Genomic DNA, 71,636 nt, shown 5'->3' with positions numbered 1-71,636 from the left:
CAGGCTGATATTGAGTGGAATGAAATTTGATATCCTTTTCAATTTCTTCTCTATGCACGTACGTACGATGGAATTGCAATCACAAATAGTGTTTTTTTTTTTTTTTGGATCAGACGAAACGAGGATAATTTATTGAATAAAAAATAAATATAGAGAGGGAGAACTATAACATCAACATAAACGGAAATTAGGAAGACCCATTCGGTCCCGATTACAAAAACTATGAATGATAGACAGAGCCAAATTCCACCAAACTAAACCTGAGAAGTTCCAAAATTTGCTACTGGTTCTGCGGCTTGATTCCCTTCACGAAATATATAAGTAGAACAAAATTACATTTGAGAAATACAATGCAAACAATTACCCCATTCCACATGAAGTTGTCAAGGTACAAGATGAGAAGATTGAAGAAAATTGAGAACAAGTGTAGAGTCCATTTCCAACCATACGAATTTCCAATCTCATACCCATGCTAATTTTTTATTGCTTTAATAAGTGCCATGACCTCCGCTGCAACAGAACTAGGCATATCCAAATTGGAGCAAAAAGCACCCAAAACAACAGCTAGCTTTATAGTCCCGAAACAAGCCACCATAACCTGCTTTCCCCAAGTCACTTTAATTTTCATGCTCCATCTATATTTATCTTGATCCAACCAATTAACGGAGGATGTCAATTAACTTCAATGATATGAGAAGTCTTCCGCTGCCTACAATGGGCACCAAACCTCTTCAAAATACATAGGTCATGAGTGATATTATTCATGTGACCAGTGGCAATGTGACTAGAAGAACATATATCTAAAATCAGCCTACATGCTTTCCCCACGTCAATATTTTCACTGTCAAACTTGACCTTGTTCCTTGACTACCATATAAACCATACCATAGAGTGTAAGTGAAGCATGCAAGCCACAATTCTTTCAATTGTGGACTACGACCAGCAACTAATCCAATTTGCATGATATTCAATAATGAACCATGCATCCCCGGATTCAAATTTTTGCAACATAAATTGCCAAATAGCACTTGCAAATGAGTGTTAGCAGTAGAAATTAGTTTAGCTAATTAGTTTACTTTGTTAATTAGCTCAAGGGTTTTTTACTTCAATAGTGTCTAAACTCTTCGAGGACATTTAAAATGATACCTGAACTTTCAAAGTTATCAATATGATACTTGGACTCATTTTTTCGTATCAACATCGTACCTGCGGTCGATTTCCGACACGGAACCGTTAACTATGACCACATGCCCAGCACGTGAGGTACTTAATGAGGGCAAAAATGACATTTTCACAAGCCTTCATCTATGAACAGGATCAAAGTCCATTCCCTTAAAATAAAAAAGTAAAATTAAAAACTTGATTTGTACAATTATGAGTTAATAGAATCAATGTTCATACAATTACCAATTCATTCCTGAGAAAAAAGTTCAAAGAATCAAAAGTTCATACAATTACCAATTCATTCCTGTAGCAATTCATCCCCAAATTCAGAGTTGTTCGTACTCGGAGAAGTACTCTTTAAGATCCAAACTTGTTTGTATTTGCAGAAGTTAATTCTTCAATTGTACTAAATCGAACAGAGAAAAGTTGAGTCTAAACCGAACGAACAAATATTGAGATCAAACCTGAAAATTGATTCGAGAGAATTCAGGGAGCGCAAAAGAGAACAAAGATCGAGATCTGAGACTTGGAATTTACCTGAGATTTCAGACAGAGGGATCAGAGAGAGAGAGAATATGGCCGGCGGCAATCCAGACCTTCTTGTGCAGCTTGCCGGAGATATGACGGAGGCGGGCCACGACGTCGTGGCACTCAGCTTCCTCACCGCAACTAACATCACAGCATAAGTTCATAAATTTCAAAAATAGTCCGTGTCTTTGTAATTGAATCAAAATCTGCAAAAGTGAAGGAGACTGAGAGTCTCTCTCTTTCTCTCTCTCAATAGCGGCGAAAAGGCGAAGGATGGTGATGATGGGAGAAAACCCAAAACTGATTTTTCCGCGACTGCGTGTCTATGTGTGTGTGTATAACTATATCTATCTGTATATGATTTATCGAACAATAGGGCAATGATCATTTCACTGATTCCATCTTCTAATCAATTTGTCCAAAAAAGAACCGGCCTTTGGTTATTTGCGGCTGTAATATCAGTACTTACTGGGAGCATCGCGAGGTACTCCGGCAAGGCAATCGGTGGCAGTCGGGGTGGGTGAGGAACAATCTGAGGGTTTTACAGTGGTAGAGGTGGATGACGGGGCTGGCGGATGGGCTGCGCGTGGGGCTTCAGGTGACGATGGGGCATTGAGTGGCGAGGAGCTTGAATTTTTGCAAGGTAGCCATATCGATCCAGCTGAGTTTGATGTGGTTGTAGTCAGGTAGTGCTTGGAAAGAGTTGGGTGGTTGAGAGAGAAGGTGAGATCTGATTTACGGCCATGGCTTCCAATTGGAGGGGACAAATCAGAGGGAAGAAGATGTCGAAAAAGAAAAACAAGAAAGAAAAAAAGAAAGAAAGAAAGCAAAAAAAACAAAAAAAAAACAATACTTTTGAGGGTAAATTAGTCTTTTAACCTCATTAAGTGCCTCACGTGCTGGGTACGTGGTCATAGTTAACGATTCCGTGACGAAAATCGATCGCAGGTACGACGTTGATACGAAAAAATGAGTCCAGGTATCACATTGATAACTTTGAAAGTTCAGGTATCATTTTAAAAGTCCTCGAAGAGTTCAGACACTGTTGAAGTAAAAAACCCTTAGCTCAATTATGTTGTTAGTTAATTAGCTAGCTGTTCGCCTTTTATTACAACGAGTTAGTTAGCCTGTGCACAGATGGTTGACACGTGGTGCTCATCTGTGCATTCATTTCTTGTATAAATAGGCTCAGCTCCTTCATTCGGTAACAACCAAGCATTAGTAATAGACTCAGATGTTTTTCCGGAAATTTCTTTCTTCTCTCTTAAGCAAATACTCAAAGACTTTCAATGAGCATTGAAAAAACAAATGCTCCAATGGCTCACTGTTAGTGCGACAAAGTACATAACTAGATGCAAGAGAAATCCCGCGCCTTTGCAAAAAATCATCAGAGAGTATGCGGCCCCGTAACACCTTTCAGGCCAACAAAGATATACGCGGAGGAATGTATTTAGACCAAATTAGCTTACCCCAATCCAATGAAGGAGCATGGGGGCGTAAAAATCTGAAAGCTTCCTTAGCAGTAAGAATTCCTGATGCAAAAGGAGACCATATTAACTTATTAGTTGCTTGAGCTTTAATAGCTATGGGTACCAAGGACCAAAATATCGAGTTTCGAGGAAATATCGATGGTCCCGGAAACGGAAATTTCGACGGAAGTATCAAGGATATATCGATTTCGGTAAATAATCAAGAAAAATGATGGAAATTTGAAGAAAAACATGGAAATTTTAAGTGAAACTTCTAAATATGTTTATTTTATCAATTATCTACTATATATGAAAGGAATATTGAACAAGCTTCATTTCATAGTGACTTGTAGTTATTAAAGGAGAATAGGTATATATAGAATCACTGACAAACAACAATTATTGAATTTGACTTAATACATACTAAATATTTTTTATTAATTATGAAAATAAATTATAAAAAGCAAATACTCAGTAACCTTGAGTAACTAATTTTTTATTTGAAAATAAAAAAATGATAGATACTTGATGTAAAGGAATGTGAGTGAGGAAGTAGATACTAGATATAGAAAGAATGACATGAATATGTTGAAAATTTTTATATCTATAGAGTTAGAATTTCAAAAGATAAGTTAAAAAATATTGGAGTGAAGTCAAGTAAATGTAAAACTTATAAATTATTAGTTGAATTGAAAAAAGAAAGGATAATTTATAAAATTTACATGTTCAGAATATGCACCATATATAATAAAAAGATATAACAATAACCACAAAAGCAGCACAGCAGAGGTGGTCTTGGTGCTCGCTTAATTTATAAGTGGTCCGAGGTTCAAAACCACTGTCTGTACAACTTTTGAGAATTTTCAGTTTGAGAGCAACTGAGGAAAATTTCAAAATATCGCGATATATATCCAATATCCAATATATCGCGAAATATCTCGATATTTCGAAGTTTTCGGACGAAATTAGTGTGGTATGCGGAGATAATTTCGGAGGAGCAAAAAAACGAAAATTTCAAAATATCGCGATATATTGGATTAATATCCAATATCCAATATATGGCGAAATATCTCGATATTTCGAAGTTTTCGGACAAAATTAGTGTGGTATGCGGAGATAATTTCGGAGGAGCAAAAAAACGATAATTTCGGCGATATTTCGCCGATTTTATTGATTTTTTAGTCCTTGATGGGTACCTTGTTCACAATCTCACACAATGCGGGAAAATGAAGATTGAGAAGAGGCGGAAGATCACAAGCACCATCTTTGACATAATCTGCAACCATCCCCTTCATATAATTAGTCGCACCATCCAGTGGCGGATCCAGGATGTAACTTTAGGGTGGGCTATTCTAAGACTTTCATATAATTTTTTTTTTTTTTGGGTCAATAGTGCTTCCTGGAATTTTAGAACGAAATTTTAATGAAATATTAATAGAAAATGTTGTAACTAAAGAAAAAAATAGGGGAAAGAGCAAATAAAAAACACAAGCAATAAATTTTTAAGAAATTCAAATGAAAAATGTTGTAACAAAAGAAAGAAAAAAAAGGACAAAAGAAGAAAATGGGGAAACAACAAAGAACACAAGCATGAATTGCCTTAAAGGAGATTCAAACCAATGTTGCCATGAAAATAAGACAACGTTTTGCCAATTGAACCAGACTTGGCTTTGAGAAAAGGTTAGAACATGTAGTATATAAAACACTGAAAGAATTTTGGGTTGGGCTATAGTGCAACTAGCCTCTCAAGTGGATACGCCACTGAATACCAATAAACAAGAAATGCATGCTAGCTAGGGCCTAATCATAGGGCTGTAAATAGGCTCGATACATCTCGTGTTCGACTCGTATTCTGCTCGATTTTAGCTCGTTCGGCTCGTATTTGTAAGATAAATGAGCCGAGCTTGAGCTCAATACTAAGCTCAACAAAAAAACGAGCCGAGTTTGAACAACGATATATTCGGCTCGTCTAGCTAGTGAGTAGCTCATTTTTCATGAGTAGCTCGAGCTTTAACAAGCTCGACTCATGAAAATTTATAGTATAAATAAAAATATAATTTTTCTAATCTCAAATTTTTAATTCTTTTAATTACCTTCCTTTCAATTGGAAGAGAATCTGAGAATTTAAGTAAAATATATTCCAATAAAGTCAAATTTGGATTATTATTTTAAATTTTCTTTCTTCCTTTTTTATTTTTTAAATTTAAAGTCAAATGAGCCAAGCCAAGCTTATTCAAGCTCAGGCTCGTCCAATAAATCAAGCCGAGCCGAGCCGAGCTTGGGCTTAAGAAAAATATTCAAGCCAAGTCGAGCTTGAGCATGGAAAAAAAAATTCAAACTTTAAGCAAATGAGCCGAACATGATCACCTTGGTATTCGCTCTGACTCAGCTCATTTACACCCCTACCTAATCAAGCCAAATGAGGAAAATTTTGCATTGAGGAGACGCAGAAGGAGCAATGAAAATTTTTGTGACAAGATCACTTTACTACATTAAAAAATTGCACTGCCATATTAGATATTATGAGAACCGGAAAGAGAAGCAAAAGATCGAATATGTGATTATCAAGAGGCCAAATGCTTTGAAGGTTAATTTCTCTTTTGTCCTTTTTTTAATATTGGGGGTGAGAGATTTGAATTTGGATCATATATCATTGCAAAATCGTCTTATTATGAATTATTACAAATTGACATGCTTTTACAGTGCAGGTACGGAGGTACCTCAAATAATAAATGTCATGATGTCTGATATATTTTTGAGTTGAGGTACATATTCTCGTAATGCAACATAACCAACCACATCATCTCAAAAAATTAAGAAAAATAAAACTATAATACTTGGTGCTGAAAAGGATGGAGATCTAGCTCCAAACTAAAGTGATAGGATAGAGCAATGGCAATGATGGGATTCGGGTTGTAGGTTGGCCGTTGGCCTCTGGTCTGTGACTAGAAATATCAATGGAGATGTTCGCTTAAAACTCCAGTCGGCGATGCATTTCTTAGGCTTTAGTCAGATCGGAAGTTTGTTCAAGTCAATGGTTCTGTCATGCCCTAGCTCAGATTAATCTTATAATCTCGAGTTAAGGTGTGAATCACATCTTAATTATAGAACTAAAATTTCTATAATCAAAATGTGACAAAAAAGCAAACCGTAAACTAACAACTAGATAACAAGATCTCAAATTTCCAACGGAAGCATATATTACAGAATCTCTATCATACATAGTACACTAGTACTCATTCTTTATTTCAAACAAACATAAAGAAAACACAAGCTTCACAACCCATTTAACATATATTATATACATATCGTACTTCTTGCTCTAGTATCTTGATTCAATACCTGCAAAATCTGTTAAGGGGTGAGCTCAACTAGCGGCTCAGTAGGGACATAAAACTTCCTCATGGATAATTGACCAAAGATAACATAATATGTATTTCAATTATAACATGCATATCAAAAAATGATGCAATCCAACTCCATTTTTATACTCGTTAATTCATATATCAGAATAAGCAAGTCAACACATCGCATACTGTGTACTTTACAGTTTTGTAACTGTGACTTGAATATCCTAACATATAAATTAAACCCCTGACTCAATCAAATCCCCCAAACCCTTTTGCTAGTCATCTTGTCTGAAACATTGATCTCCAAACCCAAATCACCCAAATATATCGACAATTATACCACAGATATTCTAAACCTAATTGTGCACATGGGCTCGCCTGAGCTTGATCCCTACAATGTTCAGACTCAAATAGACAAAAGATAATCCCCACAATCACCAAATAACCATAATTTTTCCCCAACTCCTTTACACTAGATAAATAACAACATCCATGTAAACATGCACTTACATCGATCAGTGTACATTTAGTACATGTAATTCAAATATCATCAAAGAAATTATTCAAACATAATATTAACAAGAATAACATATACACAAAGCACTTAAAATCAACATCCAATCATAAAAAGTTTCGCCGAGATCTCCCTACCTTATTTCCTACAATCGTGGACAATACAAAACAAAATAAGCCTCCTAGGTCATCAAAAATATTTTCACCAAATCTGACTTTTCTTTTCACCAATAGAAAGAGTTCGCTGAGACGAATCTGTAGGCGAAAACAGATCCTAAATCGGACTTACGGTTTAAAAGATATGACAAAAACAAGAGAGAAAATATAGAGAGAGAGAGAGAGACTCTCTCGGCAAATTGGGATTTTGCACTGGAGATGAGGGCTGGTCCCTATTTATTGGAAAAGAGAACCAATAGAAATGGGCCAAGTGTCTAACTCTTAATAAACCACCAAGAAGCTTGTGACACTTGTCAAGCTTCCATCACTTTTCTTCCTTCCACTTGACAAATGTCCAAATGACTCATGGGATTGCAACTGATACTAGAGCTGTCAATTTCGACACGACCCGATAATACGACTTGAAACTCACACGAAAAAAAGCGGGTTGAACCCGCACGATTAAAAAGCGGGTCGGCAACGGGTTAACCCGTCATAACCCATTTAATAAACGGGTTGCCCGCGGGTCAATCCAGCAACACGAAGTGAACCCGTATAACCCAATTATGCTATACTTCTTCTTGAAATTTTGGACGTTGGGAGTATTTGATCCTAAGATTGGACAATTTGAAATATTTTGCTTCATCATTATTGGATTTAATTATTTATGAATTATATATAATTATTTATATTCTTTGTCTTATGGAGTTTTTAGTGAATTTAATCAATTTATGCATTTTTTTAGTTAAATGGGTCGCAGTGTTAACTCTTAAATGGTCATTTTGTCCAACACGACACGACCTATTTTATTAAATGGGTTAAGCGGGTTGGAAATGGGTAATTCATTTAATAAATAGGGTGAATTTTGGTTTAAATTTTTGACACTATTAATAAATGGGTTGGGTTTGGATTTATCTCTTGTGACACGACATATACCTTGACCCGACACTAACCCAAACCGACATGACCCATTGACAGCCCTAATTGACACGTTTGGCTGCTACTCTTGGTCACTAAGTAAACCCCTTGAGCAATGAGAATAAGCCACGTCACCAAATAATTCACTTTCATCCAAACTTCAAAATTTCCTTAAAAATAACTCGGGAACCCGAAAAAATTCACCAAAAAATGCTGCGAACTCGTGGCGACGTCTACTTTCCAATTTCATGCTCAAAAACAAAATTCAAGCAACTTCAAAATTCAGGATCTCATAGGTTCGTATCCAGAGTCTTAATTTCTCAGAAAGTACTTGATTCCAAGTTGACAGGACCTACCCCGGATTTCACCTTGAAATCTGAAGTGGCCCTATGGGGCCCACCTTAGAGGAAATTTCACCAAAAATTTGGCGGAAATTCCTTTAAAATGGACTATCCAAAACCTGTAAAAACATTCTAATATTTCTCAATTGTTCAACTTCCACAAGTAATATAAATAAAACTAGTTTTGAAACTCAAATATCAGCTCATTTCGGTAATCAGAGCAATTCCAAATCAATTTCATTCTATTCAACAAAATATCAAAATCATCATCAATTCAATATACCCATTAACTCGAATACAACGTTAAAAGAGCATCTAACCTAAGCCCTTACCATTCTTCAATATCCATCATACTGAACCCAACGACATCATGTTCTCCAAGGCTTCCCAATGCCTAAATCCCCAACCTCTTATTCCCACCAGAGCCGCCACACATGCCTCACGCGCCGCCGCTGGCACGTGGACCGCTGCAGCTCCGCCACTCATGGCCATGGGGCTATTTGGAAAAGAAAAACAATACAATCAATGAGAAGAGGACATAAGACCTAAATTATGAGAGTTTCTATTGAGACGTCCTAATCTACTTATTAAACCTCCCTCATTTTTTAAGGGAGGTGCTATTTACACACCATTTTTCTCTATTCACACACCCTTTCTATTTTTGTATTACTTTAATTCAATTTTTTTTTAAAATTACCCTAACTACCCTCCCTTGTAATTTTTTTTTCTTCTATTTGACGAGTTAATCATGAATCAAATATCATTATACAATAAATCAATTTTTTTACCTATAAATTAAGGAAAAATAGTACCTTTTTTTAACTGGAATGACATGTATGATTAAACAAAGAATATGCTTCTCAGGTAATTACCTTCATCCAACTGAATCCAAATTGCAAAGTTTGTCGTCATACTTTGCTAAGCACCAAACTCAATGCTTGTTTGTTTATGATTCTTAATCCACGTGCATCATCCTCAAATAAAAAAATATATATATATAGAATTAGCATTTTATCCACTTCAGCCACAAACTTCCTCACTACAACCGATAATGTACACATAATTTGGAGATGCTCTACATAATATTGAATGCAATGAGTTGCAATCTTCGTGTGGAGACAATATTATGTTCTACTAGCATAATATAGTAGAACAAATCATGTCTATCATTATATGGTCATCATTATTAGGCTGTTATACAGTTCTGTAGTTGCTCAATGGATTCAAATAATTTCAGTTAGAATCTTATCAAGAATGATGGATTCAAAGGGGCTCGAATGATCACTGAACTCATATTTTTCTTCCATGTCTCCATTGCAAATCAGATGTAAAATTTTCTCCAAAGATGGGTCTAAAGTTTCTTGTTCTGCCATGATTGAACTTCAAAGCATCACATTGGAGATATAGAATGACTATGAAAGAAGTTTTTGATGGAAAAGAAAAGAGAGAATCGAAAAAAGTTTTGAAGTCCTCTATATCTGCAGGAAAATAAGGGTTTAGGATTTGAGGATGATTGACTTGCCAAATAGAGAAAAGAAAAAGGAAAAAGAAACATAATTATAAGGGAGGGTAGTTCGGGTAATTTATATAAATTTTTTTTTTGAATTAAAGTAATAAAAAAATAAAGGGGGTGTGTGAATAACACCACCCTTTTTTAATTATTAAATGACATATATCCTTACATAAAAAGACTGTTACAGACAACAAAATATTAAGAAAATATATATATTTTTGTTCTCTCTCGAAAGATTTATAATAATAGAAACACAACTAATTATATTACTTTTATTATTTATTTCCATTTTCAAATCTCATTTTCTTTGTCCATGAAAGCTTTCAAAGAAAAAAATATTCAAAAGAAAATGCATTCAAAATTACTTGGTGAATTATACAAGAACAAAACTATGATGCAATAGGGAAAAAAAATAATAAAGGGTTTTTTTATTAGTATAAAAAGATCATGAAACGAGTGATAGAGAGTCATCATGTAAACAAAACCAAATAAACCTATGAAAGTTTCTATTGAGACCTTCAAATCTGCTAACTTGACCTCACTCTATTATGAATTATTAAATGACATATATAACCTACTATAAAATAACTATTAGGGACAATAATTATACCAAAAAAATGGTTATATTTATTTTCTCTAGACTTTCCAATTCAATAATATTAGATTGCATTATTTATTATTTTCCCTATCTATTTTCATTTTCCAATTTCACTACATACTCATTAAAGCATTCATATATATATATATATATATATATATATATTTATTAAGAAATAAAACTATGATTACGATAAAAATGTATGATATGCATATTGAACGCATATTGGTCAAGGAGAACAAAATAAATTGTATTATGCCCTAAATCTAAATCTATCCAGTATATTTGTAAAAAGAAGAAGAAGAAAAAAAGAGCTAGCAAATATAAATAAATAAAAAATATTTAAATAATTAATCATGAGGTACAAAAAATAGAGAGACATTAAGAAAAAATTATTAATCTTTTTTTTTTTTTTTGCACAGCTAAAAAAGAAAAAGTAAATAAAAAAAATCACATAATAGTTCATGTTATTTTATTTTAATTAATTTTTAAAACTCAATACCTTGTGTTTGATTTTTTTTTATTGGATAAGAAAGTTTTTTATTATAAAGATCTTAGTTTGTTTGTAAATTAATTATATGAGTGAGGTTATTTGAGGAACTTTAGTGAGGTTAAATGAGTAAATTTAATATTTGAAAATTTGATAAGAGTTGTAAAAAGCATAGAGGTCAAGTGAGTAAATTTGGAGGTTCCAATAGAAAAACTCGTAAGCGGCATATAAGAAGCTAAATAAAAACAATAACAATAAAGAGTGTTGCTATTGGGACCTCCAAATCTGCTCACTTAACCTCACTCTATTATGAATTATTAAATGACATATATAACATACTATAAAATGACTATTAAGGACAATAATTATACCAAAATATTACATTGATTTTCTGTAGACTTTCCAATTCAATAATATTAGATTGCATTCTTTATTATTTTCCTTATCTATTTTCATTTTCCAATTTCACTACATACTCATTAAAGCATTCATATATATTTAATAAGAATTAAAACTATGATTATGTGACATAAAAATATATGATATACATATTGAACGCATATTTTTTTGAACAAACCCAAATAGGGCGACTATCATTCATCGAAAGCCAGAAATGATCATTACATATCCTCCCTCTACCATTAAGGGGTAGATAAAGAGTTTGTGATAGTACCACAGTGATACATAGATTAGGTCCAATCATTTGACGTTCCATGCCCGAAAGGAAGCCTATAGACTATTAACTACTACATAGTAAATAGGCCGAGTAAACAAGACTCGATGACACTCACTAAAAAAATTAGAAGCATAGCTCCCTAACAAAGTAGGGAATTATTTTAATCAAAATGACTAAATAAGAGGGCCAAAAACATAGGATGGGCCTAGGGCAGAAACATCCTAGCCCAGATAAAGAGCAACCTCAAGAGAAAGGGTCCAGCTCAAGGCCCAGCAGCAAAGGGATGACCCGAGTCCGCCACCATCCCCACCTCCAGCCGCCTACCACACCGTCCGACCTACAACCGCCGCGACCTCCCCAAGGAACCGGCTAGAAAACCATTCAGCTACGCCGCCATCACGATCCGAAACAGATTCACCATAGCCACGTTGCCCCAGCGATCATCCCAGACCATTAAAGCCCCGCCGCCACACCAATATGCCAAAAATCGCCATAGCCACGCCGCCACTGGTCCTGGAAATTCCCTGCCGAAGATGCCCACCGCCACAGGTCATGGACGCCCGTCGACCACCACCGTACCTGCAAAATCCGATTGACCCAGGCATCACCCAATCCGCACAACACCTTGAGCCACATCCCACTCATGAGACTACCAGCATAGCTTTCAAGTACCCATCCGGCGCCAGCCGCCCAATACCAGCGCGGCGAAACCAACACCGATCTCGAGCGCCACCGGACGAGAAGAAAATCTAAAAAACCTAGGGGCAGCGGCCGAGGTTTTTGGACAGAGTTGTAGTCTTTGTATATTGAACGCATATTGGTGAGGGAAAACAAAACAAATCATATTATGACCTAAATCTAAGTCTATCCATTATATTTGCAAAAAAATAAACTAAAAATGAGCTAGCAATTAAAAAAACTAAACAAATATTTAAATAATTAATCATGAGGTACATAAAATAAACATTAAGAAAAAATGATTAATCTTCATTTTTTTTACAAGGAAAGAAAAAAAGTTTTAAAAAAAACCACAAAATAGTTCATGTTATTTTCTTGTTGATTATAAATTAATTTTTAAAACTCAATACCTTGTGTTTAATTTTTTTTATTAAAAAAATATTTATGTTGTTTGATTAAGGAATGGATATGTAATTAAGATTTATAGTGTAATTAATCATTGAATTAACTAAGTTTTTTTTTTTTTTTAAGATAATAGTTTGTTTGCAAATTATATGAGTGAGGTTATTTGAGGAAATTCAGTGAGGTTTAGTGAGTAAATTTAGTATTTGAAAATTTGATAGGAGGTGTAAAAAGCATAGGAGGTCAAGTGAGTAAATTTGGAGGTTCAAATAGAAAAACTCAACAATAAAAGAAGCAAATTTAATTTTGTAGCATAAAACATGAAACATTAGGCTTCATATGGTAATATATATATATATATATATATATATTTTTTTTTTTTCAAATGAGGGCTTGGTGCGGCTACCTTCCAGCCTTGATTAATGAAACTGTCGAATACAAGGGGGGGGGGGGGGGGGACATTAAGCCTAAACCCCTGATTATAATAAGCATCTAGAGCACGTCCTGAAATAATATCAGAAAACTCTACAAAATACATGTATTCTAACAAGCACCAACTAGCAAAGAGTGCACTATTAGCTACTCTATTTGCTTTGACAAAGCAGTGACATAACGGAAAGATAACTCGATTACAGCGAAGCATAAATACCAAAATCACAGCTTTCCTACTATGTTGCCGTTGGAAAATAAATCCGACAACACTTAGTTTCATTCTGCCACTAGGAGGCTGCGACCATTTAACCAAGGATCGTCGCCTCACTAGGTCAGACAAGGCATTTAGCCCGACTAACCCTACAAGATTCATGTAGAGACTTATTACACGCCAATAGCGAGACATACCTAAACAACTAATTAAAATAAGTCTAAAAACATAAAAATAACCAACTAGCCCAGGCCGGGCCCAAACAGAGAGCCCAGGCCCAGACCTCGACCCAGGACAGAGGAAGAATACGGGCCGCCAGCCAAACCATGCCCAACCCCACTACGGCCACTGCTGCCAGACCCCTCACAACGCCGCCTCGCTGCAATTGCCGGACCACCATGAACCTACTGCCATCCCCGTCGCTCTATGGGTAAGCACTGTCCCAACCAAACAAAGCCCGTCCCAGATCGGATCTGTCCGATCGGTTCCACATTGCACCGCCACAAGCAAGCCGCCACAGCCAACCTCCGAGTTTGCAACACCAACCAGTCCGTCGAACCGACCATCGAGGAGCAAAGTATAGTACCTCGGAAATTCGTTATTATTTTTCAAGAATTTTCTGGAATTTAATTAGTGGTTATTGGACAATTTTGTGGCTCGTGGATGGAGCGGAAGTGTTTCGGGCGAATAATTATTCAGGAAGCGCCATTTTAGGGGGAGCGCAAGGGTTGACTTTTTATTCATTGGGATTCTCCGAAAACTTCCTTCACGAAAGTTGTAGAGCATGTCGATACGAGTTCGTGGACATGTGGAACGCGAAAATCAGAGTTCGTATGAGGAAGTTATGGCCATTGGAAGAAGTTTCCATTTTGGTATAAATAGAAGTTTCCCGAGTGGGAAATTTACTATTTTCATTTGGTTTCCATTTCCGGAAACTGATATCCTTTCTCTCTCTCTTCTCTCTCGGTTGCACCTTCAGAAACGAAAATATCCGACTGACCCGACCCGAAACCGGCCGATCCGACCCGGCTTTTCTTGCAACCTCTAGCCTTGAAACCTGCACAGACCGATTCATCTCCTCTGTCTGGTCGTCTCTGTGGCATCCTCTTGTGGCGATAGCCACCGTGTACGGTGCAGTTGGGTGTTTTCGGACCCGATCGGTTCTCCGATCTCCGACGTCAGCGAGGCTTCAAGTCTTCTTGGTTGAGCTTAGTGCAGCCTCCTTGATCGATCCATGGTGGTTGTTTGGATCGATTCACATGAAACTTGGTTCAACTCGGATTGAACAGTAATCCACGGCTTGTGAGGTAGTTTTCGATCCCTTATGCTTGTTTTCTGACTTCGAGCTAGTTATGAAAATCCACAAGCATGCTGAGATGAAACTTTTTGATATTGGGAGTTTTGTGAAATAATGAGTTTTTGGCCTGCGGCGGTGTGCCACCGCCTGTAGCGGTGTTCCGTCCATGTAGGGAACTATTTTTGGTAATATATATGTTCTATTTGTTGATACGAGCGTTTCGATATATAATATGCAAATTTTGGAGTTGGAATGGAATTGTTATGATTTTTACCGTTTCATATCAGTGAATTTATTCGATCCGTGAGGATCCGAGCATTCGATCGACTTGTGGTTTGGACATATCGATCGTGGAAGTATTCCGGAGATATTGGGTGGTCTCGGATGTGGTTTCGCCTTAATTGGCGTCACTTTGGGAATTTTGGTTCTATTTAGGGTTTCGAACGTTATTCTTTGTGATTCGTTAACTGAATCATAGCTGTAATTCCTCAGGTACGTGACGAGGTATTCTTTGGACAGCTAATTTGGGTGGTTTGGCTGCTTTGTTCTGTATTGAAGACGCAGCGGGAGTTTCAAGGTGAGTAAATCTGGCGATATATGTTATGAGCATAATTACCATATTGTCTTGGAGTTATTAGTTTAACCATGACTATAGTTGGTATTAATGGCATTCCTGAGTGGATGAATACGCATATATATATATATATATATATATATATATGTTTTGGTGCAATTGTTGTGATATGGGCAGCATAGGACGTACTGGGTTCAGTATCGTTGGAAATAGTGAAATTAAGTATTGAATCTTTGTGATGATTGCTATGTGAAGCTTGTGTAGGAATATTTGTGTAATGAATCGTTGCAATCAGTGTATTGAATCTTTGTGATGATTGCTATGTGAAGCTTGTATAGGAATATTTGTGTAATGAATCGTTGAAATCAATGTATTGAATCTTTGTGATGATTGCTATGTGAAGCTTGTGTAGGAATATTTGTGTAATGAATCGTTGAAATCTATGTGATGAATCTTTGTGATGAATACTATCTCTGTGATGACTGGCAGGATCTGTGTGATGACTCGCTGGATGATGACTATCTGGGTGATGACCGGTGAAATCTGTGTGATGATCAGCTGGACTATTGAAATCTGTGTGATGACCCTCAAAATCTGTGTGATGATCAGTAGGATGATGAATATCTGCGTGATAACCGGTGGAATCAGTGCGATGACTGCTCAGTAGCGGAGCTGAATTGTTATTAAGTTAACAATAATCGAGAAGACTGCTATGATAGTCAGGATTACCTGCGATGACTACTTTGACTTGAATTGCTTGACTTAGTGTGACCTCCTGAACTAAATTATATGCAGGGGTTACTATGAATTGTTTTGCTTGCTACTTGAATTGTGATTGCCTTGTTTCTTTCTTGATTTCATTGATTGATGGTTTGATTTATCTTAAAGGCCATAGTGGTGATGAATAGTACTCTGTGATGAGGATAGGAAGGTGATTCATTGCTTTTCACCTTTGATGTCATGTTGATGACAAAAGCTTCCAGTGGAGAGGGAATGAGTGTGATTCTGGATTTCGCCATAGGGCGTTAGGATGGCGTCAAACATTGCTTGAGGAAGTCTTGTTTGACTGAAATTTGTGTAATTGGATGCTAGGATTAAGGATCTGAGCATGAGGTTTTAGTCACCAATTGACTTATGTAAACACGATATGGAAGAATATGGAATAGATGGTTGTAGGTGTGAGATGTGTGCTTATCGTTGTTTAGGTTGTGGTGACTTAAGAAATGTGTTTTGCTTTGTGGTTTTGAGTTTACTTATACGAGCTTCATAAGCTTACCGGGTTTGTTGTGTGGCAACCTGGTGCACTATTCAATGGAATTGTGTAGGGGTTAATCCTGCAGGTCAGGGTAATCGTGGCTGAAGCTGAGGTGGCGTGCTAGCAGCATTACGGTAGGAAGCCCATTTTGTGACTTTACCGTTGTTATGACTTCCGCTTGTAGTAAGCTCTGAGGAGCATTTACTTATTATTTTGTTGTTGACAATTTAATTTGTAAGCTTATGTAATATATGACTCTGTGGAGTGGGTCAATATTGGCACAGTGGGTTCAAGGCATCAATATGTGGGTAGTTTAAAGGGAAAAAGTTTCCAGGTATTTGATATTGATGACTGAACGATCACGCATGTATAATTATGGGGTTATATATCGATTTTTATTTGTGTTAAAAATCAGGGGAGTGACACAAAGCCAGACCGGATAACCGCAGCAATCTCCCTCTCCTTCACCGCACCAACTGCCACCGCGATCTCCACGATCTAAACAGAACGTCGATCAAGGAGCCCGGCCTCACACAGACCCACAAGGAACCAACCAATGCCCGTCCGACGACGGCGAAATGGCTCACCGCCGGACAGGGACGCAACTCTCTACTACTGTCTCAAGCGCGTACTAGGCTCACCCCCGATATTTTTCTTAAATAATAAGCTTGCTTTTCAATTCTATATATTTTTATTTTTTTTTAAAGAGGTTTGGAACCCAGCCTAGCTGGGAGGCTCAATCTATTTTTTTATTTAGTTACCAAGTTATGACTTTTTTTTATCAAAACAAAAAAAGTTATGACTTTTTTTCATTAATTATTTAAGCTTTTCTTTTTTTAGTAAACAAACAATTATGGGAGCATTAAAACTTATCTTTAATACTCGGAACATTCCATTTATAACTAAGATTAAGTTAAGTATTTGAAAAAAGTTTAGATAGCAAATTTTACTTTTTAAAAAGAAAATAAGAGGTGTAAAAACCATGGGAGGTCAAATGAGCAAATATGGAGGTCCCAATAGAAAAACTCTTAGGCCTAAAAAGATTATACACCTCATGAGCTGAAAGCATACCCGATGAGGAAGGAAGTACTTGTAGAATTAAAAATCACAATTATTTATTCTTTTCTTTTTTGAGGATAAACTATAATTTCATTAATGTTATAATATTACAAAGGAACCCACCATGTCTATCTCAATAAAAGTGAATTTCCCACCCATAATATTGCACTTGCAAATAGCTAACGCCTAATGTACACATAAAATTAGAGAGCACAAAAAATTAGAGAGACTACAAAGCAACAAAAAATAACAATGGTTGCGACCTAGGGTTTGTCCATCAAGTTTCATCGAGCTTCTCCTACATTACTCTGTGTTTGATTCATCTTACTCTGTGTTTGATTCGGTTTGATTACAAAGATAAGTTTTCCATTTTCTGATACAGTCTACATGTGCTTGAAGATTGTTGAAAAATTTCAGAAATTGATTAGCTTCGAAGCTTAGATTTCATAAATATTGTGTTCGAGTATGGTTTGATGCAAGAATAGTTGTTGATTCTAGAAATTCTAAGAAGATTGTGATATTCTTGAGGTTTCAAAACCCTAATTCTTGAAGTTCTACCAATTTTGATTGATTGTTCTTGATCGGCGATTCACTTCAATGATCTGACGTGGTTTTGCTGTCAATTGACTCAACTTGATTGATTCTGACCCCAGAGTTCTCTGATTCCCTCGGTTTGCTTGAAGAATATCGAAGGCTTTGTTCGTTGCTATTGCATAAGGCTATTGGAATCTTATCTGGTATCCTGTACGACACGTCGTTCTATGTAGGACGTTTGCTTAGTACGATTTGGTGAATTTCAGTGAAGGAACGGTGCTTCCAACCTATATGGAGGGGTTCACCATCAGGATCTCCTATTGCTTCAGTAGTTGGTAACTCTAAATTTCGATTGAAGAAACATTGTAGAAAAGATACATAAGAAACATTATTGTTGATGAAGATCATTTGATACGAGTGATTTCTGCTTGTTCATAGTTTATTGACAAGGTTTTCAAGAATTTGAAGTAGATTTGTTTGAGAATTGTAAGCAGGGGATTTCCAAGTTTTGGCTACTGTGAGGATTTGAGTTTTTCTCAATAGCTGAAGATATGTGAATCTGTTAACTACATGCTTTCTACACTTGGTTTGGTTTTGGAATTTCTCTTAACTCAAAGGATGAGGAGATAGTAGATTTCCCCTTTTGATTTGATTCTGGAACTTTTCTTGACTCAAAGCAGGAGGCAATGCCTTTTTCATTTGGTCTGATTCTGAAACTTCTCTCGACTTGGGTAGTGTGAAGAAGTACCTGGTACAACTCTTTACCACTGTTCTTGTAATCATGAACACCAATCGGTTATTGGATAGTTATCGCCTTTCAAACTTTTGCAATCTCATTACCGTACAATTAGATAACACTAATTACGTTACTTGGAGATTTATGCTAGAGTCTATGTTGGTAGAGTGTGATCTTATGGGGTATATTGACGGATCTATTCCATGTCCTCCACAATACAAAATCACAAAAGATGGCAGTATTACCTCGGAGCTTACACAAGAGTATAAGGCTTGGAGGAAGAATGACTCTGCTTTAATGACTCTTCTAGCTGCTACTTTATCATCTTCAGCTCTTTCATTCATTGTTGGGAGTAGAACCTCAAAAGAAATTTGATTTGTGTAGTAATAACCAAAATCTTAAACGACAAGCCGAAGACCTCCTCTTTCATATGTCACTGCTGAAGGTCGAGTGATGCAGACATCACCACCAAGTAAGTGTAATAAGTAAAACAATATGGGCCTAGGAGTAAATCTAAGCCCAGTCACGTAGTCCTACCAAACTTTGGTAGATAAAGCCACCGAAAGTCACCCAAAAAAATAATAATAATAATAATAAAAACTCAAAACCAACCCTCACAGCCCTGCCACCATCATCCTAAAAAAAATAACAAATAATATGTTATTGACAAAAGATGACTTAAGGCCATCTCCAACCGAAAGGGCTAAAAATAGCCCTGGGGCTAAATTTTAGCTCTAAATTTTTTACTATTCATCTATGTGACATCAACCATCTCCAACCCGTTAAGGCTAAATTATAGCCCTAAAATATATTTTAAACATTTGAATGTGTTTTATATATATATATATATATATATATATATATATACAGATCCTATCCAAAGCGGAGCTCCGCTTGGAAAATTAACGTGTGAAGTTCGAGTTTTGGGTCACTTTTCGGTCGCATATCCACATCTCGACCGTTCAGTTTTTAGGTACTAGTGTATAGATCATCTCTGCAAATTTTCAGCCAAATTGATGATCGTTAAGGTATCTAACTCGCTTAAACCAATGGATGGACTGAATCTGTCAACCTGAACCGTACTAGCTTTAAGGAAGTTATCAATGCCTTAACGATCATCATTTTGGCTGAAAATTTGCAGAGATGACCTATACACTAGTACCTAAAAACTGAACGGTCGAGATGTGGATATGCGACCGAAAAGTGACCCAACACTTGAACTTCACACGTTAATTTCAAAGCGGAGCTCCGCTCTGGATAGGATCTGTATATATGTTCTTATTTTTTATCAGATTCTTACTTATAGTAATTGAAATCATTTTTATGATATAAAAATATTTTTCCGATTGTACTTTTCAATATTCATGTGTTGCTTCACAAGCAATGTTGTAGATTTCTTATATGATTTCATATATGTGGCATAGGTCATGAATAAAATAAATATTTGACACATGGTAGTAGAAGGATGATGTGAAAAATAAGGTTGAGGTGATATGTATTTATAGTGTAAATTTATAAAAATAAAATAAAATAAAAATGCAACGGCTACATGACGTCAGCAACTAGTTGTTGCACTAGTTGCTGACATCATGCATTGGTCATAGCTGCCCCAAACGTGGGCCACCCACTTTCTGATCCACTTTTTTCAAGGGCTAAAAGGCTATTGTTAGGGCTATTTAGATCATCTTCAACCGGTAGGGCTAAAAATAGCCCTAAATTCTATACTGTTTATCGATGTGACATCAACCATCTCCAACCCGTCAAGGCTAAATTATAGCCCTAAAATATATTTTAACATTTTGGATATGTTATATATATACTAGCCTTCCTCCACACATGCTCTGCATGTGCAAGTAAATTTTTTTTTTTTTCAGAAAATAAAAAAGAAAAGATAATGGAAGAAAACGGTTATTGCAGAGAGAAGTTAGTGGGAGAGAAAAGTGGGTTGTGAGATTTATTTTGTTTATTTTTATTAAAAAAAATATAATTTGTAATTGTCGTAATAGCCCTTGTGATTTAATTAATTCTCAAAGTATTTTAATCTCTTAAGGTCATTTCTGTCAAAATTTTTGATTTTGGCTAACAAAATCTCTTCTCTTAATAATAGTATAGATATATATATATATATGTTCTTATTTTTTATCAAATTTTTACTATAGTAATTGAAATCATTTTTATGATAAAAAATATTATTCCGGATGTTTTTTTTTTTAAGATAATCAAAAATATCTGTAGCTGATTTAGAATAGAGGAACTAGCCATTTTTGATAAAGGAAAAATAAATGAGAGCTTAAGAATAGGGAGAAAATGAAGGATTTATACCCCTTTGGGTTGCCTTTTGCCCCTCAAATTTGGCCCTTTAGCCCTCCCCCTCATGGGTTGGACACCATGTGTGTTATTTTTTGGCCCTTTAGCTCTCTCCCCCCATGGGTTGGAGAAGACCTAACAAATACATCTCTGGTCATTCACTAGTTCAAACCGCTACAACCACGCCACCAAAAGATCTAGATTGGAATCGATATAATGCCCAACATTGATCAAACGACTTGCAGCCACCGCTTCTGCCAGCAACAACGACAATCCACCCCCCACCCAAACAACCCACCATAGTTGCTTATTCTGGTTTGAACAAATGGACAGCAAGCTTTATTGGGGTCTGTGTTGAGTGTTGATTTTGAGTCAACTTGCACTTTGATCATTTCGTTTATTTATTGATTAAATATTATTACATGATTGGTCACATCCCTTAATATTAGGTCTAATTTTCTCTTTTCCGAGTCACACGATTGGCAACATCATTGGTGAACTAACACATGACGATCGTCGTCGATTACATGACTATTTTTAATGAAAAAATTTGACAAAATGATCCAAATATGAGTGACTAAAGTGATATTTTTACAACTAAGAGAGTTAAGTATTGAATATGTGAAAGCTAAGGTTTCATTAGAGATATTTTCTTAAGATAATAAGGATTCATTTCAGTTTACCCCCCTGAGGTTTGGGGGTGTCATCATGTCACCCCCTCTATTCTCAATTTTGAATTTTTACCCCCCAAACTTTCCAATCTCAATCAGGCGTGTCCAATTTCTACTATTCCGTCCAAATTGGACGTTAACTCTGACGATCGGACCAACTTTGAGGGCTAAAATGGTCATTTCAAGACAAAAAAAACTATAAAAAATCCTTTTTTTTTTCCTGTTTCTTCTTTTTTATTTTTTATTTATTTATTATTTATTTTGTCTTCAACCTATACACTACAAGTTATACTAGGTTTATAAAAACAAAAAGATACTCTAGGTGGTTGAAAGTCGCTCGCTGGTCTATGATATTTGTGACATATCCCCAATAAAGTTAAGAAATATCTGTAAAAAAACGATTTTACACTTTATCTGTAAATATCTGTAAAAAAATGATTTTACACAAATATTTCTTCACTTTATTAGGGATATATCCTAAAATTCTTCATTTTTTACAGATATTTCTTCACTCTATTGTGGATATATCCTAAAATTATTCACTTTATCGGAGATATATCACAAATATCGTAGACCATCGAGCGGCTTTCAATCACCTAGAGTATCTTTTTATTTTTATAAACATATTATAACTTGTGGTGTATAGGTTGAAGACAAAAAAAAAACAAAAAAATAGATTTTTTTTTTTTATAGTTTTTTTGTCTTGAAATTAGGGGTGTGCAAAACACGGTACAAACCGGCCAAACCGGTCGAAACCGACCGGTAAATATGGTTTGGTTAAGGTTTTTTAGTATTAAAATATGAAAACTGGTTCAATACCGAACCAAACCGTTTATGAATTGGCTTGGTTTGGTTTTTCTTTTACTTAAACCACGAAATCCGAACCGACCAGTATGTATTAAATATAATAGGAAAAAAAATTAAATTTACATACATAATATATATATATATATATATTTGTGGGTAGTCTTTTATAAGTAAGTTCTAAATCTCCAATTATAATTTGATTCTCAAAATGATATATTACCATATTGAATCCTAGATCCAAAGGCCTAAAACCCAAATAAGTGAATCATTTTGAAACACTATTTTGGATTTTTTTTTTTTTGAAAAGAAACACTATTTTAGATTTTGTTTTTTGAATATTAGTTTTGGATTTTGATTATTAAATTTTTATTATTGAGATTGAGTTTTAGTATTTTACTATGAATTTTTCGTAAACAAAACGTTAATGCTATATAGGTTAAAACCGCTTTACCGACCGAACCAAACCATCTTTAAATGGATTGGATTGGATTGGATTAAGCTTATTTTTTTCGATGGTCAGTTGTCTAAAATGTCTAAACCACTTACTTTGGCATAGAGATGGTTTGAAGTAAAAACCGATCCAATCCAATCCGCGTGCAGCCCTACTTGAAATGACCATTTTTAGCTCTCAAAGTTAATCGTCAGAATTAACGTCCAATTTAGATGGAATAGTAGAAATTGGACACAACTAATTGAAATTGAAAAGTTTGGAGGTAAAAATTCAAAATTGAGAATAGAGGGGGTGACATAATAACACCCCAAAACCTCAGAGGGGTAAATTGAAATTAATGCAGATAATAATGTTCTTAACATTTTCTTCTTCACCAAAGATAGATATTCCATTAAACACTATGCACATATTAAACGGGAATGCAATATGGTTTGACTCTCCTCCATAGATTTCTTTTCCATAACATGGTTGCTTTAATTAGTTACCAAAACTAAGGGAGCGGCTGGAATACGCCCTACGTAGGGTGCGCCCTCGTGGGCCCAGCAGTCGTGGTTCAATCATGTCCACACATTTTGAAGTCAAAGGTTATTGATGTAATTGCCAACTTAACTACCGTTATCAGTAAAAACTAACTCTGTCACAGTAATTTCTTGAGGGCGTTTAAGATAATTCCCACAGAATGGTAGTCACGTGCTTGTCCATCTCTTTCTGCGCTCACCCAATTCTCAATCTCATTCTCACTTCGAGATCCCAAAGAGGCAAAGACCATCAAAGCTCCGAAACAAGGAGAATAAATTACTCCCTCTGATATGAAAACCCACCTCCATCTCCGTCACCGGAGGTCGTCGTCATCGTTTCGCTCTTGTTGTTGGTGAGTTCTCTGTCACAAAGTTTCACTTCCATGGCTTCTAAAATCGTAATGCGATTGGGTACTGAGAATCAATCCTCCTCTGCTTTCAAGTTTGAACCTTTATGCAGAATAAATACAGCGGAGATATAAAGATAGAGAGCTTCAGCCATAGCCAATTCCTCTGTAATCGATCAGCAAATTCTTAAACCACAAGCCCAGTTCCAAAAGCAATTCTCTCTTTCAGAACCCGATCAGCAAATTGCCAGAAACCCACAATTTCGAGTTTACAGAACCCGATTACATATCAACAACTTCATACGAGCAACCCATTCCAATCCAATTCACCATTCTCATAAACGCAGATTCACCGTAAGCACAAGCAACACATGCAGCCTATTTCAGTCCACAATCTCAATTCAAATATCAATTCCCAGATTTACTTGCAACAACTTAAAACACCATAAACAAGACAACATAACCAATTCGATAACAGAGTCTTCAATTTCACCATATCAAACCAAACTCAGTTCCATAACTTCCGATCACTAACACAAGAACTACCTTCGAAATCGGAAATCAACTTTAATCAACCCAACTCAGTTCCCAGGACAAGCCTGATGACGAAAACCCAATTTCCCAGTGTCACTGCCGAAGGTGAACTGGTGAGTGTGATGCCAACAACCAGAGAGCTTTTCCATTGTTAGCCTATGAGTGCAGCCGAGCAAGAAACGAAGCCCAGAAAGACCGGAGAAGTTGCCGGCGTTGAAGAACACGGCAGAGCAGAAGGTAACCCAGAAACCCAAGCAGTCAAAATCGTTCGAATTGAAAAAAATAATTGGTCTAACGTATAGAGATTGACGAGAGCATGTGGTAGGAAAACTCATGCAGCTTAATCGGTAACCGGAGTCGCCGGAATTCGTTGAAACTCGCCGGAGCAGACTCGGAGCTTCAGGTCTTCGATTCTCCTTCTTCGTTCAATGCATGGACAATCAGAGGCCACGGGCGTGACGAAGATGGCGAGACGGAGAGAATGCCAGTGGTCCGCCGCTGTGCTGTGGCCGGACGGAGTACCGCCAGTCGGATCCTCTTTGCGGGTCTCCGGGTCGCGTCAGTCAGAGAAATCTGGTTTTCTCGCTCGGTCCTACTTGATGGATCATCTGATTACATGCCTACTTATAGGCTTTTTCAAATAATATTCGATGGCTGTGATCAGTCGGTGGATTTATGGATGGCTAGGATCTCGCCACGTTGATCTCTGCTTTTCCAAAATATTTTTCTTTAATCTGAAACTTCTAAAAATCACCAAAAATAGCATGAAAGTCCGGAAAATTTCCCGAAAATTCCAACGAACTCGTCGTGTCGTGTACTTTATTATCCAATCCTTAAATCGAGGATTTCACTTGTGAAAGATTTTAGAAAATATTCTCAAGCACCTTTTTTAAAACCTGAAATCAATAAGTAAATTATCAAACTATCAAACTTTTCTGGGGCTCACAGGTAATGTCAAATTTATCGAATTTCAATTTCGATTTCTTGAATCGCACAATATTCTTATATGTCTACTAATGTGGTATAACAGGTTTATTAGTTGTAATGACAAGTATACATTACATGAGCAACTATGTGTAGGATGTTATAATGATAAGAAGAAATGGTTATGGCCAAAATTTCAGCTATTTTCGTCGTCGTTTGGGTCTCAATCTAGTACGTCAACCCTAAACATTAAATACCACATATTCTAATATGCTCATAACCGCTCACTCGTAACTTATTTTTTTGATCTGTCAGCTCCCACGCTCTCATGGATAGGAGCAATATCAAATAATATAAAAAAATTTAAGGAATTTTATCTCATCAAGGGTCTGCTCCCCTTAGGGAAATAGAAGCTTTTAAAGGGTTGACCGGTTTATTTCATGTCAAAATGACGGCAGATTGCGTTAATTTTTTTACACAATGCCTATTAATATGCTATAAATAGATGGGTAATATCAAATTTATCGATTTTCAATTTTGATTTTTTGGATTGCACAAAATTATTGCATGTCTACTAAAGTGGTATAACTAGCTTATTAGTTGTAATGAAAAGTATACCTTCCATGAGTAACAATGTGTAGGAAATAAACTTTATCAAAATCGACCGTAGGATGTTATCATAACAAGAAGAAATGGTTATGGTCAAAATTTCTGCTATTTTCGTCATCGTTTGGGTCTTGATCTAGTAGGTCAACCCTAAACCTTAAATACAACATAAAACTAATATGGTCATAACCGCTCACTCGTAACTTATTTTTGCGATCTGTCAGCTCTTACGCTCTCGTGGGTATGAGCTATATAACTTAATGTTAAAATTTTGAAAAATTTATCTCTTTGTGATTAAGCTCCCCTTAGGGAAGTAGAAGCATATAAAAGGTTGACCGCTTGATTTAATGTCGACATGATGACCGATCGGGTTAATTTTTTTACACAGTACCTAATAATACACTATAACTAGATGGATAATGTCAAGCTGATCGATTTTCAATTTCGATTATTTAGATCGCAAAAAATACTTACATGGCCACTAATGTAGTTTAACTTGTATGTTAGTTACTTGTAGAAGTATACCTTCTAAGACAAACAAGATGGAGGAAATATAATTTATAAAATTCGACCGTTAGATATTATCATAACATAAAGAAATGATAATGGTCAAAATTTCAATTTTTTTCGTTGTAGTTTGGGTCTCAATTTACGTGGTCAACTTTAAACCCTAAATACACATAAAACTAAAATGCTCATTACCGCTCACTCGCAACTTATTTTTTCGATCTGTAAGCTCTTACACTCTCGTGGGTATGAGCTATATAACCTAATGTTAAAATTTTGGAAAATTTATCTCTTTGTGATTAAGCTCCCCTTAGAGAAGTAGAAGCATATAAAAGGTTGACTGCTTGATTTAATGTCGAAATGACGACAGATCGGGTTAATTTTTTTACACAGTACCTAATAATACACTATAAATAGATGGATAATGTTAAAATGATCGATTTTCAATTTCGATTATTTAGATCGCAAAAAATGCTTACATGCCTACTAATGTAGTTTCACTTATTCATTAGTTACATGTAGAGAAGTATACCTTCCATGACAAACAAGGTGGATGAAATATAATTTATCAAATTTGACCGTTAGATATGATCATGGCATAAAGAAATGGTTATGGTCAAAATTTCAATTTTTTTTGTCGTAGTTTGGGTCTTGATCTACGTGGTCAACCTTAAACCCTAAATACACAAAAAACTAAAATGTTCATTACCGCTCACTCGCAACTTATTTTTTCGATCTTTCAGCTCTTACACTCTCGTGGGTATGAGCTATATAACCTAATGTTAAAATTTTGAAAAATTTATCTCTTCGTGATTAAGCTCCCCTTAGGGAAGTAGAAGCATATAAAGAGTTGACCGCTTTATTTAATGTCGAAATAACGACAGATCAGGTTAATTTTTTTACACAGTAACTAATAATACACTATAAATTGATGGATAATATCAAACTGATCGATTTTCAATTTCGATTATTTAGATCGCACAAAATGCTTACATGCCTACTAATGTAGTTTCACTTATTTGTTCATATAGAAGTATACCTTCCATGACAAACAAGGTGGATGAAATATAATTTATCAAATTTGACCGTTAGATATGATCATGGCATAAAGAAATGATTATGGTCAAAATTTCAAATCTTTTGGTCGTAGTTTGGGTCTTGATCTTCGTGGTCAACCTTAAACCCTAAATACATAAAAAACTAAAATGTTCATTACCGCTCACTCGCAACCTATTTTTTCGATCTGTCAGCTCTTACACTCTCGTGGGTATGAGCTATATAACCTAATGGAAAAATTTTGGGAAATTTATCTATTCGTGATTAAGCTCCCCTTAGGGAAGTAGAAGCATATAAAGGGTTGACTGCTTTATTTAATGTCGAAATGACGACAGATTGAGTTAATTTTTTTACACATTACCTAATAAGATATTATAAATAGATGGATAATGTCAAACTGATCGATTTTCAATTTCGATTATTTAGATAGCACAAAATGCTTACATGCCTACTAATGTAGTTTCACTTATAAACAGTTACATGTAGAAGTATACATTCCATGACAAACATGGTGGATGAAATATAATTTATCAAATTTGATCGTTAGATATGATCATGGCATAAAGAAATGGTTATGGTCAAAATTTCAATTTTTTTGGTCGTAGTTTGGGTCTTGATCTACGTGGTCAACCTTAAACCCTAAATACACATAAAACTAAAATGCTCATTACCGCTCACTTGCAACTTATTTTTTCGATCTGTTAGCTCTTACACTCTCGTGGGTATGAGCTATATAACCTAATGTTAAAATTTTGAAAAATTTATCTCTTCGTGATTAAGCTCCCCTTAGGGAAGTATAAGCATATAAAGAGTTGACCGCTTTATTTAATGTCGAAATAACGACAGATTGGGTTAATTTTTTTACACAGTACCTAATAATACACTATAAATTGATGGATAATATCAAACTGATCGATTTTCAATTTCGATTATTTAGATCGCACAAAATGCTTACATGCCTACTAATGTAGTTTAACTTGCTAGTTACATGTAGAAGTATACCTTCCATGACAAACAAGGTGGATAAAAAATAATTTATCAAATTCGACCGTTAGATATGATCATGACATAAAGAAATGGTTATGGTCAAAATTTCAATTTTTTTCATAGTAATTTGGGTCTCGATCTACGTGGTCAACCTTAAACCCTAAATACACATAAAACTAAAATGCTCATTACCGCTCACTTGCAACTTATTTTTTCGATCTGTCAACTCTTACACTCTCGTGGGTATGAGCTATATAACCTAATGTTAAAATTTTGGAAAATTTATCTCTTTGTGATTAAGCTCTCCTTAGAGAAGTAGAAGCATATAAAAGGTTGACTACTTGATTTAATGTCGAAATGACGACAGATCGGGTTAATTTTTTTACACAGTGTCTAATAATACACTATAAATTGATGGATAATATCAAACTGATCGATTTCAAATTTTGATTATTTATATCACACAAAATGCTTACATGCCCACTAATGTAGTTTAACTAGTGTAACTATTACACGTGGAAGTATACCTTCCATGACAAACAAGGTGGATGAAATATAATTTATCAAATTCGACCGTTAGATATGATCATCATATGAAGAAATGGTCATGGTCAAAATTTCAATTTTTTTCGTCGTAGTTTGGGTCTCGATCTACGTGGTCAACCTTAAACCCTAAATACACATAAAACTAAAATGCTCATTACCGCTCACTCACAACTTATTTTTTCAATCTGTCAGCTCTTACACTCTCGTGGGTATGAGATATATAACCAAATGTTAAAATGATGACCGCTTTGTTTGATGTTGAAATGATGACGAAAATGATTGATTTTTTTACAGAGTTCATATGAATATGCTATAAATAGATGGGTAATGTCAAATTTATAGATTTTCAATCTTGATTTTTTAGATCGCACAAAATCTTTATATGTATACTAATGTGGTCCAACTTGTTTATTAGTCTAATTTTATCACATACTATACCTTCCATGAGGAACAATGTGGAGGAAATAAACTACATCAAAATCGGCCGTTGGATGTTATCATGATAAGAAGATATAATTATGGTTAAAATTTCAGCTATTTTCGTCGTCCTTAGGTTCTCGATCTATTAGGCCAACCATAAACCTAGACACCACATAAAACTAATATGCACATAACCACTAATTTGCAATTTTTTTTTTCTCTATTTTTCAGTTCTTACACTCTCGTGGGTATCAGATATATCAACCAATATTAAAATTTTAGGAAGTTTATCTCTTTGTGATTTAGCTCCCCTTAGGGAAGTATAAGCGTATAATTAGTTGACCAAATTGATCGAAGTCGCAATAATAACAAAGTTGGCTGAATTTTTTACAACATGCATAAAATATTCCAATCCTCTTATCCTACGGTCGGTTTTCCCAGTTTTGTATGTCTTTGATGTGTTGCCCTTTGAGAAATTTGATATATAAATATAGTTATGAAAGTAACTATATTTGACCAAGTGGATCGAAATCGAAACGAATACAAAATTGATTGAATTTTTTACAACCAAAATGAAATATTCCATGAGCCTGTGGTTTTTTATTTATTAAGGAGTTAAAGTGGAATTATTATAAATTGAGTCTATGGTCTCGGTGATTATTTAGAGATCTAAAAAATATTTTCTAAAATTTTTATTTATGTGGAATCTTTGATTGATGGATTTGATAATAAAGTACGGGACGAGACGAGTCCGTGTGAATTTTCGGAAAGTTTTTTAGACACGTAAGTTATTTATTATGATTTTTCAAAGTTTTCAAAATAATTAAAAATTTATTAATTAAGGTTGTGCAATGTTAGCCGTCAATAAGGCCACCGCTTGATCTCTACCCCTTATCAAAATTGAATTCTAGGCTTTTGAATAACCAATTCAGATCCAAGGGGCCAGAAGCCGTTTTCCAGACTCGCGAAGCTACGACAGTGAGTCGACTGTATCTCGGCCGCTAGTGAGTCGATTGCATCGCCGGCGTCCCCGTGATCTTGGTTTGTGCATGGGCCGAGTTTGAAGAGAGAATCGAAGACCGAAGTCTTCGGCAGCTCACCACTTGATTAAGTTTTCCGGCGACTCGATCACCGCTGGCGGTGCTGCTGTGCTCTAGTAAGATACTGCAACCGAATTAAATTGAAACAATTGAAAAGGCCCATCAGTTACCCTCCCTGCAACTCTTCTCATTCAAACTTTCTCCCTCAAAATCAAAGCCAAAAATTATTTCCAATCGGCGACGGGACGTCAAGAAGCCGCTGCAACTCCGCTAGCTTTCAAGCAATTTCCGGCGACTCCGGTGGCGGTGCAGCTTGCATGTTGTACGGAAGTTGGTCTACTCGTCGTGCTCTACACGTGTAGTGCTTCGATTCGATTAAGTTTTGGAGAAATTGTATTTTGGGTGTTCGGATTTTTACTGTGATTGCGGTTTCCGGCAGCAATTCCAGACTTCTGACTCTTTTCCGGTAGCTATATATCCTGGTGCTAGAACTCGGAAGAATGATAGGTCCAACCAGATGGTTGGCCGAGCTGAGTTGATGATCTTGGGTAAGTTCTACAGTCGCGGTGCCGCTGTCGTGGAGGCAGTTTCGATCTTCATTGGTTTTCTTAATTTTGATTTGTGCTGTGAGTTGTGTTACACAACTGGTGTATTGATATTTGGTTGAATTCATAAACATAGAATTCGTTTACTTCCTTAATTTTGATTTGTGCTGTGAGTTGTGTGCGTTGATATTTGGTTGAATTCAGAAACACAGAATTCGTTGAGTTTGGAAATGAGAACAGAGGGAGAGGCGAAAGCGGCCAAAGTTTCAGAGTATGGTCGAAGGTTCGGAGGAAGATGAGTCATGAGACCCTTTCAAGGAGGTGATTGAGGCAATACGGTAATAACCTTTAGAGCTATCTGTCCAAGAATCAGAGACATAGCTTCTGGTTTGTCATTCCTCCACTGACTGTTCTCTCACCTCCGAGTTCTCATTCAACTTCAATCAGTGTGCGGGTGTCAGTCTGCACACAGTGCCTGACTCTTCGATTAGGCAGACCCCGACTGATTGGCATGTGAATGACCATTTCACCCCTTCATTGAGAGGGATGGCGCCACAGTAAAGAGCTTTTTACCCACTGCAACAACCTTGTCGTTTGCAAAAGATTTAATGACCATTTTGGCCCTCCGTTGACGTCCGTCTGGGGCGCACCATACGCAGGGCGCATTCCAGAAATTCCCCAAAAACCTGCATTGCACGTAGCTGACTTCAAGTAAAGTTTGGTGGCTACTTATGGGCCCCAATGTTATGAGCGTCAAAAGTTACTATATTGATATAAAAGTGTTTTACTATATAGCGGGTTGCTTAGGTTGCCATATTTATCTAAAAAAAATATTTTATGTCTCCGACTAGACGACTATAGTACATATGATCTGAATTAATGTTATTGGCCCATATATAACATGTATTTATTTCTAATTTTCACCCCCTCTAATGAAGTGCTCTTCATCACCTATATATGTTTTCTATTCGTAATCTTAATGAAATTTCTGAGTAGCATCAGTACCATATGCTAGATCCACTGAGCCAGAAGAGGTGGCATACAGAAGGCCTCAAAGGATTTCACCAAATTTTGGTCATTGCCACAAGGAGAGTAGGAAGATTCTGGTCGCATCCATTAATTACAAACAATATCATATTATCATAAATATAAGCATCAGGACGCCAGATCCAAATCATTCACACACTACTTAAATTTACAAGTTTGTAACAAGTAATAACTGAAACATGACAGACAAGATGAACAAATAGCAATTACATGACACACAACTAAGCATACTTAGTTGGTTTTCACTTCTCTGCCCCGGCCCTTCTACTTGGACATGAAACCGGCAACAGCAGCGCCTATTAGAGCAGTAGGATCTCCGAGGATGGCAGAGACGATAACACGAACAGCACCACCAGCAATCTGGCAACATTTCCCAACCTTCCCTCCTTTTTTCCCATGATGGTTTTGCAGTGTGCCCTTAAGGCTAGGAATTCTAGTCTGCATTTCCCTAACCTTATTCTTGTCCACATTGAGATACATGGCTTGCCAGCTCTCCACAAGCAACTCCTTCACACATGACACGTGAAGGTTATAGGTCTTGCAGTCAGACCTGTAAGACCAACCAGGTCCCTTGCCTCCACACCGATGACAAGCGCTGGTTAACTTGAGGCACAAGTAAAGGTTGTGCTTCCCATCATCTAGGACTTGTGGGAGGTTTGCACAACAAGGGTGTAGATCAAACCCGCATCTCCTGCAGTGGTACACAAACCCGGAAACATCTTTCCTACAAGCATCACATACTCTTCTAAGAGAACCAGGCGGGCTATAAAGAAATTGAAACTCACATTTGTTGTAGAAGGGATGGGTGATGTAGAGAGGAGCCACAGCACATGACTTGTGCAGATCAAATTCGCACTGCTGACACTTGTATTTGAGGCCAATCCCAGCTTCTTTGCACCCATCACAGTAAAATGGGATCTCTGTGTATTCAATCTTGAGCTTGTGTCTAGGGTGGACAGGGTGATAGATTTCCTTGTCAATCTTCATTGCTTTTCGTTTGGCCAATTTCGAAGTACCAAGATGAGGCTTGAGAAACGTTTATATGGAGATGGATGAAGGTTGGATATAGCTTGCTAAAGGGGTTTAAAACAATCCTGTAGCTAAGATAGATTCTTTGCTTAAAAATCACAAGTGGAGAATAACAAATGGGCCACGTTGATACAATTACATTAGGGTGAGATAGATTGAAACAGGGATCAGGAAAGCAAGTATTGGCTTTGGAATCTAATTCCCTGGAAGGATGTTGTATTTTGGCTATTGCCTACTTGATGGGAATGGGATTAGTATTCCTAATCCTGAAAGTAATTAACTCAGCAATCTTTCTAAACTCCAAAGCACCTTCATTTTGACATAAGTACAATATCAGCACTGAAAACATTAGGAGAACACTGCAACAATATTATGATTAAGTGAGCTTTAGCTCTAAATATGATGAGATTAGGATATATAAACTGGTCCTTGATGAAGAATCAGATGCTTGGGAATAGTTTTTCCTGCAGATCTACTAATTGTAGAGCTTCACGGAATGTTAGGTAGCCACTTCTTAGTCTTCTTCTTTAGTTAATTTTGGCTTTTGCTCTCTTTCTTCAGAATCTACAAAAGAACAAAAAGACTGGAACTCCCTAAAATTTATCTGACCCCAACAGGTGGAATGACTGGGATGATTTGGATTTTATTCTCATCCTCTTGATAAATAAAGGAACAGTTCAACGCTTGCTAAAGTAGTAGAATGAAGAAGGTTCTTTATTATGTAAAGACAAGCAAAAGAAGAAGAAATGGGATAGTTTCAGTACGGCAACTTCACAGATGTCATGACCACTGTGATTTCCAAATAAAGCTAAAGGTCCTGTTAACTTCTTGGTGTAATTTCAAGCTGCGAAGTGCCAAACCGTAGCCTTAAGGGATTCGAAGTCATGTCTGAAAGGCGTAAATAAATGCTCGTAAACACTAGAGCTACTTTACAGATTAGACAGTTGAGTGTTTCTTTAGTTGAAGGCTTAACTGGGAAGCAGTCGACTAAAGGGGTTGCCACTTGCCAACTAAAAGCAGTACTCTATACGCAAATTCTATGTGAACCAAACAAATCTACCTTTCACTTTTGTTATTTGATTCTTTATTCTCTTTGTTCCCCTTTCTTCCTCCTTTACTTTGTCTCTTTGCTTGTTCTACCCTCTACAGCTGAGTGTTTGAATTTTTTTTTTCCTTGGAGGCATCAACTAACAACAGTACCAAAGAAAAGGAGTTCAAACTCAACTAGCAGATTTAAAGTGGATATGAGAATTGTACAGTAGAAAAGATTCAGAATTACGAAAGAGTTTGTCATTGCATACTCCCAAGAAGGCAATAAGCACCGGAAGACAACTCCATACTTCACAATCCCATTGCTAATAGCCTAAAACCTAAAAATTGCACCTTTCAGCAGCCTAATTGCACCTGAAACAGATATTATACACCAAATTGGACTGCTGGCAGGTCAACAGGATCTCAATACACCAATTGTCATACAATTATAAAGGTGCAAGAGGAAGAAAAAAAATGTCTAAAATACAAACATTTGTCTTTCCAGCAAACCCCCTCCTTTGACCCACAACCCTTTCCACACGGGTAGCCCCTTGCATGCCTGAAGGAGAAATGAAGATGCCAATGACTCTCCCTGCATGTCAGGAGATTGGGACACAGAATGGTAGGGTTTTCTCCCACAAGTGCAGTCACTCCTTCAGACTTAGCCTTGCACTTTGCACCTTAACTGAAAGCTTCAACTTTTGCTCTTCCATATCTCGCAGAACAGCAAGCAGATTTGCTCGATAAACTTCACATCGTTGATTGGTGCTGTCCAATTCAGCAGACAATTCATGAATTTTCTTCTCCTTCTCATCCTGTGGAATATAGATGAGTTAACAAAACAAATGGCGTATTATATCATGGTCATACTGAATGTACAAGCACCACTAAAAACCTGTACTGATCAGCATTCTGTACTTATGATTACTTTATCTAAACATCAAAACTTACATGGGTTTGGCACATACATGAGCCAAATTTCTGAAATACCACTTTTGTGACCATGGAACATAGGAGATATTTTATATCTTCGTTTTTATGATTCAATACCAGCATATATTTAAGCCACCAAATAACAATTAACTGAGAGACTAAATCCATCTTTCCAGATCCAGATTCACAAAAACCAAGACAAGATTCTTTTACTTTTGAATAACCTATGTTCTAGATGACATAATGACAATGAATCCATGATGAAATGTTAATAGTGATAGTAGAAGCAGTTAAACAGATTCTGAGATGGGAGAAACTTACCGCAGATTGAAATACTGCCGTTTGATTTTCTTCAGTTGCATGCATTTCTTGGCTACCTCCATTGGCCAGGGAACTACCATGCATGGCTCCGGAACCTTGATTCTTCATAGAAGCAACTTTCTTAGCGGCCTCCTGAAGAGCTTTCATCGCCACATTGTAAATGTGGATAGATTTCGCTCCCTCTTCAACATATTTAATTGCTTCCTGACGTAGATTGTTATACCTAACTGTTACAGATTCTCTGGAATTGCTTGGTGAATCAGAAGAACGTTCATCCAGCACAGCTCCAGTCTTGGCATTTCTTGTCCATCGTTTCAATATATATGGAGAAGGAAGTGTAAGAACATTCTTCGCTCTAAAAACTGCTAATATGTGCCTACAGATTATTCCCGAATATTCAAACATTTGACAGCTACAACTAGCTTTCGCCTCAGAAGAATTGAAATTAACAGCATGTGCTTTGTGGTCTTCCCCAAATTTAGCCACTCGATAGGTGGCAACAGTTCCTGTGTCATCAATTTTCGTTGCAGGATTTGCAAGAGTCTCAACCAACTCCTCCTGGAATTTCTTGAACATTCTCCTAGTATAGAGGTTTGCAGCTTGTTTTTCCATAGGGGATGGTGTCTTCAGAATGGGCATAGTATTAGTGGTGTCAAAATCTGCTTTTAATTCCTTTTCATGCCAACTAACTACAGCCTTCTCATACTGTTTAAGCAAAATCTGTATGGTCGTGGCTTCAGTCACAAACCCATCAAAAAACAAAGTTAAACTTCCACTTCCCTCATTTACAGCAAAATCTCCGAAAAAGGTGTCTCTCATGTAAACTGGGACCCATTGTTGCCTGGCATTGTACATTGACTGAAGCCATTCATTATCCATGATGTAGTATCTTTGAAGCAGTGAATGCCAATGTGACTCAAAACCATCAATCGTCTCGCTTTCATTAATGCATTTCTTAAATTCTGTTTCAAAGGTCGAATGAGAAGTATATAGACCACCAAGTTTCTCTTTCATTTCTCTAAATATGGTGCTCTTGCAGAAACGATGTCGGGTGTGAGGAAGAACTTGTGCAACAGCAACTTGTATGAGCCTATCTGGATCAGTGGTGATAGAGACAGGGTAGCGTTCAGACATTGCTTGAAGCCAAGTTTGGAATAGCCATATGAATGAGGACTCAGACTCATTGAGGATCAATGCACATCCAAACAACACCGGCTGCCCATGATGATTAATCCCAATGAATGAGGCAAATGGTACCCTATAGTGATTTGTCCTGTACGTGGTGTCAAATATAACAGCATCTTTAAAGTAATTATAGTTCATCCTTGCAGTTGCATCTGCCCAAAATATGTTTCCACTAGAGTGATCACTGTCACTCTGAACAGCATAAAAGAAAGCAGGATTCTCTGCCTGCATTCTTTTCAGATAGTCCAACACATGCTGACCCCCACCCCCGAGGGTCCTCTGTCTGCCGCCACTCATCTAACCTCAAAATTCAACTATAGCCAACAATTAAAAACACAGTTAGCAACAGCTCCTCCAAAGTGTTTTATCAGACACAGAAGGAAACTCAAACTCATCATATCATCATTGCACTTCCACTAAAACTATAAGCTCATCATTGTCCTCATTATCCTGACCATGCTCATCCTAACATCCCACACAAATAAAACTCCTACAAGAAAATCTGCTGCATTATTATGCCAGAAAATTTCCATCGATCCAGTGTATATTATCTATTGCATGTAAAAAGGCCTCACTAGCATGCAATTCTAACAACCCCCGAAAAACTAAACTAGCGTTTCAATTATGAATGCCCAGTAGTGGTGACATTATCAAACCAACAAAACTTTGTCCGAATATTGTTAATTTAAGCTAATTACTTACTTTTTTTAACAGAAATCTCCAACCCTCAAACCACTTAAAACAATCAAACCCTCTAACCATAACATCAACACAGCAGTAAGCTGAATTAATAGACATAATATGAGAACCCAGAAAAAACATTGCCATAAAAAAAAAAAAGTGCAAAGAAAACAAACTCACAAGTTGCAGAGAAATATAGCAAATCCTAAAAGGTGTTTTGGGTCTGTTTGAGACTGAAGTTGAAGGTGGAGTGGAGACGAAAGAGAGGGAAAGCTAGGTCTAATGCTAAGGGAATTGGGTAAATCAAACTGGGTGTTTCGTCAACCAAAAACGTAAACAAGCATGAAAGAGATGAATGAATTGAAGTAAAATTAATGTAATGGGGACGAAATAGAGCAGTTGAATTGGGCGGAAACTAAGAGAAGAAAGGAAGAGGGACTCACCGGAGATCGTAATCAAATTCGGCGACACGCAATTGTGGTCTCCGTCCGGCGAATTTGTACCTTTTCAGACAGTGATAACCACAGCAAAGGTTCTTCTCAAAGCGTTTTGATTTCGAAAGAGAAACGTCTTTGGAACCAGTCTGTAGTCTTAAAAGTGGGAATAATTTTGGCCATGAAATAGGGTTTTTTAAAACTACCATTTTTCAATTTCAGTTATTACGTATCACATCTCCATTCTATTATTTTTTTTTTCTCTCTCTCTATTCATCTCAACATATACTATTATTAAGAAAACTCACTTTCTAATATTTGAAGGGTATTATAGTAAATAATAAAATACTGATAAATAGCTAAAAGAATAAAATATGTTTCCACTAACTTATTTTGTACGTGGATAACTTCCCACTTATCCTATTATATAGATAACTTCTCGTTGCCCTTATCTGCAGATAACTCTCCATATTTCTCTCACTTCAATAATTACCAAGACAGAAAATTTAAAACTGAAAATTACATAGCGTGGGCAAGACTAGTTATGATTAAACTAGCTCCTTAACATGTGCTGAACATGTTAATTGGTTTTTGTTTTTATTTTTTTAAATTAAAAAAAGTTACAGCAGTTTCTCTCCTGATTTTGAGGAAGTTTATATATTTTTCATGGGAGGTATTGCAATATTTTAAAATATAATATAGTCAATTGATTATCTTATCCTCATACCATAGAACATAATTATGAAATAAGATTTAGGATTCGCAACTATATACGAGAGTTTTCGCTCTTAATTTATGACGACAAGCCTTATTTCTAGAATTTTGTAACCAGTATGGTGACCACGTTTAGCTCCCCACTTGACGGCAACATGACACCTTTGGGTTTTGTGACCGAGCCTCATTCAACAAGGCATTAGCTTTTCAAGCATCAATGCTCGGTTCTTCACGAATCATCGACTTTCAAGCATCCAATGCTCGGTTCTTCTTCAAGAATCGCCAACTTCGAGGTTGTCTTCAACCAATAGGCGGTGACATGCTGATGTAAAAGAATGATATTTGGATAGCCAAAATAGGATCAACACCAAACTCTTTTAACATTGGAGGAAGTGTAACATCTTGGAAGTCAATTCAGGAACCACATACGAGCAGTTACCTAGAAGCTTTGACCTAGCTCTCCAGATTTTTGTTCTCACCAACATTTTGTTATTCGTTTCCAACATGTACCGAGGCATTTACGTTCTTGACTATGCAATTACAAGTACAGCAACATATTTGAAATCTATTGCTAAAGATAATGGTTTGACCATTTTGCAGCTCAGATAATGAAAATGTGCATGAGAATCAACCTCAAGGATAGATGAATTTCCATGATAGGGGCAACATATGATTCAAATCCCACGAGTTGGTAGTCATTAAGAAGGGTAAATATCCAGTACCCCAAAGTATCAGGCACCAATATCGATCCATATCAATAAACAGTTAACAATCCGCCATGCATTCCATACCAATTGATTGACAACTATCCACACAGACATCAACGATTGACAACTAACTGGATCTAATCATGGCAAAGAAAAAACTCTATTATGATTAATTGTCGAAACTAGCATACCACAGGAATCATGTGTTTGCTACTACAGTTATATTCTACCTCAGAAAATTAGATCCTACAGTGTACAACATGAATTCTACATTACAACTCACCCCCAACAGAGCCTCAAAGGAATATAACATTCAGTCCAACAGAGAGCTTTGCCAACTACCCCTTTGAGGGCAAAGTCACACGTCTCAGCTCGATTAGGGATGTGTGCAGTATCCTTTGCACTATCTCATGCATACCTTGATCAACAGTAGCAAGCACTCATTTATCTTCATCTGTAACCACCCAGACAATGACGTTTCTTCTCCTGCAAGGTTACCATTCCAGACTAGGAGATCACAACCCATACCAATGTCAGAAATAATATAGAACCATGTTTGAAGATAAATTGTTATAATGAAAACAAAACAAGGAACTATGATGAGTTTTTCAGTAAAACATTTACATGCGAGAACATGCAGTCATGGACCCTGCTAATTTCCCACATAAGTGAGAATTTCCTTTTGATATGAGAGTTACTTTCAAAGTGATCTTATGAGATTGGAAACTGGGATAATGCCTATCAGTGTACCAGGCACAAGGGCCAACTATCTGCATAGTTTGTCGGATCCAACAAACACGACTTCATAACATATGCATCTACAAAAGTTGAATACACTGGAAACACAACACAATTTTCCCAGAATTTGAATTTCCTCCATTAGTGAAGGAACAGCCTTATCCTAAAAGCATTGATACACTGGCTTAAAAGCAACCAAATAAAAGATAAGTACATGTGTGTGACTGTATTGCACCTTTAAAAGCCGTCTTTCATGCTAATCTTAATGTTTTCCACTTTAATTGACAATTGCAACTTATGATCCTCAATGTCTTTCAAAAGTGAAAGTAGGTTAGCCCGATAAACTTCACACTTTCGATTAGCACACTCCAGCTCATATGTAAGTTCCCGAATTTTTTTGTCCATATCATCCTGCAAAATGTTGCAAATCATAATTACAATACACTTAACTGTATACTACAAGCACATAGTCAAAGAAGCATCCCGTTAGACAAATTATTAGTAAAGAATAGGCAACGAATGAGTGCATTAACTACTAAGAGTATAAGGAGACCAGTAATCAAATGACATAAATATGGGGAAATGACTCACCTCAGACAAATTCTGGCCAGAACTCCCATCATGATCCCCAATGGTGTAATTGGCCCGACTTCCACCACCAGCCAAGTTTCCCCTGATATGCCCGTTCACCATGACATTTCTCCCATCATTCTTAATTGCATGAGCTACTTTTTTTGCAGCTTCTTTTAAAGCATCCAGGGCAAGGTCGTAAGTTTCTGAAGACTTTGCTCCATCTACAAATTTAAAGGCCTCATGGCGTAAAGTATTGTATCTAACAGTATGAGATTCTAGATAATTGGTATATACATCACTAGAACGTTCTTCTAACATAACGCTGCTCTTGGCATTTCTTGTCCATCGTTTCAATATGTAATGAGATGGCAGAGTTAACACATTGGTCACTCGAAAGACTGCTAATACATGTCTGCAAAGAAGACCTGAAAACTCAAACATCTGGCAACTACAACTTGCCATCATGTCCAGAACATTTAGTTTAACATAATATGCTTTATGGTCCTCCCCGAACTTTGCTACTTGATATGAGATGATCATCCCATCATCATCGCCCTTGGATGCTGTGAAAGTTAATGTCCCAACTAGCTCCTCTTGAAACCTCATAAATATTTTTTTTGTATAAAACTCAGAGGCTTGCTTTTCCATTGGAGATGGGGTCTTCAAAACTGGGGAAGTGTTCATAGTATCAAAATCTGCTTTCACTTCCTTCTCATTGCGACTCTCCAGAGCTTTCTCATAGAGCTTAAAGAACTGACTCAGATTTGTTGAAGCATTCACATAACCATCAAAATATGAGTTCATACTATCACTTCTCTGGGTTATGGACATTTCTGCAAAAAAGGTGTCACGCAGATAGACAGGGACCCATTGCCTGCGAGCAGAGTATACTGTTTGAAGCCATTCATGATCCCTGAGATCATATCTATCAACAAGAGACAACCAGCAAGACTCAAACTCTTCTATTGACTCAGTCAAATTGACACATTTGTGAAAGTCTGCTTCAAAACTTGGATGTTGAAGAAACACATGGGATAGTTTCTCCTGGCATTTTTTGAAAATGTGCCATTTGCAGAATCGGTGACGGGTCTGTGGGAAGACCTGCATGATAGCTGACTGTATCACAGGATCATGGTCAGTGGTAATTGACAACGGAGGGCGGCCTGACATTGCCATAAGCCATGTTTTAAACAGCCAAACAAATGATGCTTCAGACTCATTTATCAGAAAAGCACAACCAAACAATACAGGCTGCCCGTGGTGGTTTATCCCTGTGATAGGTGCAAAGGGCAAACGGTACCTGTTCGACCTGTAGGTAGTATCAAAAGTAACAGTATCACCAAAGTAATTGTAGTTTGTCTTTGCCTTTGGATCAGCCCAGATGACATTGCCCATGGCCTGATCCTCATCGCCCTGAACAGCATAGAAGAAGTTCTGGTTATCTGCTTGCATTAGTCTCAAATAATCCAATAGCATCTGAATATCCCCATCCAAGCTCCTCTGGCGATTATTCCTCATGTAATTCCTACAGTCGACCTCTGTAAATCCAACTTTGCTTATTCCACCATATTCTTTAATCAGTGCTGACATGATCCTTCTGGGACCCATTCCAGCTGCCTGCAATGTATCAATCAAAGTCTTAGCAGGACCAGATATCTGCCTGTGCGACCGAAGGCAATGCACCTGATCAGGGGGAACCAACTCATGATTATGCTCTTTAACAAATCCAGACACAACCCATTTCCCCGAATCTTGCATCTTTACAGACAAGGACGCTTTGCATCCTACTCTAGTGACAGTCCGCGGGCGCTTGATCTCTCTATCCTTGGTGCGCTTCTCATTCAAATTCCGAAATCCCTCTTTCGCACAAACAAATTGCCTCTGTATGATCGCTCCATCGCGCCTGGAGCGACGGGAGGAGCTGACACGAGTACTAAACCCAACACGGCGGGCATATGAATTGTAAAATGCCTTGGCAGCCTCTTCAGACTCAAACTCCATGCCATCATATGGTTCAAGGTCCAAGAGGTCCCCCTCAGGAAGGTAAATTTCACCACTCCCTCCACTAAACCCAACGCCATTGACACTGCCACTAGCACTGCCAAGTAGAGGGCTATCAACCATCTCTTCATCTTCGACCGGGTGCTCAATTTCGACAAAATCATCATCCCCCTCCCGGCCTCCCAACCCGATATCGAATTCAATCATCTCATTATCCATGTCAAATTGTCAACCAGTTTCAGATCAATTCCAATTCTCCAATTCACAATTGAACTCCCTCAAGCCCCAAAGCGTCACAATTTAGTGATTCTGTGTTAACACAAACATGTATATTCTCTACAGTCTTAGCGGGAAACAAAGCAATACAAAGTAAAATTCAGAAAAGAAAAAAAAAAGCAAGGGCAAAAAAGACTGACCCTTTCATGTTCACAAAGAGCCTCAGACTCTCATCCCCTTAGGTCAAGCTCTGGTGGATCTTCAGCACAAGCCAATAGGAGTGAAGAGGCAGAAAGGAGGGGTTTTTATTAGGGTTTTCAGGAGCACCCAGATAAATCCTAGAATCTGGTGCAATTTTGAGTGAGGTAGGTTGAATTTGGGGGGGAGGGTTTTGAATTCCAAATGGATTGAATTGAAGGAAGTTGCAAAAAAAAAAAAATTAAAAAAATAAAATAAAATTGGGAAGAGTGAGAGTGATGATGAAGCGAAAGAGGGACGGGAGCTTGAGAAGGGTGGGTAGGCTTCTTCGTATTCTATTGTAACCCAGCTCTGGGGGTTCTGATCGACTAGTTGACCATTACTTTGCGTAAACTCATATGAACCGTTCGTTTGTTCCTACTGAATTGGCCTATAAACCGTTAGATTAGTTGATTAAGAGGAACAAACAATCGGTTCGTATGAGTTTACGCAATGTAATGGTCAACTAGTCAAACACGGAAAAAAATCAATAGTGATCACAGGTCATTTACTCAATGATCACTGAGTTTGGCTCATAGAATAGGAAAAAAAATCACCAGTAATCATTGAGTTATGACCCATGTTTTCAAAAATATCACTTAGACGGTTGTCTATAATAGGGTTTTATAGTTAACTTGTGAGGATGTAGGGAATACCTTACTTTTCTCTATTATTCAGTGTCTCTTGTTCAACTCAAGTTGGTACCATCTTTTGGTGATGACAATAACAAATTTTTGATTTTCATAGCAGGAGATAGGTTTCCTTCTTCGGTTGTCTTTCTACAACGTTGGACTTTTTTTTTGTAAAGGATAGACTTTACTAACAAGACAAGGGGAAAGAGAACCCTTGCTGAAAAAGACAAACAACATAAACAAAACCTCATCCAGGAGAAGAGGAAGAATAGTCAAAATGCAAAATATTACATAGAGAGGAGGGAGAATTCTGGACCCGATCAGAAGAGCACACCCCCTTGTGAACTAAAGAAGCTACTAAGTGAGCAGCTTGGTTAGCACTTTTGCTGATCTAGGACCAGCTAACTTTCTGAGACCCATGAGAGAACGAACTTGGTCAATGATGGTCGCAGGTCGCCAATCTAGAACTCTAGAATTCCTCTCCAAACACTGAATAAGACTTTTGGAATCAGAGGAGATAATAATTTCACCAAGGGTGAAGTCCATGGCTAGACATATCACTTCCCTCAAAGCCAAAGCTTCTGTAGCCATGGGAGAGGGAGCTAAGATTCTAAAAGCCTTGCCACCCAAAACAACACCTCGTGAATCCCTCGCAATTGCAGCTATAGCACCAGAAAGAGAGGATTGAAACCAGCAGGCATCAGTATTAATTCGTACTGTATTTGAAGGAAGAGGACACCAAGACTGCTGACGAGGTGGTTTCAAACTTGTAGGAAGCTGCATGGTAGGAGAGAGATGACTAGAATGCACCGTCATATATTCATTTGCAGAAGAGAAAGCTGCCAAAGCAATTCTTACAGGGTTTGGGGGGTTTTTTGTTAAAAACACAATCACACATGTGCTTCCAAATATGCCAGAGGAGGAAAACTATTTTAGTGACAAAGTTGGGAGGAGATTTGAGGTCAGAGATAGCTTGGAGCCATTGCTCGAAAGAAGTAATAGCCTGAATGTTCGCTTTGTAAGACAACAGATGAACGAACCAAGCTCGCTGGACCTAAGAACATTGAAGGAGAACATGTTATGTTGTTTCAGAGGTATGAGAGCAGAGGAAACAACCTAGAGATGTAGAAACATGTCTTTTGAAGAGGTTTGCATTACAAGGGAGGATACCAAGAGTAGCTCTCCAAAGAAAATTTTTGGCTCAAGGAGTGGACTGTACATTCCAAATGAAGTTCCAAAGAGTGGAACAGACTGAATAAGAGTGATTTGGATGTTGAACCACACTGACCTGAGACTTTAAGTGAAGAAGATGATAGCCCGATTTGACAGAGTCGACACCATCCTTTGTGTAAGGCCAGATTAGGGTGTCCGGTGCAGCTAAAGAAGTGATAGGAATGGCTGAGATAAGAAGCCTCTGAGCAGGGGTAATGATTTCCGCATATTGATCCAACTCCCAAGATTTGGTGTCCCAATTTATAAGCTCACAAAGTCTGGAATTGTCTTGATTCGAGGGAAGAGAAACTGTAGATGGTGGGATAGAAGGTATCCAATTATCCCCAGCAATGTTCATTGAGAAACCATTACCAATATTCCAAAGAGCCTCCTTGTGGATGAAGTTTCTGCCAATCAAAAGACTATTCCATATCCAAGAGGGATTTGATCCTTTTGGAGCTTCGAGGAAAGAAGACTGGGGGTAGTAGAGCTGTTCCAAAACCCGAGCCCATAGAGTGGAAGAGTTTTGGTGAAGTCTCCAGGCTTGTTTGGCCAGCAAGGAGTTGTTGAAATCCTCTAAATTTCTGAACCCCAGTCCTCCATCTTTCTTCGGTCTTGCTACGAAATCCCAGGACTTCTAATGAATTCCTCTAGTATCCACATTGCCCCACCAAAAATCAGCCAGAATCTCATTTAACTCTTTGCAAATGGTGGAAGGGAACTTGAAACAGCCCATATGGTAGCCCGGGATGGCTGTGGTGACCACTTTTATAAGAACTTCCTTCCCCGCCTGACTCAAAGTTGCCTGTTTCCACCCCTTAACTTTTCTTAGAATGGAATCCTTTATAAAGCCCAAGGCCTTTTTCTTCGATTAATGCCAGAAAGTGGGAAGCCCCAAATACGTACCCGGATCAGATACCACAGGGATTTTGCATAATGGAGCTAAGTAAATGGGCAATCTCCTGTGGGGTATTGGGACTGACAAAGATAGAGGACTTCTCTACATTTATCAACTAACCCGAAGCAATGCAATATGTGTGTAGGAGGTCAAATAAAGTTGGACTTACAGGGTCAGATTTATGACTTATGAGGTCCACCTAATCCAATCTAGTACTTATTAGGCTTTTTCTGATGTTGAATTTCAGAAACCAGCAAGATGTTCCCACTCTTTTAAGACAAGTGGCAGCCTCGATCCAAGGTGGGCATTCTGTTCATTAAACTAATTCTCTTAGGGTATGTTTGTTTCACAAGACTGCCATTGCCCACCTTAATTTCTATAAGAGTCCTGGATTCCTCTAGCCTGACTTATGCTATTCTAATACTTTACTCATGTTCGGTGCTGATAGGACTGTCATTGCCCACCTTTCTTCAATCCTGAGCCTTTCCAGCCTCTCAAACTAGTAATTGTCCTAGAGAAACACATAATCCTTCTGAAGTTTTACCTTCTCCGAAATCTCAGTGAAGTTCTACTTCGGAAGTTAAGAAAGCCTCTTCGACTCCATCAAAACTCTTCCCCAGGATCGCAATCATCTCAAAAATGGTCTGAATTTGAGCTTTGTCTTCCTCGATGCTCCCAGCCCACATTCTAAGGCCCATCAATTAATCGTCAGAATAGTACTGGTCTCAGCCGGTGTTGATCCGTTGAGGTTTTGAATCCGACGCTTGGAAAATGTAGTGGCAATAGAGGGAGGAGGAAGAAGAGGCCTCTGGTTTTGGAGTTAGAGTTTGGTGAGGAAAGTGAGAACTGAGAAATGAGGGATGCTCAGCCGTAGAGTCATCCTAGTGTTGGGTGTTCATCTGTATGTTGGGTGTTCTTTTGGTGTGTGGTCTGCCCAATGTCCGATCGAAAATGAAACTGGACAGAGAGAGAAAGCGGATGGTTAAAGAACCAGCTGATAAAAGAATAACGAGGAGGAGAGAATGATGAACAATGAAGAGTAGAAGGAGGCTTCCACAATAGTATCATTGTGGTAGACGGTGTTGAGGAGATTTTGAGACTCTATAGTCTCATTTAAAAGAGTCTATGTTGTTGCCAAACATGGGATAACTTGTGTTATAGTAAATAAGGATGTTCAATCCCATCTAAACCCATGTAACAAACATCCCCTTATATAGTTCGGACTGACCCAATGGTGGGTTAATGTTAAGTCTTCTCAAATTGCCTATGATAAGGTTTTATTATTTATGCACCAATAAGTCATTATGTATTTCACATGAGTGAAACGATTGATTTTTTTTTTTCCCTAAGAATATTTAATTGCCTTCTATATATGAGGAATTAAAATTCTATTTAAATCTAACATTCGCAGGTACTTTGTGACAAGTTGGCCATCAATTGATGCTATTTTTTATTTATTTTTATTTTTATTGAGATCACACAGTATCTTCAAACGTTTTTTTAGGTATAGAGACTAATCATTGTTGGGGGTAATATCAGAACGCTTCATTCCCCTGCCACCAAAAGCAAATTGAGATTTAATTCCAATTAGCATAGGCGGAGTTAGAATCCGAGTGTGGGGGTACCACACTTGGAAGTTCTTACCAATTCGACTACCTGTGGTGGTTTCAGTTAATGCTACTCGAGTGCTCGGACATGATCTAATGTTTCATTAAATAGTTATTCTTAATAGCATATTGAAAGTGATGTTTCTTGTGCTCATGGTGTTAGTGAATACTTAATTTTCTCACTTCTCAAAGTTTAACTCTCATCCATACGATATAATCTTTTTCGATAGACTAATAAATATTTAAGAACAAAAAAAGAAGGTGAAAATTGCAAACATGTGGTTGACACGTGAGAAGTTAAAGAGGGGAGATAAAAATCGCAAAAATGCAAAACAAAGGCCAGGCAGCCTCATAGTCCTGGGATCAAAACATTGCACGCTTAAACTTGCCCCGGCAAAACGAGCGACCAGAGTTACAGAACACAGAACCAGGGAGCTTGGTCCAGCCACCTTTCCACCGACGGTGAATTCTTCTCCCGTTTGGGTAACTGGGTAATCCCCTCTCTCGTCGTTTTCAGCTCTCATATTTGTATTTCTTGTTTGTTTCTGATATAAGCAGAAGCTAAACCCCACTCTATTCTTCAGTTATTTATCTCAAATTTCTCCATTACTGCAAATTTATTTACTTTATGAATAGCTCCTGCTCCTCCCTCTCCACCAAATTCCCATTGTTTCACAAAGTTCCCTCTTTTTCTTTTGTTTCAATTTCTGCGTTTCCAGAGTGTTTTTAGGTTTGAATTCTGAATGAAGCTGAGTTTTTTTTTTTTTTTTTGAAAGGAAGAGATAGAAAAACATGGAGGAAATAGGAAAAGAAGAGGGGAAAAATATGGAGGAGGGTCTAGAAAACGAAACCCATGACCATGCACAACTTGAAGAGGGTCAAGAACCACCGAAACCCAACTCGGTCGATAGTGTAATAGTGGAGATGCAGAAGCTTATTGGTGACAGTGGTGTTGGAATGCCTGGTGACCTCGAGGGTCCGGTTGAGTTGGCTCCCACTGTCCTCAAAACTGCTGAAGATGCTGAAATTGTTACTGACACTAACAAAGAGCTACAGGGCGATGCTGGAAGTGATAAGCTTGTCAGTAATGTGGATTCTGATGTGCATCGTGAGAGTGAGGTGTCTTTGAAGGTTGAAAGTGATAAGCTTGTCAATAATGTGGACTCTGATGTGCATCATGAGAGTGAGGTCTCTGTGAAGGTTGAAAGTGATAATCTTGTTGGTAATGTGGATTCTGATGTGCAACGTGAGGGTGAGGTCTGTCCGGAGAATGTAAGTGAAGAGAATGGTGAGAAAGGGGAAGAGCTGAAGGATGTTAAGGTCAGTGAAGCCATTGAATTAGATGCCAGTGCTGAGACTGATAATCTTGTTGGTAATGGGGATGGGGATTCGCACCACACAGCTCAGACTACCATGGACATTGAAAAGGAAGATAATGATGGTGAGGAAGGGAAAGCACTGAAGGATGAGGGGAGCATCAAGGCCAACCCCTCCAATGAACCGCATATGAATGCTGAAACTAATATTGTTGTCAGTCAGGTGGAGCCTGATAGGTGTAGTGATGGTGATGTTGCAAAGGCAAAACTGACGGATGGGGTGAGCAGCAAGGCTAACCCCTCCAGTGAACTGCTTGCAAGTGCTGAAACTGATAAGGTTGTTTGTAAGTTGGAACATGATATGCCTCGTGATACGAATGTTGCAAGGGAGAAACTGGTGGATGCGGTGAGCAGTAAGGCCAAGCGCTCTCCCAATGAACCACCTAGCAGTGTTAAAGCCAATAATGTTTTTAAGGTAGAGCGTGGGATGCCTCAAGATAATGAGTTATCAATGGAGACTGAATCCGAGTCTGATGACGACGATGAGAAAAGACATGCAGTAACTGGTGGGTTGAGCAGCAAAACAAAGTTCTCTCTACACCATGGCTTAAAGGAGCAACATTCAAAATCCAAGTTTCATGTAGGACGAGAGGTTGGGATGAAGAGTTTGGATCCAGGGCGAACCTTTCTCTTGGCTCCAGGTGCAGAGGGTGATGAGTCGGGGACTGAAGAGGAGCAAGCTGAATTCATGAAGGAGGTGGAGAATTTTTATAAAGAGAAGCACTTGGAATTCAAAGCGCCAAAGTTTTACAAAGAGGAATTGAATCTGCTCAAGTAAACTTTTTGTGATAAAGTCTGTTGATTTTGCATAATTTTCTTAGTTACAAAACACTCTCTCTCTATGGTAACACTGTTGTTTCTTCTTAAGGTTATGGAGAGCTGTGATCAAACTTGGCGGCTATGAAAAGGTTTGCCTTGGTCTAGTTTTCATTAAATCTTGATTGTCCTTTGTTATTGCATTCTCCTTGTCTTTTGCTAAAGTCCATTTAGATTAGATAGTATTTCACAAAATCCAGAAAGAAACCCTCAATTCCTGGTTAGATAGTATAAAACGTAATTCTGGGCGCTTTTGTATATCGATCTGTATATCCTTTATTCCTACAAAGTACTATTTCATTTTTAGGTTACTTCAAAAGTAGCTGCTTCAGCTTCGGCCACTCAAATTTCTGATATCGTTTTATATAGATACATCATACATTTATACAGATACAGAATAAAAAGTCTTTATTATTTCTAATACATAATGCTTTTCTATTTTTCTTTGATAATTAAGATAGCAGTCGTTGGTGTTTTCCCAGAATTTTACGAACCACGATGATTCAATAAAACCTTCTCAAATTAAGTCCCAAAATTCCTTGAGTAAGAATCGTTGGATATCAGACCCAAAAAAGAAGAAGAAGGTATTGTTAGCATTTTTTCACATCTTTCTTTTTATCAAGGATACTGAAGCTCAAAACTTTGTTCAAGCAATGTGGGCAGCTGCTTCCTATGCTTGTCTACACCATTGTAGTTGGACAAAAAAAAGAAGAAGATAAAACTGGCTGATGCACATGCATATTGATTTCTTCTTATGGTAGATTGATTCCGTGTTTGCTATATATCAATCACACCAAAATTAATATGTTGTGCAGTGCCTTTTTCATCAGAAATTGTAAATACTGTTAATGTTTATCTGTAGGTTACTTCATGCAAGTTGTGGCGGCAGGTTGGAGAATCATTTAATCCCCCAAAGTAAGCAATATCATCTTGTTTAATTGATGCCTCTTTTTAAGCTATCTCAAGTGTTGACCCTTGACCGGAAGTAAATAAGACATGAAGGCATCTTCATTTTGTGTATTATGTATACATCTATCAGGTTATGGAAATATTAAGAGCTTGAGTGGACTATATTATAAAAACATGGTAAATTAAGAATGTGGAATATTTAGTATAATGTGTGGTGTAACCAATAAAGAAACCTTAATTTCTATCATTTAAGAAGTCTCACTCTTATGCTAGTAAACCCCTCAACACCCTTTGCTGCTGTGATTTCTTTTATAAACTTAAATTCCAAATGGCTAATTTCTCATGCTGCACAGGACTTGTACTACTGTCTCTTGGACTTTTCGGATTTTCTACGAGAAGGTTATTTTCTATTTATTATGTTTTGGTTACTGTATGCCTTATTGTATGGATCTTGAGTCCCAATTACCACTTTTTTTCAGGCATTACTTGAGTTTGAAAAGCATAGATGGCATGGCAGTGAGCTTGCTCTTCCTGAACCTTCTAGAGTTGAGATTCGGGTAATAAAAGTCAGCTAATTTTTTCTGCCTCTGCTCCTTCTAGGGTGTATATGTTTGTTTTTTACTAGGGTGTATAAGATGATTAAAGCAATGCTCAGTTTTAAATCAGTAGTACTTAGTTATTGGAACTGTACCTGATTGTCTCCGGTTTATTTTTATTTGTTTGTTTTTTTGTTTTTTGTTTTTTTGTTTTTATATTAAATGATCCTTTGGATTTATAATGCAGGCTGATGGTAGTCAAACTTGTGGATCAGGCAGGACACTAAGGGATGCTGCAGCTCGTGCCATGCAGGGTTGGCACTCTCAACGCCTTTTTGGAAATGGCGAGGTTGGTGATGCAAATACCAAGACCTGGAGAATTTTGATGATATATATATATATATATATTCTGTTTTCCTTTTTCCTTTCCTGGTAATCCTTTTTTCTTTTGCTTGTATGTTAGGAGAAGCACTTGAGTACCATGCCAAAAAGCGACAAGCAGCTCAAGAGCTCTGGTATCATGAGTGTAATACTTTGACCACATTTAGCTGCAGTATTGGTCTTCTCTTTTTTGAAAATTGGTTTCTCTACGCAGGTTTGTTAAAGCGGAAAAAGCTATCTCCTGGGGATTGTGCTGCTCAGATTACTGACATGAAATCGACAAAACCACGGTACTACTTTTCCTCAGGCGTCATTGGTTTTGTTCATATATAATAACAACAAAATAGTAATAGTTATAATAACTAATAAGTACCTTTTCTCTTGTTAGAGCTCAATGTTTATTTTTCTTTGTTTATAGGTTAGATATGACGGTATTCGATATTGGACCGCCAGCAGATTGGGTCAAAATTAATGTGAAACGATTTGTAAGTTTCTGTCATCTTTCTCTTGGGACTTGAAGATATTGGTTTGATTATTTCTCATGAATAAGTTCAAATTTGACTACAGAGCGACTGCTTTGAGGTATATGCCCTAGTTCCTGGACTTCTGCGTGAGGAGGTTAGCTAGTAAACTAGTTTATTAACAGTATCTCTTTCTCTTTTTCAACTATTATCTTTGTTTTCGTTGTTAAAGTTGGTATGTTTTTCCCCAGATCGAATTAGGCATATGATAATTTTCCTACCTTATAACAAAGGATGTCTAATACAACAATTTACATCAAAGGTAGGAATGTAGTTTATCAACCATGGATACTTTTTTGTCAAAGATGTGACCTGCTTCCGCTTGTTATATTCCTAATGTAGCGGGAGCAAGCAAGAGAACCAATGCCTGGTAAAAACCAAGGGTCGTACAGAGCCCTCTCTGTAAGGACCTTGAATCTCAAGCAAAAGTTAAGAAATCAGAAGATCGATTGAGAGTTTCTCTCTAATATTCTGATTCAAATATCATATTCTAGATTCGTTCTCCAGGCTACAAAGGGATTTTATAAGCCTCTAACAGATAACTTCGTAAAATGAATGTATATGAATCCCTTAAAATGCATTAATTGCAGATATAAGTTTATATGTTATTCCAGGGATGCATGTTTATGGTATGTCATCAGTTGCGTATCTGTCTTTGTTAACAATGATCTTTGGTTATGCAGGTGCATGTTCAATCTGATCCAATTGGACGCTTGATTATTTCTGGTCAACCAATGCAACTGGACAATCCTTGGGGTGTCACACCCTTTAAGAAGGTCTGCATAACCTAAACTCATATAGCTTCATGTGTGGTGCTTGGTACTCTTTCATTTTTTACTCTCATAGTTACAAAGTTTTATTTTTGCTTAGATTATAGTGCTGCATTCTAGGTAATGATCGACTACTAATTATGGGGAAAAGCATCCATAAAGTGGGTTGTTTTCTTTGATTGCTCCCTAATCATTCTTATAGCCGCAGACCTAAGCCTAAGATGTTTGCTGCCTGGATTTCCAGTAGTAATATTCAAACATACCATGATGTGTCCTTTGTCATGCAGCGTGGCACTTTATCAAACTATAGCTGTAGAATAACGATAATGGTTTTCCTTCTAGGTTGTCAGCTTACCTTCGAGAATTGATCCACATCAGACATCTGCTGTAGTGACCTTGAATGGCCAGTTGTTTGTGCGGGTTCCGTTTGAACAGTCAGATTTTTAAAATGTAGGGATGTATATCCTGTCCGTCCGTCACGTACAGAAAGCCTAGCCTAAATTACGTAGAAGATAGAAGATAGTTTGGTTGGTTCACACTTGGAGCTGAAGCCTATATAGTTGATGTCCCCTGTTCACCATTCTATAATTTTTTTTTTTGGCAGCAGTTATAGTTAAATGATGAGAATTATATAGATTTGTCTATGAATGAGCTGTCTCCTATTCAGATTGTGGATGAGATGGATTTTATACAAATCATGCTTTTATGAATTATTGGCCCTATCTCCTTGATGTTATACTTATTCTTGTTTTTGGAAGTGCATTTCTTATTCTCCTTAAGATTTATATAGATAAAGCAACGGATGTATATATTTTCTGTGCATCAGGTAATTGAGTCCTCGCATCCTTGCCATAAATTTGGAAATACTGGAATCGAAAGAGTTAAGATTAGACATCAGATGCATGCTCTGAACTTGTTATGCATGGATAAGGTTTATGATGCTTTGCTAGAACTAGCAGATTGATTTTGTAAGAGAAGAAATGTGCAATTAATGTTTACAAAACAAATGAAAATGTTCAGAGTTTACAATATTTTCTTCAGCATCACTCATTGCTCGTTCAATAAAGACGTACAATTTAACTCAACGCTCAACAGTTTCTTTCTTAACCCTAAAAGTAAAACTTTATGATTGATCCACATTCTGAATCAGCAATGTATGGTTGAAGAAGCGATGTGTTATGTAAAGATGAAAGACTTGAAAATTGTAAAATGCATTCATACATACTGATCAACATTTAAGGGAAGGAATTCAGTGAAGTAGGCTCGCAGATTGTGGCTACGGGAATTGGAATTGTCCAGCCGCTTGTCCGCCTCCTGGTGGTGGCGCAACGGCAGCCCAGAGCAAGGATAGCGTAATTGCAATGAGACCTGCCCAAACAAACACAATTGTAGGCGTCTTTCCTCTCCTTCCCATCAAACCCTTTGCAAAAGGATACAAATGAGCCAACACCCAGAAACTGAAGAAAGTTCCACCAACAAGCTTAGCCCACTGAGCATTTGTAGCATAAAGCTCTCTTGAAACTGCAATGCAAATGGCAATTATGTTGACGAGTGCGATAACAATTGGGGGAATCATCAACCAAGTCCACTTAACAAGGTGCAATTCTGCAAAGACATCATCATTCTCATCTCCTGCAGACTTAGAAGTGAGTGTGAAAGAGATTTCAATTCCTGCAATAACTTTGAGAATCCCTTGCACCACAGCAGCAAGGTGAGCGCTGGTTCCGGAAATGAGCCAGAACTGTTCATTCCTCCACCACTCTTCCAATCCTATGCCAGACCACTTCACCTCTAGCAGGGCCAGCCCTATCAGGCATAATGTAATGGTTAGCAAAAAGGCTAAGAAGGTGACATTGACATTAGCCACGATAAACTGCCCAGAGTAGAGTGAGAGTGCAGGGAGGAAGCAGTACAAAATGAGAAAGAGAGAGGTGAAAGGGTAGACGCCAACGTTAATGTAAGCAAGACGCTGCAGTAATTTCAGTTTCATGGAACCAATTATGGCATTGTTTCTGGAGAAGAAAATTTCGACAGAGCCAGTTGCCCACCTAAGCACTTGGTGGAGTCGATCAGTAAGATTAATCGGAGCTGAACCCCGGAATGCATCACGCTTGGTGATGCAATAAACTGAATGCCATCCACGGTTGTGCATACGGTAGCCTGTCACGACATCTTCTGTGACTGATCCATAAATCCAACCCACTCGGTCTCCCCATTCAGTCTTGTCCTCGTACCTACATAGTACACACGCAGCCAATTAGTTCATTTGTTTTTTGTTGTACGTACACAAAGTTATTCTCGATAAGATAGGTTGTTAATTGACCAGCAAGAAATGGCGGAGACAGCTTCAGCAACAGTTGTAGCATCAAGTGGATCACGAGGTACCCTAAGAATACCAGGAGGGCGTCCGAATTTGACTGCAGGATGATCAGCTAGGGGGCGTCCTTGATACTCAGCAACAGGTATGGATTCAGCTAACATGGTAGAATTTCCAAAACGCTTAGGCAGCAGATTGGTATCAAGATCAGGGTCGAGTTCACTAGCTGTCAAGGGCTGTGTGGTCTGTGCAGGAGGTGCCGTCAAGGGCTCTTTTTGTGTCTCTGAGTCACCAGTAGCTGCTGTTGCCGCCTTCTGTGCTGCGACCTTGTCAGGATTTGGAGGGTCAAAACCATAAAGGGCAAACCGCCTAAACATTGTCCCAGTTCCCACGTACATTGGACCTTGAAGACCATCAAGAGCACGCATATTGCTATCGAAAAACACAGTGTTATGGTTGGCATAACGATCCGAGGGATCAATGCCTTCAAATCTCTGAGGGAACTGAATGTAGCAGACACCTTCTCCTCCTCGGTCCATCATGAAGCACATTCCTTCTCGGATGGCCTTGCAGTTGTAGATGTAGTGGTCACAGTCGAGGTTGAGGATGAATGGCCCATTGGACAAGATGGCTGAAGTTCGTACCAAGGCATTCATGGCACCGGCTTTCTTGTTGTGATCATAGCCTGGCCGCTTCTCTCTTGACATGTACACAAACATTGGGAGTCGTATATCAACATCTGTGAAATCTAAGAGCTTGTCATCTGCCCCTCCCATTAGTGGATCAGGGCTAGGAGGCTTGAGCATCACCTGTACAACATATTCATCAAGTGTTACGAATCTGTCATTCTTTTGTTTGAAGTTCAGACACACGCATGAAAGAAATATTAGCATTGGTTCTTACCTGTAGAATTCCTGAATGGTCACCCTTCGCATGGTCACTTGAAGGGACGGACCAAGTACCCGGCCAATGTGTGCCATCAGCCATCCACGTGGCCTTTGGGACCTTGACTTGCTCCAAAGGGTCAGCACCGGTCTCCCTCATGTGCTTTAACATTTTCATTTCCTCCCTGGCATGGAAGGCATCAGATCTTCTCCTAATAGAGTCAGGAAGCCCGTTAATCCTTACCTTGAACTCATCATACTCCCTTTTGATCTTCCTTCTATCCTTCACAAAGTCAGTCCTGCTCTTGTTCTTGGTAGGGTCAACTTTTAAGGCGAAGTAACTATCAGGATTTCTTGGTTCAATATTGTGTTTCTTGCAGAATGGCACCCACAAATCTGCAAAACTAGCAGCCTCTGCCATTGCCTCAAAAGTAAGAAGAGCACCTCCATCATCGGAGATGTAGCATGCAATCTTCTCCACCGGGTAATCAACAGCCAAGATTGAAAGAATGGTGTTAGCAGTGGTAAGAGGTGGCTCCTTGTCAGGATCAGCAGTAGAGACAAACATGTCAATGCCGGGGAGGTCTGAGCGACCAGTGGGATTGGAAGGAGATGGCATATCAAACTTTTCATATAGGACTTCTAGGTCTGTAGCACGATTAATAGGGAAGAACTTTGGAGTTTGATCCAAAATCCAGGAGAAGGCAAACCACAGCTCACAAACAATTGACATCATCCACAACCATCTTGCGTCATTGTTCGGATGCACTACTCTCCAATGCAAGAAGAAACACAACACTATGAATCGAATAAAGATCAGTAACCTGCAAATATTTCAAAAGAAAACAAGGGACTGTTCTTAGTAATGCTGGGTATTGGATGCATAAGCAAGCATACAAAAAGCCTGGTAGATTCATAACAGTACTTTCTCACCTGTAAGGGCTGATAACAGCTGCTGCAATTGGTATCTTCCTACTTAGCGGCTTAAAAGCCTTTTCGGTAGCATCCATTGATCCTGGTCCGAACCCTTCATCATAACCACCGTCCTCTGGGGGATTAAATGCATTACCAACACCATAGGTACCCCTTGTCTCAAACAACCACCTGTTGTGATCAAATTCACCTGTTTGGTTCCTCTTCATCATTGACATGTTATCCCTATTTCCATCTGGTCCAGGCAATTGCAATGCTCCTCCACGCTCATAATCTGGTCCATCATCATCTAAGTCCCCCATTCGGTATGGCTCCTTGCAACCAGGACAAAGATTCGTATCCTTCTGTGCATCCATATAGCAATCTCTACATATTTTGAACCTACATACATACCGCACCAAAAAACAACATATTTGAGTTGCTATTTGTTCTAAGCACATAATTGTTAATAGAATGGTATGATCCCATCAAGGGTAGGTCTAGATTCATCTTCATACCTGCAATCACAAGGAGTTATATCGACTCCCCTCTCGTCCTTCATCACCTTACCGTCACAAGCAGGCATCATGCACGCCGAACCTTTGGCTCCGGCCATCTGTGGATGTGTCACCTCGGAATCAATTACCTTGTCCATCAAATGAGCACGTGTCACGCTGTTGAATCCCCCGGTGAAGAGTGAGTTAGAAACATATTGCTCCTCCGCCTTGACAGCCACAGAAGTGTCCATGGGTTGGTTATCCGGGGTGGGAGGAATATGAACTGTGTAGTTCATGTAGTCCCCTGACAATTCCCCTGACATGTCAAGGTCTTCTCTTGAGAGACTGACATACCTTCCGCTCGAAGTTCGTCTAGCGAATTTCACAGTTTGGCCACTTGAATTAGCCTTACCCTGAGAGCTACCAGCTGAACCTCCGGGGGTGCGTATTGCCTTCTTGGATGGCTGGTTGTTCAAGGACGCCATTTCTCACGTAGCTATCTAATGTACTTAGCTAATTAAAATTAATCAATTTATACTTCTGTTTATGTTTCTAAAATCTATAAGTAATCATGTATACATATTGATCCAAACAGGAGAAAACCCAGATAGGTTTGGGAAGAAACACTAATGTATCCTATGAATTCGTACGCCTAGACAAGCTGAAGAGGAAATGGGAGGAGACATTGGAGGAAAGGGCACGTAGAGAAGAGAGAGACAGGGAGAGAGAGAAACAGAGAGTGAAGGGAGAGATTTGGGAAGCTGAAAAACCAAGAGGTAGAATTTATGGGGAGAGACCAAGTCTTTACTGGTTTCTGTTTTTAGAGCCTGTGTACGAGTTTTAAGGATTCTGTTTGCGGAGGGAATGAAGCACAGCATGTATAAACTTATGCATGCATGGATTTAACATTCATTCGTTTTCTTCTTTTTTTAGATATGTTGTTTTCTCCTTGCATAGTATTGAAAAAAAGAAGAAGGCATATATGAAGATTTGAAACATTTTGATGAACAATATTGTTATTATACTCACATGTATGTGAATCATGTCAAGTGAGCTACAATTTATATGGCTCTTCTCGAATATATGTGAGTCTTTGATATAATGCCATATCGGGAAATAATAAAGAAGTGGAAGTAAGTGTACTTGTATAATCTCGACTTGGTTTAGTTGCATGCAAATGATTAATTGTTTTCACAAATAGAATTTAGTGCCATATGTGTAAGAAATTGGGGAAAGTAAAGAAATGTCAAATATTTCATTTTCAAGTTTATATGTCTCTTGCTGCCAATAACATTTCTCCTATTGTCAATCTAAAAGATAAATTAGAATTACAGCATACTAGAATTATAACATTCTGTCTTATATGATAGTCTATTTATTTGGTTCTCTTAATTGTAAAATTAGCTTTGAAGTTGTCTTAATAAACCTTACTTTTGAATACATATATGATGTCTTACATAATAGCTTTCATCTTCCAAAAGAAGTTAATTCAAATTATGAAAAAAACTAGCCGCAACCAACCAACTCTCTCTCTCTAGGGTCAGGGTTTGACTGCGAAGTCTCTTTTAACAGCTCATGGCGTCTGTTGATGCAATGGCCGCTCGCCTAGCTTCCTCTCTCGCCATCTCCGATGGGAAAAGGCTAGTGGATCTACGTCCCTCTAAGGGTTTACGGCAACCAGAAGTTTTCATGGTTGGGAAACTCCTCACTGCTAGGGAGTATAACCGCAGATCTCTCCTTGGCATGTTTAGATCTGCATGGAGGATTAATGGGTCGCTTAGGGTTGAAGACACAGGGGAGGATGATCGGGTTCTGTTTTCTTTCTCTGATCCGACTGACCGCAGTAGAGTCTGGAAGGGCAGACCGTGGGGTTTTAATAAGGCTCCGATTGCATTAGCTGAGTACGACGGTGTGAGTCAAATCGCAGAGGTAACTCTGAAGACGTCCTCCTATTGGATCACGTTGATAGGAGTGCCACCAGCTTTTCGATCTGAACGGATTATGCGGTTCATTGGAAGTACGTTGGGAGAGTTTCAGGAATTCGACAAAATCACCTTCAGGACTAGGGTTTTACGTATCCGGGTGGAAATCGAGTATGCTAACCCATTGTTGTTCAAGCTGAGGTTCTGGGTAGAGGACAACATCCGATTTATGGTGGGATTCAAGTTTGACAAGGTTTTTGGACGGTGTGGGCGGTGTGGCTTTGTTACCCACGTTGGACTGCCTTATTCCGGCCCGGAACTGCAGGAAGATGGGGATGAAATGGTGGGCGTGGAGGCGTAGCCCTTTGCTCTGGCAGTGTTGCGGGAAAATCAGGTTCCACATTCTCATGCAGCTAGGGTTTTGGCATCTGGCCAAACCCTAGTTTTCAAGGCCTAAGTTCCGCGGACCATTGAGGTACTTCTTCCTCAGTCGATTCAGGCACTTCATCATGCCAGGCGACAGATACAGATCAGAGAGATCGATGCACCATCCCAGGATGGTGAATCAATCACCGGGAAATGTCGCCCTAGGGTAGAAGATGAGGTAACTATTTCTCCCAAAAAATTGTGCCTCAGTTTAGCTATTGGAAAAAAGAACTTGGATGCAGTAACCATGGGTCTGATGGAGCCACCAATCACCACCGGTGAGCCACTAAAGAGGAAGAGAGGCCGCCCTATGGGAAGCCTGAATAAGCTACCGTATGGTACGGCAGGGAAAAGGAAGAGTGCGAAGCCTGATACTAAAAAGAAGACTGGTGGAAAAAGCAAAAACACCAACCTGTTGCCAAGGTTGCTAGATGCAGAAGATGGTGCTAACTCCAACCCTAAGGGGAAGGAGTTGGCTCTTGTTTAAGTTTATGCCATTGACATTTGGATGAAAGCCTATGTTTGAGTAGGAGTAGCTTCTATAAGCTTTTTGAGATGTTTCTAGTTTTTTGTTGTACCACAATGGCGTGTTGGAAGCTTAAGCTAGATGAATGATTTTTTCCTTAGGAAGCGAGGTTGTTCTTGCTTGGTTAGGCTTGCTTCATGCGAGCGTCCCTTAGACTTTAATGAGTTTTAGCTTGGCTTAGATAGGGTATCTGGTTTTTCCGGATTTTCTTATGTAAGTTCTGTTAAACTCTGACCTGTTCTATGGCTTGATTACTATTGAAATCAATCTCTATTAAAAAAAAAAAATGATGTCTTACACAATTAATAAAATGATATCCAATTATTCTGATTGCATATTCTAATTTCTAACTTCTAAGTATTACATAATAGGGAAAAAATCACAAACAGTGTACGAACTTTGAATGATTATACACTTTGGTGTATTCAACCTTCAAAACTATCAGATTGGTGTATCTTATATTCTGTCTATCACTTTGGTGTATGCCGTTAATTCCTCCGTCAAGTAGGATCACGTGATGTGTCATGTGCCATTTTCAAGGGTATTTTTGTCTTATTGGAATGGAAGATGTCAAAACCCTTTCGATAGAAGAGGGAAAAAATTGGTACTGTTCTCTTCTCAATCCATACGCCAAACAGGGAAACGATCATGTCAAAACCCAGCTCTCTCTTGCAGTTGGTTCTATGAGATTCTGAGAAAACTAGGGTTTACTCAAACCATACCGCATAGTGAGATTCAATCTGCGAATTTTACAAATAGCTCGAGTTGATGATGGCGAATTATTGGAAGTATTTCAAGCTTGATGGAGAAGCACCCTGTACGGATGGTAAGTGATTTTGCTTCTCCCGCTAAGAAATAAATAAGCCTAGAAATATTTCTCTTTAGAAATTGGTAGCAGCTTCTCTCTCTCTATCTCTCTTTCTCTTTGATGATTATGATTAGGTGTTTACCAATTCTTTTGTTCTGGGTTGTTTCACACACTGGCTCTCCTGGTCAAGAGAGAGCTAATTCTCTTGATTTTATGCTTTGGTGTTAATGTTTTTCTTTGGTCTTTTGGGTGTGTTTGTATCAATTTGTTGTGGTTTTAGCTATTCAATTTTGTGATTGCATTAGGCAGGTTTGTCATCAGTAACAGAATTCAACAGTGGAGGTTTAAGAAAGAAAAAAAACAGAGTCTTTATGTCTGTACTATAGCCAAAAACCCCGTTTTGCTATCTTATAATGGTAAGGTTCTTTGCATCAATTCTGATGTTTGTCTAGATTACATGTGAAAATTTTACATCTTAGCTAAGCAGATGTTCTCAAAAAATAAACAAATAAATCCTAGCTAAAGGGTAGAGGTAAGAATGTGAGTTATTATATATGCATAAATTGACAGCTTAAAGTGTAGAGATAAGAAGGTGAATTAGGGTGTATTTTATAATAAGCGGGGTTAGATACTTAAGGGTGGTTTTTCATGTTGGAAGAAAACTATACTATAAGTATATGGTCAACTCTACAAGTCATCAGTTGTTAGAACTCATGACGTACCACTGAATCACCTCAAGTTCAAGCTTAATTATGCTAAAGCTGAACTAGCTTTCCCACAAAACCAAAGAATCTTCCAGCTGAGCAAAACCAAGCTATCCATAGTTTAATATTGTTTTTATCTCTTTTATAGTTCTATATCAATCAATTGATATTTTTGTTGGATGCTTGTTTTAGAAGTGGGTTTGTCATTGTGAAGAAGAACTAGTAGAAAGCTGGGTTGATTATCCTTATAATATGATTTTTTTTTCAATAGTCAGAAATGCAATTCTGATCATGATTTGAGTAGATAATCATTTGTTGTAGTTTAAGCAAGCTGCACAAGTTTGGAGGAGCTTTATAAACGTTTTTTTTTTTTGTCATTGCCATGTGTGCTTGTCTCTTTATTCCCATTGTAGGTCAAGCTTTTACAGTGAAGATAAATCATGGAGGAAAGTTTTATAGCATAGGTTTGTGTAGGCAGTACAGGGGAGGTGAAGTTTCATATGTCGATGGTATTGATCCAAACACAATGGCTTGGACAGAGTTCAACGTCTAGGCCTTTGACTTGGGATATAGTGAGGCACCAATCAGTTATATATTGGTTCCAGATAACAGGAAGTGAAAATGGAACTGGTTTTTTTACCTATAACTTGTGATAGTGATGCTATGGATATGGTTTCATTTATACCAAGCAAGAGGGTAATTGAAGTGTTTATTGTGGGAGGAGGGATTAGAAGGAATGTTGGAGAAGAAGAGAATAATGTTGAATTGAACCACCTAATCTATATGGGCCACCACATTGAAGACTTGGGCCACCGATAATGAATGCTCATGTAATTCTAGTTGAACTACCAGTAGCCCAAAGCACAAGTGTAGCAGCCTAGCAAGACCATCTAAGGCTAGAAAACAAGTTGACAAATGAAAGAAAGCATGGAGAGGATCCACCACTAGATGGAACTACAAAACTGCCTAAAAGTTATTATAGTCAAATTACTTGTACGCTCTGCAAGGTTAAAGGGCATAATCGCGGAACCTGTGCCAGACGATCTAAGACTAGTACATCTCAACTAAGGGTATGCAATCATTGATACTAATTGACATTTTGTTTGTTCACACAAAGGTTTTTTTTTTCTTTTTCTTTTTGATCAGCAAGACACAAATCTATGATTACATTAATTATGAGAAAGTGTACAAAGTTTAGGACTTTAGGTAGAGTGAAGGGGTGTCGTAGGAACTGAAGCTTCTACTAGACCATGCATCATCCTTGTTTTGCTCACTCTTTATAATAAGCACATCATCCTCAATACACATCTTGACACCCTCTTTAAAAGTCCTGGCATGTCCAAAGTCTTTTTGAGAGAGGCAGCTTCTAATTTCTTGCTAACTAGAGCTTGATGATAGCTTAGGCTTTTTTGTTTTTCATTGAAATGCTCATAAAATATTGCTGATGCTCATGAATATTGTTGTTGCTTATTGAAACTTGTGAAATATTGATGTGTTGATACCATTTAATTGCAGGCCCATGTTCCTAACGACAATTTAACAAAAAATGTGATGAAGAAATTTAAATAGTGATGGGAATGTCAGAGCTGAACAAGAAAGCATGGAGAGTTCATTGCAACAATTATCACCGCAAAATGGAGATGTTCAAGTGACAAATGATTCCTTAATTATGGATGGTGCATTTCAATGTTCCAACACAACAAGTAACTGCCAAAATGAACAGAGGCAAGTTAACTACAAGCAAGATGCACTCAATAAAGCCAATGAAGCCTCAAAATGGACCAAATGAGGGAGCCGTTAGACCCATTTGGAAGCCTTCCATCTAATATAGGGTTTTTGAGTTTAGACAACCTCTATACTTTGCTTGTGATGTCTAGGACTCCGGCAAATGACCAAATGTTTGAGTCCCATTATTGGTTTGTTGTGGTGTTTTGGGAACTTATTTATGGTCTATTTTGAGAATACTTGATTATGTGAGGTTGTATTTTGAAGCAATTAATATGAATAGTATTGCACTTGGATGTGCCATTTTATTTTGGAGTTTTGAGTTGAAAGAATTAGTTGATAAATAAAGACATAAAAACTGGCATTTCAATTTCAAATAAGTTGGGTTTTGTATTTCTATTTATCTCTTATTAGTTAATTTGGAGGGAGAAGTGACTAATGTTGGAGGGAAAGTTGAAGGGCTTAGAGGCTAAGCTGTGGGCATATGGGATTGGTAAACATATTTGGCCGGAAAATCCTTTCTGACAAAGATACCCCTGCAAAATGCATACTTAACGGAGGAATTAACAGGGAATTAATGGCATACACCAAAGTGATAGACGGAATGCAAAGTTGATACACCCAAGGGCGGAACTATTGTCCCCCCCCCCCCCCCCCCCCCCACACACACACACACACACTTTCTAAACCCAATCGTCAGTTTCTACTTAAAAAAATAATAAAAATATTATTATTTTATTATATAAAGAAGCAATGAAATAAGAGATAGAAGTCAAAGTCAAAGTAATAATAAATAACTATTCCTATTTTCTAAGTCATTAGGATTTGAATATCACTAATAATGTTAATCTAGGTTGATACCTAATTTAAGTAAGATACAATTTAGGAGTTGTCACCACCCAAAAAAAAAACCCTAAGCGCCGCATCTAGATTGTGACACCAGCAAGCTACGTCCACAGCCACTACCCTCAAGCCATGCTTCAAGGCAATGTCCATGTATGGAATTGCAAAGGAATTGTCAACTTTGAGTCATAACGAGCCCTCATTGACATCGTTCAAGTTCGGAAACCTAGCATTATCTTTTTGGCTGAAACCCTAGCACAAAAGGAACACATCAATGCACTTACTCGAAGACTTGGTTTCAAAGATAACATCTGTTAGAGGGATTCCCAGGGGGTAGCCTTAATCTCGAATGATGATACGCATGCATCGCTTCGATCGAGCTCTCCCAATCATGTAGATGTAATTATTGGCAAGCCGGAGGAAACACACAAATGGAGATTCACTGGTATTTATGGAGTTGCTGCAAGAGGAGTAAGACACAAAACATGGGCTCTCATCCAAACCCTAGCAACAGAAAGTTGCACCTTGCCATGGCTTATGGCAGGAGATTTCAATGAAATCATGTCAAACAATGATAAATCTGGAGGTCCCAGGAGGGCAGCAGCACCCATGGCAACGTTTTGACGTACTATGGCTAGTTGTGATATTCTTGATATGGGCTTTGTTGGAAGCCGTTTTACCTGGAGAAACAAATACACTAAGGAACGTCTAGATTGTGGTTTTCAAACACCACAATGGCGTGCACTATTTCCCTACAGTAGAGTACTCACTCTAAACCCTAGTGATTCTGATCATAGCCCTCTATTGATTATCGTAAGTGTAGACAAGCTACAATACAAAAAAACCACAAAGCAGTTCCGTTTTGAAGAATGCTGGCATGAAAATCCCAGGTGTGGGGAGCCTATACAACAGTCCTGGTCCAGACCATCTACTGGTGATGCACTAGATCAAGTAGCAACGAAAATCCACGACACAGGAGACACTTTGATGCAGTGGTACTCTTCTGAACTGAATAATCAAAAAGTGGAGATGAGAATCATTCAAGAAAAGCTCAATGACCTCATGCGTTAGCCTTATTCACCAGAGCAATATGAGGAACAAAGGCAATTGCATGTAAAACACAGTTAACTTCTAGGTCAGCAGGAAAGGTACTGGAGACAAAGATCTCGGGCAATCTGGCTTAAGGATGGGGATAGAAATTCGACCTTTTTTTCACAGGAGGCATACTAATCGGAAAAGCAAAAACCTAATTAGAGGGCTCAATGATGAACGAGGTCAGTGGCAAGTGGAACCGGCTAAGATTCAGCGACTCCTCCTAGCTTATTTCAATAACATGTTCACCACGGAAAGCACCAATGTAGAGGCCATTGAAACAATCATCCAAGCAACACCAACAAAAGTATCTTCTGAAATGAATGAACATCTTATGCAGCCTTACTCGGATGAAGAAATTAAAACTGCCCTCTTTCAAATGCATCCCTCGAAGAGTCCTGGTCTTGATGGTATGTCCCCATTCTTTTTTCAAAAATATTGGAATATTGTGGGAGTTGATGTTTGTATAGCAGTTCATAGCTTCTTGGACACAGGTAACATGAGGAGGGCTACCAACTTCACTTATCTTTGCTTGACACCAAAAATAAAAAGCCCCAAAGAAGCTGCTCAATTTAGTCTTATAGCTTTAAGCAATGTCCTGTGCCGAATTTGTTTCAAAGTTGTTGCTAATAAACTCAAGGTGTGGCTCCCTCATATTATTTCTCCACTACAGAGTGCATATGTACCAGGACAAATAATTTCATATAATACCTTGGTAGCTAATGAAGAAGCACACTTCATGCATAAGCTTCGTCATCAAGAAACTGGCTTTTTCTCTTTGAAGTTGGACATCAGCAAGGCATATGATAGATTAGAGTGGCCTATCTGCAAGCTATACTTACCAAGCTATGGTTTCATCCGGATTGGATAACCATGGTCATGAACAATGTGACAACAGTGAGTTACTCAGTATTGGTGCAAGGTGAACCAAGTCCACATATTCTCCCTTCCAGGGGAATCAGGCAGGGAGATCCCTTATCACTTTGTTCATTCTCTGTGCAGAAGGCTTATCAGCTTTAATCACACAGGTTGTCCAAACTAACATGATTCAGGGACTTAAAATGTGCCCACAGGCTCCCACTTTTCACCATTTATTTTTTGTAGATGACTCTCTATTATTTGGAACCGCTGATATGGAGGAATGTCAAGCATTTAAACATATTCTCAGAGTTTATGAACAGGGTTCTGGTCAAAGAGTGAACTTCCCAAAAAGCAGTATTGTCTTTAGTAGGAATGTTAATCTTGCTCTTCAAACCAACATGGCATCCATCCTCGAAGTGGCAAGAAAGGAAGAGCATGACAAATAACTCGGCTTACCATTGAGAGTGGGAAAATCTAAGACAGCAAAATTTGCTTACATCAAGGAGAAGCTGTCTAAAAAGTTGATCAACTGGAAAGCCAAGATTCTAAGTTGTGCAGGCAAGGAAATTCTCATCAAGGCTGTTGCTCAGACAATGCCACTGTATGCAATGAATTGTTATCTACTACCAAAAAGCATGTGTGATGATATTCATCAGCTATGTGCCTCATTTTTTTGGGGTGACACAGATGAAAAAAAGAAAATCCATTGGAGAAGTTGGGAGAGGTTTTGTTTAATCAAACAAGAAGGAGGTATAGGGTTCAAAAACCTCTATGCTTACAATATTGCTATGCTTGCCAAACAAGGCTGGAGGATTCTCTCCAATCCACACTCTTTGATTGCTAGGTTATATAAAGCTTTGTACTTTCCTCAATGCTCCTTTTGGGAGGCTACAGTTGGAGACTCTCCTTCCTTCTCTTGGAGGAGTATACTACAAGGCAAGGCTGTACTTAAGGCAAGTACACAATGAAAAATTGGAGATGGCCAACAAGTTGATATTTGGAGTGATAGGTGGATTCCAATGCAAGCTACTTATCAACCTACTTGACCTCCACACACCTCGATTAACAAAGTCGCTGACCTCATTGATCATACAACTTGTTAATGGAAAGAGGATGAAATTTACAGCTTATTTCCTCATGATATTGCTTAATGTATTCTTTGTATTCCTCTTGGTAGAAACCACAGTTCGGACCGATTAATCTAGAGCCCAGAGAAGAAAGGTAATTATTCCATCAGGTCAGCATATTGGATTGCCATAATGGAAGTCATGTAGAACACTCTTACCTCCACATCAAATGGAGATCCATACAAGGACCTCTGGAAGGCTTTATGGCAAGCCAAAGTACCTGGAAAGGTAAGTATTTGTGTGTGGTGTGCATGTAATAATTTGCTTCCTACTCGAGAAAGACTGCTTACTAAAGGGTATGATGGAGATACCAATTTTCTTCTTTGTAATCATCGCATAGCGGATGTAGTGCATTTGTTCTGCAAATGCCAGGTAGTGTCCACCATACTCTTGAATCTTCCATTTAATTTTTCGAATACCATCTTACCATCCCTTAACTTCAAGGAATGGATGCTGGAAAAGGCTGTCACTCTGAGTTTTGATAGCTTTGCACGTTTAATGATGATGATTTGGGCTATGTGGAAAAACATAAACAACATGTTGTGGTCTGGTATACAACAAACAACCCAAAATATGCTATTAAGCAGCTTCTCCTGGCTTTATGAGTTTCAGAAGGCTCTAGGAGGTGTGAAAAAACCTAAGGTGCACTCACATCCTAAGTGGAAACCTGATGAACATGGTGCTCTTAAATTGAACGTGGATGCTGCGTTCTTATCATCAACAACTAAGGGAGGTGTTGGCGGAGTCTTACGTGATGCCTCAGGAAGATTTGTAGCAGCATTTGCTAGTCCGATTGGACATGCTGCGTCTCCGAAGCAATGTGAGCTCATGGCCATTCGGGCTGGTCTTGATTTACTGGTCTCCCTCCAAGTGCAACAGGTGGTGGTGGAAAGTGATAGCACAATGGCCATTGTCGAGGCTCTCTGTTCTGATTACACACTATTAGCTAATGGAGGATTAATTAATGACATACGATGTGCCACGCAGAAAATCCCAAGCATCCGTTTTGAGTATCAGCCACGATCCACCAATATGGTGGCACATAGACTTGCTGGAATTGGGTTTGAAATGGTTAACAGTTGTGTATGGATAGGTCTAGCACCTGCATGTATTCGTGATGTTCTCAATCACGACTATCAGTACCTCCATTGAGGTCTTATTTAATAATAGTTCTTTACTAATTCAAAAAAAAAAAAAAAAAGTCATTACGATTTGAACGGCTTCAAGGAATTTTGACAGTTTTATGCTTTTATCTCTATAAAGTTTGCAATCCGTGCCTTGTATTCCATATTCGTAACTCAGATTTTTATTCTCTCTCTTAATCTGCACCAAGCTAGCTAGCCTGTGAAAGGTATTAAGGTATTTTGCGATACCTTTTTTTTTTGCTGTCTTATATTTTTGTTACTTTCTTGTATAAACTTACTATTTCTTCGATCAAATCCTCAACTGAATTCTCGTACCATTCTTATTTTTTTCATTCTTTTTTATGTTGTAGGAGAATAGAATTGTGTTTATTATTGATAATAGGAGCCCTTTATATAGGGAGTTTACAGAGTACACAAAAGGTAACAGAATCGGAATACAATTAGTATACCTAGGGTACTTTCCTATTACAACTCTAAACCCTAGTTTGTAGAGGCACACATTATGTCGATATCCTTCAACACTCCCCCTTGTGCCGCTCAAACTTGGTGATGACGCTTTGATTGTTGCCTCGTTAAAAACCTTGCCAGGTAACAAAAACCCTGTGGGACAAAAATAACCCTGGTCGAAGGACAAAAAGAGCACAACACGTCCTTCACTCTTCGAGATCGAACATGTAGACATCATGCCTCCCCCTGATGTCAATATCTCCCCCTGATTGCTACAATCATGGGAGTTCGGATAACTTTCTCAATCCGATGCTCTTCACATGTTTCTCGAAGGTGGATTTTGGTAACGACTTAGTAAATAAGTCCGCTACATTATCCTCTGATTGGATTTGGTTCATTTCAATATTTAGAAATGCTTGTTGTCATTTCGATGGAGGGGAGGAGGAGCACGGAAGTTGGCATTTTGCCTTGTGGGGTCCGATCCCACACTTCCGTCATCTCTTTTCTCTGTAGGGATAAAACAAGCCCATATCAATCGTACCTCTCAAATATCGGAAGATTGTCTTTATACCATTCTAATGGAGTTGCGTTGGTGCGGGGCTATATCTAGCCAACAAGTTCATAATAATTGAGGTGTCCGGTCTTGTGTTGTGCTAAGTACAATAATGCGCCTATTGTACATAAGTAAGCACTTCTGCTATTAACACGTCTTCGTCATCATCCCTGGGACGAAACGGATCCCTTTTAGGGCTAAGACTACGGACGACAATGGGAGTGCATTTTTGACTTTATCAAAATGCCTAACCATCTATTGACACGGTATACAAGTTCTGAATCTAGACAAAACCGTGTTCTCCCAAGGTCATTCCTCTCAAACTCGGATTTCAGGTGTTCAGCGGTTTCCCTTAACTCTCAAGGGTTCCAATTATGTTTGTCAACATAAACCGCGACAATTGCAAATCCGGAACTTGTCATGGAAACGCGTGGGCATAGTTCATCATATCCCCTCCCAATCAAGTAGTCATTTTAGTGAGCATTTCAACCTCGTTGCAAATGCGCTCCGTGGTCTAGAGCCACTTGACTTGGGTAAATGAAGTCCACAAGAACCTTCATTATATTCTGTATCTAGATCCCCATAAAGATACGTAGTGACCACATTCGTAAGCTGCATGTTCAGTTATTTGGAAACTACCAAACTGATAAGGTAGTGGAGTGCAATGACATCCATTACGAGAGAATATGTCTTCTCGTAGTCGATTCCAGGGCGTTGTGAGAAACCTTGCGCCATAAGGTGAGATTACCATCTCTTTTTCTCATCACGCTATCTAACGAAGACCTATTAATGTCAATAGGTTTTATATTAGGAGGTGTTGGCATCTCAGGCCCGAATCCTTCCTCTTCATTAGTGAATCCAATTCAACCAGGATCGCATCTTTCCATTTAGGCCAATTTTCTCTACGTTGGCATTCTTCAACGGAGTAAGGTTCGATGTCATTGGTCTCAATAATTCCACGTCCTCATGTACACTAGTGTAGTTCGTAGAGATCTCTATATTCTTAGGAATTGGTTCTAACATTGAGGCGTCCCCCAACGATGTCTCTTGGACATAACCACAATCCAAAATATTCTCATGAGACGGATTATGAGTATCAATGATCAATGGATCAAGTTGTGCCAAACTCGCTCTCTTCTTAGGGCGAGAATCCATCGAACCTATGGGTCTCCTACTCTCTCTAGCGGAACCCATGGCCTATGACGCCATTATGCCACCTTTGTGGCGTCACCATACTACCATCCATGGTAGTGGTGCAGTACCCATCTTCTCTGGGTGGCACCATGTCCTCTTGTTGGGACATCAATCCTTGCAGGCATGTTTGCAGCAGGTATATGTGATCTTGTCACTTTTAGGGGATCAAGATGAGACATAGTGGGGACAGACCACGACAATTCCTGTCGTTTCTGTTGAACATTGACGTTCTAATCTCCCCCTAACGACGGGAAGACTGTCTCATCAAAGTGACAATTCGCAAATCCAGCGAAATAGAGATCGCCTGTCAAGGGTTCTACATAGCGGACTTATAGTTGGAGACTCATGTCCAACAAAAAATATATATATGCATTCGTTGCAATGACTCATGTTGATGCGCTGTGGCGACGCAATTGGCACATGAACCGCACACTCAAATATGCATAAATACGAGATATTAGACTCGAACCCAGTCACTAGCTGTAACGCAAATAAAAGTTGAGTGGCTGCTATGAGTCGTAGACGAATTAGCATAGCTGCATGCGTTATTGCATAACCCAAGCGGAAATATTGGTGCGCATTACCAATGTCCAGGCTACCATTGTAGTCGTTTAATGGTGGCTTTTCCGCGAGACCAATTGGGTGTGTACATGGGAATATGATACTTGATATCAATACCCAATGATATGCAATAGTCATCGAAACTGTCGATGTAAACTCTCTAGCATTATCAAGTCAATTGACTGAATGGGATGATCTGGGTAGTGAGCCCGTAGCCATATGTTATGTGCTAGGAGTGTAGTATAAGCAGCATTACGAGTGGATAATGGCACAACACGTGACCAGCGTGTTTGCGTATTAACCAACACCATAAAACATCTATATGGTCCGCAAGTTGGTTGATCAAATCCATAGAATTCCCTTAGATTCTTTGTGAGAATGAAATTATTTCCTCATCTCCTTTGCATAGGATGGTCTCAATCCTAA

At 38.2% G+C, this 71,636-nt stretch overlaps 5 protein-coding genes across 8 annotated transcripts; 1 reads left to right on the top strand and 4 right to left on the bottom strand.

The window, feature by feature from the left end:
- Positions 1-32,276: 32,276 nt before the first annotated feature.
- On the bottom strand, positions 32,277-33,573 carry LOC112172370. Its single transcript, XM_024309681.2, has one exon. It carries the CDS (start codon positions 33,192-33,194, stop codon positions 32,472-32,474), a length of 723 nt encoding a protein of 240 aa, XP_024165449.1. The 5' UTR covers positions 33,195-33,573; the 3' UTR covers positions 32,277-32,471.
- Positions 33,574-34,479: 906 nt separating this feature from the next.
- LOC112172508 (protein FAR1-RELATED SEQUENCE 9) lies at positions 34,480-38,039 on the bottom strand. The gene is made up of 3 exons (XM_024309878.2): positions 37,832-38,039; positions 35,523-37,021; positions 34,480-35,083 (listed from the first exon to the last, which is right to left on the bottom strand). The coding sequence occupies exons 2-3, from the start codon at positions 37,002-37,004 to the stop codon at positions 34,916-34,918; spliced, it is 1,650 nt and encodes a 549-aa protein (XP_024165646.1). The 5' UTR covers positions 37,005-37,021; positions 37,832-38,039; the 3' UTR covers positions 34,480-34,915.
- Positions 38,040-39,381: 1,342 nt separating this feature from the next.
- On the bottom strand, positions 39,382-43,329 carry LOC112170513 (protein FAR1-RELATED SEQUENCE 5). 2 transcript variants are annotated; one of them, XM_024307837.2, is made up of 4 exons: positions 42,972-43,329; positions 40,573-42,864; positions 40,217-40,392; positions 39,382-39,750 (listed from the first exon to the last, which is right to left on the bottom strand). In XM_024307837.2, exons 2-3 carry the CDS (start codon positions 42,772-42,774, stop codon positions 40,219-40,221), a joined length of 2,376 nt encoding a protein of 791 aa, XP_024163605.1. In that variant the 5' UTR covers positions 42,775-42,864; positions 42,972-43,329; the 3' UTR covers positions 39,382-39,750; positions 40,217-40,218. The 2 variants fall into 2 exon arrangements, with proteins under 2 accessions (XP_024163605.1, XP_024163603.1); XM_024307835.2 differs by having other exon boundaries at positions 39,382-39,729.
- Positions 43,330-47,687: 4,358 nt separating this feature from the next.
- LOC112170359 (AT-rich interactive domain-containing protein 5) lies at positions 47,688-53,402 on the top strand. 2 transcript variants are annotated; one of them, XM_024307618.2, is made up of 13 exons: positions 47,688-47,848; positions 48,134-49,507; positions 49,602-49,641; positions 50,412-50,464; positions 50,812-50,857; positions 50,938-51,015; positions 51,242-51,343; positions 51,458-51,509; positions 51,590-51,665; positions 51,794-51,860; positions 51,943-51,993; positions 52,580-52,672; positions 53,009-53,402. In XM_024307618.2, exons 2-13 carry the CDS (start codon positions 48,150-48,152, stop codon positions 53,111-53,113), a joined length of 2,121 nt encoding a protein of 706 aa, XP_024163386.1. In that variant the 5' UTR covers positions 47,688-47,848; positions 48,134-48,149; the 3' UTR covers positions 53,114-53,402. The 2 variants fall into 2 exon arrangements, with proteins under 2 accessions (XP_024163386.1, XP_024163388.1); XM_024307620.2 differs by having other exon boundaries at positions 47,689-47,848; positions 48,138-49,507.
- Positions 53,240-58,028, bottom strand: LOC112170358 (cellulose synthase-like protein D4). Of its 2 annotated transcripts, XM_040508297.1 has the most exons (6): positions 57,298-58,028; positions 56,801-57,181; positions 55,887-56,691; positions 54,990-55,792; positions 54,715-54,900; positions 54,266-54,472 (listed from the first exon to the last, which is right to left on the bottom strand). In XM_040508297.1, the coding sequence occupies exons 1-6, from the start codon at positions 57,759-57,761 to the stop codon at positions 54,412-54,414; spliced, it is 2,700 nt and encodes an 899-aa protein (XP_040364231.1). In that variant the 5' UTR covers positions 57,762-58,028; the 3' UTR covers positions 54,266-54,411. The 2 variants fall into 2 exon arrangements, with proteins under 2 accessions (XP_024163385.1, XP_040364231.1); XM_024307617.2 differs by having other exon boundaries at positions 53,240-54,900.
- Positions 58,029-71,636: the final 13,608 nt, after the last annotated feature.

The sequence above is a fragment of the Rosa chinensis genome, chromosome 6 (assembly GCF_002994745.2).
Source record: "Rosa chinensis cultivar Old Blush chromosome 6, RchiOBHm-V2, whole genome shotgun sequence".
NCBI classification, from domain to species: Eukaryota; Viridiplantae; Streptophyta; class Magnoliopsida; order Rosales; family Rosaceae; genus Rosa; species Rosa chinensis.
Note: the sequence above shows the minus strand (reverse complement) of the source record. Positions and strands in the feature narration are given on the sequence as shown.

Coding starts and splice junctions, on each gene's coding strand:
- LOC112172508 (XM_024309878.2), bottom strand. CDS start 37,004: ATGAGTGGCGGCAGACAGAGGACCCTCGGGGGTGGGGGTCAGCATGTG. Junction 35,084..35,522: donor CGGCAGTATTTCAATCTGCG/GTAAGTTTCTCC, acceptor TATATTCCACAG/GATGAGAAGGAGAAGAAAAT.
- LOC112170358 (XM_024307617.2), bottom strand. CDS start 57,761: ATGGCGTCCTTGAACAACCAGCCATCCAAGAAGGCAATACGCACCCCC. Junction 57,182..57,297: donor ATAACTCCTTGTGATTGCAG/GTATGAAGATGA, acceptor GTATGTATGTAG/GTTCAAAATATGTAGAGATT. Junction 54,901..54,989: donor GTCTCCGCCATTTCTTGCTG/GTCAATTAACAA, acceptor TGTACTATGTAG/GTACGAGGACAAGACTGAAT.
- LOC112170359 (XM_024307618.2), top strand. CDS start 48,150: ATGGAGGAAATAGGAAAAGAAGAGGGGAAAAATATGGAGGAGGGTCTA. Junction 51,861..51,942: donor AAATTAATGTGAAACGATTT/GTAAGTTTCTGT, acceptor ATTTGACTACAG/AGCGACTGCTTTGAGGTATA. Junction 51,994..52,579: donor CTGGACTTCTGCGTGAGGAG/GTTAGCTAGTAA, acceptor TTGGTTATGCAG/GTGCATGTTCAATCTGATCC.
- LOC112172370 (XM_024309681.2), bottom strand. CDS start 33,194: ATGAAGATTGACAAGGAAATCTATCACCCTGTCCACCCTAGACACAAG.
- LOC112170513 (XM_024307837.2), bottom strand. CDS start 42,774: ATGGATAATGAGATGATTGAATTCGATATCGGGTTGGGAGGCCGGGAG. Junction 40,393..40,572: donor CTGGCCAGAATTTGTCTGAG/GTGAGTCATTTC, acceptor AACATTTTGCAG/GATGATATGGACAAAAAAAT.